The 72,089-nt window shown below is 36.0% G+C and overlaps 4 protein-coding genes and 1 pseudogene across 4 annotated transcripts in view; 1 reads left to right on the forward strand and 4 right to left on the reverse strand.

Annotated features, from left to right (window-relative positions):
* Nucleotides 1-4,273: 4,273 nt before the first annotated feature.
* LOC140157229 (tubulin alpha-1A chain-like) lies at nucleotides 4,274-10,298 on the reverse strand. The gene is made up of 4 exons (XM_072180352.1): nucleotides 10,139-10,298; nucleotides 8,768-8,990; nucleotides 7,321-7,469; nucleotides 4,274-6,202 (listed from the first exon to the last, which is right to left on the reverse strand). The coding sequence occupies exons 1-4, from the start codon at nucleotides 10,139-10,141 to the stop codon at nucleotides 5,222-5,224; spliced, it is 1,356 nt and encodes a 451-aa protein (XP_072036453.1). The 5' UTR covers nucleotides 10,142-10,298; the 3' UTR covers nucleotides 4,274-5,221.
* Nucleotides 10,299-15,466: 5,168 nt separating this feature from the next.
* On the reverse strand, nucleotides 15,467-19,552 carry LOC140157230 (tubulin alpha-2/alpha-4 chain-like; annotated as a pseudogene).
* Nucleotides 19,553-23,938: 4,386 nt separating this feature from the next.
* Nucleotides 23,939-27,237, reverse strand: LOC140157231 (tubulin alpha-2/alpha-4 chain). Its single transcript, XM_072180353.1, has 4 exons — nucleotides 27,100-27,237; nucleotides 26,158-26,380; nucleotides 25,459-25,607; nucleotides 23,939-25,016 (listed from the first exon to the last, which is right to left on the reverse strand). Exons 1-4 carry the CDS (start codon nucleotides 27,100-27,102, stop codon nucleotides 24,033-24,035), a joined length of 1,359 nt encoding a protein of 452 aa, XP_072036454.1. The 5' UTR covers nucleotides 27,103-27,237; the 3' UTR covers nucleotides 23,939-24,032.
* Nucleotides 27,238-30,687: 3,450 nt separating this feature from the next.
* On the reverse strand, nucleotides 30,688-46,206 carry LOC140157232 (tubulin alpha-1C chain-like). Its single transcript, XM_072180354.1, has 4 exons — nucleotides 45,954-46,206; nucleotides 36,107-36,329; nucleotides 34,953-35,101; nucleotides 30,688-32,677 (listed from the first exon to the last, which is right to left on the reverse strand). Exons 1-4 carry the CDS (start codon nucleotides 45,954-45,956, stop codon nucleotides 31,691-31,693), a joined length of 1,362 nt encoding a protein of 453 aa, XP_072036455.1. The 5' UTR covers nucleotides 45,957-46,206; the 3' UTR covers nucleotides 30,688-31,690.
* Nucleotides 46,207-63,159: 16,953 nt separating this feature from the next.
* LOC140157234 (centrosomal protein of 85 kDa-like) overlaps nucleotides 63,160-72,089 on the forward strand; it is a gene marked incomplete in the record, with an annotated part of 71,230 nt that continues 62,300 nt past the window's right edge. The window contains 2 exon segments of the mRNA XM_072180358.1: nucleotides 63,160-63,256; nucleotides 64,062-64,178. Of these exon segments, the coding sequence (XP_072036459.1) occupies nucleotides 63,247-63,256; nucleotides 64,062-64,178 (127 nt within the window).

Below are 72,089 nucleotides of genomic sequence, written 5' to 3' on the forward strand. Positions count from 1 at the left end.
AAGTCATTTCAATTTAAGACCCAAATTGAACTTCGTTATAACCAAAATTAATGCTTGATAGGCCATATTAATTTTCGCGCGCATTTGTTTCAAAAATTGGAGAGGGCGCCATTATGTATCCTTACCCCTGGGCCCCTGCCCTGGGCGCCACAATCTCTACGCCACTGTGCAATGTATATAGTAATGTATTATGTGCGGCTACATGATTGAAAAACATCATAGTCCAAAGTTCAGTCTTGTAAACCGAGAGAAGATACGCCTCGTATAAAATATATTTTAGTACCCAAGTTACTGGACCCAATCCGACAACCAAACAATTTTTTAAATTTAATGAACATTAAGGGCTGGGGTATGAACGTTTGGACAGTATTTATTTTGGGACATTAGAGCACATCAGACATATCGAATTGCATTCTGAATACGAAGAATGTCATTCTGATATCAAATAATTTTGATTTTTGAAATTCGCAATTTAATACACATTTTATGGCAAATCATTAAAATTGATATTTTTGATATTTAACAGTACTTGAAGTAAACTTTATAAATCTGATGATTTATACTTAAAGTGTATGTAGGTGGGATGAAAAGCCGACGATCAATTGACCTTTCGTATTGAAGATATGGATTTTTTTTCCCAAAACACCAAAAAAAATTAGGTCTTTTTGGGAAAAAAATCCATATCTTCAATATGAAATGTCAAAATTTTCATTTGACCGTCGGCTTTTCCTCCTGCTACATACACTTTAAGAATATATCATTAGATTTATATAATTTACTTCGAGGACTGTTATATATCAAAAATTTGAAAAATATCAAATTTTTATAATTTGTCATAAAATTTGTATTATATTGTGATTTTCAAAAAATGAAAATTATTTGATATCAGAAAGACATGCTTCGTATTCAGAATGCAATTCGATAGGTCCGAGGTGCTCTCATGTCCCACAAAAAATACTGTCGAAACGCAATAAACGCTCATTTTAGATCCCTTAACCATAATCCCAGCAAACACAAAAATGTTTTTAAAACGTTATAATTAGATCAGTTATAATATAAGCGTTAATTTTGGTCTTTTTGAAACGTTTTCATGACCCTTTCTTTTCAAACTCGACATCATGAACACATTGTTAAAACCTTCTATGAAAGATGTTAAAAATGTCTTTGCAAAATATATTTACAACAAAAGCTTAGATAACAATTTTTTGCAGCAATTTGTTTAAAAATGTTTTTGAATGTCGTTAAAACGTTTTATCATTTATCCAGTGGCGGCGCCACGGGGGATGGGGAAAATTCCCCAGTTAGAACTCTTTCCCCTGTTGCCCCCCCCAGTAAAACCAAAAATTACAAAATATCCCCTTTTACGATAACTGTGCGCAAAATTTGATGATTTTGCCTCCCCCTGAAATTCACTTTGCCCCCCCCTTTGAAAAAAACCATTTCTGGCGCCGCCACTGCATTTATCAGGAGCGTAGCAAGTGCCTCGTGGCCATGGATAAGAGCAGTGTGGGACCCTTTTGACATCTGCTTTATCAGCCCTATCACCATGGAAACTAACTTCATTTAAGTATTGCTCGGGCCCTTGAACGCTCGGACCCATGGACTTCGTCTAACCTGTCCACCCGCATGCTACGCGCGCCCCTGTCATTTATGTAACACGACATAAGGTGTGAAATGCAGAAATCTCACTCTTTAAAGCTCTTGAGTGGATTGTCACTCCTTTACATTTGAGTACTAGTAGTCTGTCCACAATTTTACGATATTAGAAGAATTCAAAGCAAAGGCGGTTTTTAAGGCAACGGCTATTTATACTCATTTTAAAGCAAATTTTCCAGTAAAATTGAGCAAATTTCCCAGTCTTCTTTTTGAATTCTCCCAATAGATATCGTACCGTATACCAGTAATATGAAGTGTATAGTGCAAACCCTTTGTATAAATTATCATGAAATTGCTCAAAATTACGAAAACGGTCCATTTTTGGCCAAAATGCCAAAAATCACTAAAATATGCATTTGACCAAAACCAACAACATTTTTGTGTTTGCTGTGTTCATAGATGAGCAGCAAGTTTTCAATTTAATACTATAGCGTGGTCTCAGAAGAATATAACAGGAACACCGATTATTTTTTCAAGTCTTCCTTTTATTTAAATACGCTTAGAGATGGTATGCAGCTGTGTATAAACAACTGAATTAGACCACAATAATTATCATTTTGCATGACATATCTAGTCTATGTATCATTTTGTTATTTGATTTCATATTATGTAATGATTGATTGATTGATTGATTGATTGATTGATTGATCAAAGTATTTCTAACAGGTTCTAGGTAACTAGACAGAAAATGCCGTACTGCGCAGGTCGGCAACCAATCACGGCGCGCCTTTTCCCTGACGTCAGACGCGATTTAATCGTTTTATCTCCGTCTTTCATTATAATATTAAATGGTAAAGGAGTCGAACCTGCTGTTTTTTCATAGGACGGAGTACCCATCTTTCATCTCTCTTTCGTTCCCGGCCAGACTCCACCGTGAAATGTTGCTGTGAGGGGATCGCCAACACGATGGCGTCGCCTGTGCTCGAACCCGCAACCTTCTGATTATGAGTCGGAGCCTGTTCCCCTCGGCCACGGTGCTCACTATTGTCTAGCCGCCCTCTAATTTGCATATTTGCATAATTAATTAGCATTTATGCAAATTAGCACATTATGCAAATTAGCACATTAATTATGCAAATTAGAAACTTTTGATCAAGTTTCAAGGCAAAAATATGCAAAATAAAAATACCCTGAACATTTATGCATGGATTTTTAGCAAATAATAGCAAAACTCAATTACATGAGCCTTTCCAGTAATTGTAGCTCACTAACTACATTAATTGATTATTGATAAAAACAATATTAAATATTTTAAGATAATATAAACTGATTATGAAAACCATATGTCCGATTTGTTTCAAACAAATGGCATATTGATCAGCAACTTATTTGCTGTACTAAATTAATCTGTTTAAGGGCTGGGATAGCGACGTTTGCATGGTATTTTGTGGGACCTGAGAGCACATCAGACACACCAAATTGCATTCTGAATACGAGGAATATCCTGTGATATCAAATAATGTAAATTTTTTTGAAATTCAATTGATAGGCCTATAATACAATATGACAAATTATTTAGAAAATTATATTTTTGACATTTAGCAGTCCTCGAAGTAAACTTTATACATCTATTAAATGATATGTACTTAATTAAAGTGTATGTAGCAGGGATAAAAAGCAGTCCATCATATGAAACTGTTGACCTTTCGTATGAATATATACATTTTCTCCCAAAAGGCCTAACATTTTTAGGTATTTTGGAGGGAAAATGTATATCTTCAATACAAGAGGTCAACATATTCATATGATGGACGATTTTTCCTCCCAGCTTCATATCATTAGATTTATATAGTTTACTTCTATGAATGATAAATATAAATATAAAAAATATAAAAAATATCAATTTTTAATGATTTGCCATAAAATTTGCATTATATCGCGAATATCATAAAATCTAAATTATTTGATATCAGAAAGACATTCCTAGTATAATGCAATTTGAAGTTTCTCAGGCCCTACAATAACACTGTGCAAAGGTGGGTGACCGACCCCCCGGACCGACCCCGTAAAACATGCTCAGAGCATTTCCTAATTTCCAGAAATGTCCTCACCCCACATTCGCTAGCATACCCCACCGGTACCCCGACATCTCACTACATATGGGTGGCGCTATTCAGAAACAAAATTAAGCCACATAGGATGGGGATCCACCTCGACACCTGTTTTTTCTTAGGCCTACATCATTTTTGTACTTAAATTTTGATTTCGGCCCGTTTTTCATTATTTGATATTTTAACACGGAATAAAGCAAAATGTACCGTGAAAAAATGTTTTGAAAAATCAATTGATTTTTTTCTTTCAAGATTGAGTAGGTGACTACTGCACCACCGATGTCATAATGTATGTTGTGTGCATTACCCTGTCCAAGATGCTTAAAAAACGTTTTTTATTGATGAGGAATAGTTTCTGTTTCTCTAAAACTTGTCAAAATATCAAATAATGAAATATTTGGAAATAATGAATTTTCCAGGACCGAATAGGGTAACGGGAAACTGGGAATCGACTTCCATTATGATTTTGATTTTTGGTCATGCATTGTCGATGTTTCATAATAATCATGATAATTGGGACTTCGGTATTGTAGGGATAAAAGATAGCTTACAACATCAAAAAGAAATGAAATAAACAAATGTTTTATTTTCATAACTTATAATAATTTAATATTTTCATAAATTTCAGTTTAAAAAAATACAAGTTGCTTTTCTGATGAACACGTGACAACAAACAAAGACCCTGTACTTGATCAAATGTTAACATATCCAGGTGTTGGTTTGCTGTCACGTGATCTGAATAATATACTTGATTTAAAACAAAAAGAAACAATTAAGAAGTTTCTTTGCAATGAAATCTTTTGAAGTTTGTTTTCTTTTTTGATTTGTTCAGTAAATCTCTTCATTTTGGTTTGTTTCAGGGTAATTGTCAAACACAATTTAATGAGAGTGGGGCCAAGCAAATGAAAATCATTATTTCTGTAAAATTATTTTCCTAGTTTCGTGGTTAAGCAAAACAGTTTCAGTTTCAGACCCAATATGTGAACTTAATCGATTGAATGATAATTGATTGATTGATTAATTGATTGAGTTTTTAATGGTGGATAAGAAAACGAAATCACTATCTCGTTTCTTCAAATGAAAATCATTATTTCTGTAAAATTATTTTCCTAGTTTCGTGGTTAAGCAAAACAGTTTCAGTTTCAGACCCAATATGTGAACTTAATCGATTGAATGATAATTGATTGATTGATTAATTGATTGAGTTTTTAATGGTGGATAAGAAAACGAAATCACTATCTCGTTTCTTCAAATGAAAATCATTATTTCTGTAAAATTATTTTCCTAGTTTCGTGGTTAAGCAAAACAGTTTCAGTTTCAGACCCAATATGTGAACTTAATCGATTGAATGATGATTGATTGATTGATTGATTGATTGATTGATTGAGTTTTTAATGTTGGATAAGAAAACGAAATCACTATCTCGTTTCTTTGCCCGGTAAGCATGATAAGTGAAATGCTATGGGCACATACTCGCTCATGATGTGCAGGTGTTTTAAAAGTTAGAATCCGGTTTAATATTCTTCTTCTTCACCTTCGCCTTCACCCTCAACTGAGTCGACACCAACTTCTTCATAATCCTTCTCAAGGGCAGCCAAATCTTCACGAGCCTCAGAGAACTCACCCTCTTCCATACCCTCACCGACGTACCAATGAACGAAAGCACGCTTGGCGTACATCAGATCAAACTTGTGATCCAGACGAGCCCATGCTTCGGCGATGGCGGTGGTGTTGCTCAACATGCAGACGGCACGCTGGACCTTAGCCAGATCACCACCAGGTACAACTGTTGGTGGCTGGTAGTTGATGCCTACTTTGAAGCCAGTTGGACACCAGTCGACAAATTGGATGGTACGCTTGGTCTTGATGGTAGCGATAGCTGCGTTGACATCTTTGGGGACGACGTCACCACGGTACAGCAGACAACAGGCCATGTACTTGCCATGACGAGGATCACATTTTACCATCTGGTTGGCTGGCTCAAAACAGGCATTGGTGATTTCAGCAACAGTCAGCTGTTCATGGTAGGCCTTCTCTGCAGAGATGACAGGGGCGTATGTGGCCAGAGGGAAATGAATACGTGGGTAGGGCACCAAGTTGGTCTGGAACTCAGTAAGATCGACATTAAGGGCACCATCGAAGCGAAGAGATGCAGTGATGGAAGATACAATTTGACCGATCAGACGATTGAGGTTAGTGTAGGTTGGGCGTTCAATGTCCAAGTTACGACGGCAAATATCGTAGATAGCTTCGTTGTCAACCATGAAAGCACAATCCGAGTGCTCAAGGGTGGTGTGGGTAGTGAGGATGGAGTTGTATGGCTCAACAACGGCGGTTGAAATCTGAGGAGCTGGGTAGACGGCAAACTCGAGCTTGGATTTCTTGCCGTAATCCACGGAGAGACGTTCCATAAGGAGAGATGTGAAACCAGATCCAGTGCCACCACCGAAGCTGTGGAAGATGAGGAAACCTTGAAGACCTGTGCATTGGTCAGCCTGTAAAAATGCAACAAAAATGCAAGAAAGAAATCGTTTAAGTAAATTCCGAAATGACCTTTTAATTTAATCATGATAACCTCTTGACAAAGTGTCGATATAGGAAAAAACTTTCACTGCTTTTTCTCCTATTTCTGAAAAGTTGATTAAATATATTTTGGTATGTAAAGAAACCTTAAATCGTTAGCTTTAATAAACCAAAACAATTATTTCAATCGGCTGATAACTTTTGAAGATATGCCCTTTTGTATAAAAATACCCGTTTTTCACTCTGTCCACGGATAGCAAACAGAGTGGTTGGGATGGCCCATGCTTAGGTTTATTAAGCTAACGACTCAAGGTTTCTTTATCAAAATATATTTGATTAACTTTTCAGAAATAGGAGAAAAGAGGGCACAATGAGGGGCCTCTTTTTTGGGGGACACCCTGTATATGCATCTAAACTAGTTGTTTAAAGCTGACGCAAATGACCATGTATAAAACCCCAAAGTCACTTGCATTTATGTATGTAAGGCAGAATTAACCGTCCATTTGTTGCCGAAATGAGTAACATGGGATTTTGGACACAGACGGTTCTGGCTCTAAGCCCTCGCTATGTTATTTACCTTTATTTTATTCTTTCTTCTGTATTCTTTTCCGGTCCTGCATTTCTATACTGATTATCATTTTACTGACATAAAAAAAAAGTTAGGCCGAATATCAGGAATAAAAAATAAAACATGTTTCTCGTCCCCTCCCGCTTCCTTTTTTGAGGCCGTTTTTTTTAAAAATTCAGTTATAACTTTTGAAGAAAGACGTCTATGAAGTTGGGATGCTTTCTACATTTGTATAGCTTGTCTAATATAGGCCTACAAGAAACACTTCTGGAAGATTCTGTGACCATTTAGAGGCGGCTTACCTACCAAAACAATAAAATAAAAAGGGCCTCCTCCTTTTTTCAGGGATTATTCTATACGCCAAATACCTAACCAAATATGGGTGTTAACACCTATTTTTCGATTTAAAAATAAATAATTAAAAAGCCCCTCCTCCTCCTCTTTTTTTTTTTTTTTTTTTTTTTTGGAAAACCCGGACGAGAAACATGTTGTACTCGGCATTAAGAAATAAAAATCACTTACCAATTTCCTAGTTCTATCAAGAACCAAGTCGATCAGCTCCTTGCCGACTGTGTAGTGACCACGAGCATAGTTGTTGGCGGCATCTTCCTTGCCGGTGATCAGTTGCTCAGGGTGGAAAAGCTGACGGTAGGTACCGGTACGGACCTCATCTATTTCAAGAAAAAGGGTAGTCATGATTTAATGATCATACTTACTACTATAATACTAGAGTGTTCATATATATATTTTAGGCAAATATAATCATTTTGACACATTGTTTTTCTTTATAATAAAATCGTCAGCATATAGAAATCATCAGCATATATAGTTATATAAACCCTAAATAACTTGTTATCAAAGGTTGGAACCGGGAAAATAAATTAAAATACTGATACTAAATAAAGGTAAAAATTCAATTTTTCTTTTCGAAACTGGATAAAGTTGTACATTTTAATTGCTATTGAGCAGCTTGCAATGCATTCTAATTGAACATGTTGAACGTGTCCCTGGCTGTTTAATAGAAGCAACTGTAATTAAAATTTACAATTTTATCCAGCTTTGAAATAAAAACTTTTTAACTTCTTTTAACAAAATTTTTAGGGCAGACTACAGTTTTAATTCTGTGTAAACCCCCTGGGCACTTCAATATGAAATGGATATACTTTCACAGAAAGAGGCATTCGGTGAGAGTAAAATGTAAAAAATATGGGGTCATTGGGTGAGAGCATGATTTTTGGCATTCGGTGAGAACAAAATGTAAAACATATGGGGTCATTGGTTGAGAACATGACCTTTTTCTTAAATGGAAACTTTGGGTAGGAGCCGAAACAGTGCCACAGAAACCTCAAACATTGAATTTCTAGTTCTAAATGGCTTCAAATTTCTTTGTGTTTTTTCCCTTCAAAATAAGTAACAAAATCAGTGATAAATGAAAGTTGCTGTTCAAATTGAAAAATAAGGGTCTTTGGGTGACATATCAAATGAAAAAATAAGGGGGGGTCTTAATCTTCAGGTGACAGAGCATGTGTTTGTAAACAAATATGGGGTCTCAGGGTGACAGCGACGCTGAAAAAGAGGATCTTTACAGCCCTACATACCGTCACCTCCAAAGTGGAGTGCCCCCCGGTGGTAGACCTATAACTTTAAAAAAAAATTGTAAAACAAAGCCGCTTAAATAACGCAATTGCGGCCGTGAATATTCGCCACTATAGGTTTCAATGAACGGTCGTTTTCGCTAAACATGGATTTTTTATTTAGCCTAATATTGTTATTAAAATAAAATGTGTGTTGAAAAAAAATTCTGGAAAACATTTTGGTGCCCCCACCACTTTATTTTTTATTTTTAAAGATTCGTTGAGCGCCCAACCAAAAAATGGGGTCAACGCCCACCCCCACCCGGTTCCGAAAACCTGCCCCAGTCATCATCATCATCACAGAAGCAGCAGGAGTATGAGTATGAATAACTTACCGACAACAGTGGGCTCCAAGTCTACGAAAACAGCTCTTGGGACGTGTTTTCCTGCTCCAGTTTCGCTGAAGAAAGTATTGAAGGAGTCATCGCCTCCTCCAATGGTCTTATCACTAGGCATCTGACCATCAGGCTGGATACCATGCTCCAAACAGTACAACTCCCAGCAGGCATTGCCCATCTGAACACCGGCTTGGCCGACATGGATAGAGATACATTCACGCTGAAATGTCCAATATTTTATCAAATTAATTTTGATGCCCGGTTTTGATGTTGGCTTATGAAATTATAGTTATGCTTTAAAGTGGTACTACACCCCTTGATAAATTTGTGACTATTTTTGCATTTTTCTCAAAAAATAATAACACACTGGTAACAAAGGTTATGGCAAGGGGCAAGGAATCCAGTTACTACACATGAAATTTCAGTGACTCAAGACAAGCGGTACGTTATTTATGATAAGAAAAGAGGTACCGCTAGAATGTACCTCATTTCTTAACATTATAATGAACCACTTGCATGTCTTGAATCACTGAAATGTCAGTGAAGTAATTGGATTCCTTGCCCCTATATACATAAATTTTTGTTACCAGTGTGTAGTTATTTGTTGAGAAAAATGCAAAACTAGTCACAAAATTTATCAAGGGGTGTAGTACCACCTTTAATAAGCTTTATAGATTATAGTTTAGAAAGATCCGGTTGTAGAACACTTTCAATTCAATTCAATATAATACACAATCAAATGAATTTCTAAATCATTAATATCATCACATTCACTGAACATTATTTAAAATAAGTTTGCTTTATATTATGGGTTCTTTCAAACCTCCTGAATAAAACAGTTTACAATGCATTGTGGGACGGGATTGGCAATTACAGCTAAACTCAGACCAACGACGTATCGGATTTTTTTCCTTATAAAATATTGTTTAAAATGTGTTTTTAAACATTTAACAAAATCTCGCAAACTAAATAATTATGTAAATATATTAATGATATAATAATTGATATTCAACTCTACCAAAACTGTCCTAAAATGACATGATTGCGAATTTGTAATGTCGATGGCTTTATATTAACATAATTTTGTCGTTTGATACAGTTTATGCAATTTATCAAAACATGTGTAAATATGATGATAATATTGAAGATTAATGATTTTTTATAACATTATCAGCCGAGATATTTTTAACCCAATGATATCAACGACAAAATTATATATGCATATACTTAAAGCACGATACCATACCAGTGGTTAGTACAGCCAGGGACCTTATACACGGTCCCTGGTACAGCTAACTGAATACTCTCTTTTACATATTATGCAAAATCATGTAAAAATTAAAATGTAAAATAAGAATAATTACTTACCATTTTGATAGGTTTGGTTTTCTTCTAAGGTTGTTGTAAAACAAAGATGAAGACTTCTACGTCTTTGGTTATTTCAAATGATCTTCTTTCCGTTTCCCAAATGTAATGGTTAGGATCAGAAAAGATAGTGTGACCGTTAACAACACATGCTGCCTTATATACCCGTTACCTGGTCAATACTTCATTGGTACCATGGCTACCATGTTACACAACTCTTACACGACACATTCTATCACCATTGTTTAAGTTACAGCGATATATTGTTGTAATTTGCCTTTGGGCAGTGTGTTATAGAATGCACTGCCCCCTACGATAAGATGACAGTTGTTATGGATTGCAGTATTTGATAGGGAGTATTGACATTATTGTTTACCATAACAACGACCAACGCAGCTCATATCTCGATAACAAAAATGTCCAATGTATACCATGTATACGATGTACCAAGTGCAATGTATTGATGTATATAATGTGCGGCTGTGGGGCTACATGATTGAAAAGCATCATGGTCCAAAGTTCAGTCTTGTACGTGTAAACTCAGACCCAGAAGATTATAGTCAAGATATTATTCAAGACTAGTCAACCTCGTGTAAAACATATTTTACCAAACGAATTTGTAAATTTAATGAACATTAACCATGATCCCAGCAAACACAAAAATGGTTTTCAACGTCACTAAGTAACAGCTCAGTTATAATATAAACGTGTTTTGGTTTTGGTCATTTTGAAACGTTTTTCATGACCCTTTTATAACCCGACATTTAGGCGTTTTTAAACTGACATTTAAATGTCGGGTTATGAAAACTGAGATCATGAACACATTTTTAAAACCTTCTATGAAAGATGTTTTAAAAATGGCATTGCAAAATATATTTACAACACTGAAATAACAATTCGTTCAAAAATGTTTTTGAATGTCATGTCATTAAAGCGTTTTATCATTTTTATAACACGACATTTAACCGTTTTCTGTAAAACGTTTAGTGTTTTTGCTGAGTTAACGATGTTTTAGTCATGTCATCATTTTGCGACAAAATCTCAACTTCTGAAATATACTATGTTGCGTTTTTATGAAACTAGCCAGGACGTCCCAAAGGTCTTTTGCCCCCGAGAAGTTAGAAACTTTTGGAGAATGAAGACCTGATAGACCATTTTGGCACTTGTGTAAAATTTAGTTTGAAAAAGCCGATCATACGGCTAGCCATTCGTGGACACATTTTCACTATTATTGCGTTAAATTGAAGTGCCAGAGATGTCCAAAGCAGAAGCTAAAACGGTCAATTATATTCAGGGGTGTGTCCTGAAGTTGGAAAATTTTGCAAAATAGGGGTTCAATTGAAGCCATTTGATGCATCATTTTGCACTATTTCTAGCATTGCTGTAAACAAAAATACGGAAAAGGGGTCCGAACTCAATTTGCAAATTTTCCAGCTTTGTATCAATAATATAAAGTATAATTCAAACTTTTCTAATGCAAGAAATTGCTAAAATATTATTAAAAGGGTCAATTTTTGGACAAAATGCCCCCCCCCCTCAGAGGTTGGAAAATTTTGCAAAATGTGGGTCCAATTGATTTAGCAGTGCATCATTTTGCACTATTTCTAGCATTTGCGCGCGAACAAACGGACACTCTCCTGTAAATAGCTCGAAATAGTGTAAACGTCTTTTCAAATACAGATTCTTTCAGTTTCCCAAATGCAATGGTTAGGATCAGCAAAAGATTCTGTGGCCGTTACCAACACATAGGCAGGACCGTACGCAGGCGGGGGTGTTGCGGGAGGTGCGACCCCCAATTTGGAAAATTTTAGAATTTGCGAGCGTACGGGCCTGCACATAGGCTTCCTTTGATACCAGTTACCACTGGGACGCACCATTAGATATTATCGGGGCGCTAGGGAGTTTTTTAGCTTTTTTTGAAAAACAAAACTTCGCCCACTAGTGAGACGAAAAAAAAATTTCCCACTAGTGAGACGCAAAAATAACTTTGCTCACTAGTAGTGAGATGAAAGAAAAATTGCCTATTCTGTATAAAAGTAGGCCTATACATTTAAATTGAAAAAAAGACAACTTAGCTTTGCCACCGAAGGCGGCCAAAAACAATTGCCCCCAAAGGCAGCGAAAAAAAAATCCGCCGCCTTTTCGGGGCTTGAGATTGGAATTCCAGTTTCCTTTCTCACGAAATAAGGGCTAAAAGTAAAATGGTACAATTGTGTTTGTGAGTGGCCTTCTCTCCTTTCTCCTTTTCCTTGCTATATATTTTCTTCCATTTCTTGCTATTTCTTGCTATCTGGGCCAGCATGCATTTGCCTCTGGGCAGTGTGTTATAGAAAGCACTGCCCCCTACGATAAGATAATCGTTGTTATGGAGTGCAGTATTTGAAAAGGATATTGACATTATTGTTTACTATAACAACGACCAATGCAGCTCATCTCGATCGAAAAAAAAGCGTCCAATGTGTATACTATGTGCTGATGGACATTACAGCTCAGTTATAATATAAACGTCTTTTGGTTTGGCTTTTGGTTTAAAAAAAACACACCTTATAACCCGACATTTATTTTCAAAATAATATTCTGGCCTAAATGTCGGGCTTATATGAAAAGGTTCATGAACACACTAGTGTTAATATGAAAGATTTTTAAAATGTTTTGCAAAATATTTTGACAACAATTGAATAACATTATGCCTATGTTAGAATATTTTGCAGCAATTTTTTCAAAAATATTTTTGAGTGTTATTAAAAACGTTTTATTATTGTACAACCCGACATTTATTTTCAAAATAATATTCTGGCCTAAATGTCGGGCTTAGGCCTGTATGAAAAGGTTCATGCACACACTAGTGTTAATATGCAAGATTTTTAAAATGTTTTGCAAAATATTTTGACAACAGTTGAATAACATTATGCCTATGTTAGAATATTTTGCAGCAATTAGTGTTATCAAAAACGTTTTATTATTGTATAACTCGATATTTAAACAGTATGATCAGTGTTTTTGCTGGGTTAATGATGTTTCATTTTATCATTTTGCTACAAAATTTCAATTTCTGAACTTACTTTATTAAATTAATACTATTAAGTATTATGGTTGTTTTATTCTATGAAACTCGTAAACGTCCGCTCTTTTTTGCCATACATATACCGCGAATTTGAAAATATATTTGAAAAGAAAAATAAGAGATAGGATTTCAAAAATGATAGCGCAATGCTTGGACCGACGCATCCTCTCCTTCTCAATAGCACATTTTGAAGTTTCAAGCAATTTAATTTTGATGATTCTTTTTTTTTTTTTTTTACAAAAAAGCCCTAATCAGGTTGGGAAAATAATATGATGAAATGTATTGTAAAAGATCGTATAATTATTATGACTTCAACTTCAAGTAGCGAAGATGTAAGAAACATCCAGTCTCCTTATCTTCTCTGCTTCAAGTTAAGTTGGTACTACACCCCTTGATAAATTTGTGACTATTTTTGCATTTTTCTCCAAAAAATAATAACACACTGGTAACAAAAGTTATGTATATTACAGGGGCAAGGAATCCAATTACTACACTGGAATCTCAGTGACTCAAGTGACTCAAGACTGAACGTTATTTATGATAAGAAAAGAGGTACTGCTAGAATGTACCGTTCAGCGAAGTATTTTTGTGCTGCGTTGCCACGACAACCCAGCATTTATTGCTTCATTTTTGTTGTTTCTGTAAGTAATTCATGAAGAAAACGGAAACTTTGCAACAAAAAAAAAATTATCAAATGGTTAATAGAAATTCTGAAATTGGCCTGTGCAGATATCAAAAATATTGTGTTGATTTTGCATGTTAAGGTAAAATAGGTATGTTTTAAAGTGATATTATTGATACAAGGCAATTTTAAGCTTTTCGTTGAATTCAAAGAAAAGACAGTTTCCATGGCAACAGCTATTTACCCCCACTTGTCCATTTTACTGGGAATTCCCCTCAATTTTACTTAGAAAATGTGCTCAAAATGAACATGATGAATATAATGCCCGTTGCCATGGAAACTGCCTTCTCATTGAATTCTCCTAATATTACATGTAGCTTAAATATATATAAGACGCCTTGTATATCAATCAATAAGCTCTTTGCCAAATGAAACATAGATAAATCCTAATCATTTAGTTCTAACAGACAATAAAAATTTTAATTCTAAGGGAAAATGGACCAAAAAGGTGAAAATTTTGCATGTTTGTTTTACTATGGTCTAGGCCTAATTCAAACTTTTGTAATGTAAGAAATTGCTCAAAATGATGAAAAGGGTCCATTTTTGGCCAAAATGCCCCAAATCACTAAACACATGCATTATTTGTCATAAAATTTGTATTATATCGCGAATTATTTGATATCAGGACATTCAGAATGCAATTGTCTGATGTGCTCTCATGTTCCACAAAACATACTGCATGTGCAAACGTTACTATCCGTTCCTAACAAGGGACCCGGCTCCATGACAAAAGGAAATATTGAAGATTTTGACTTTTTTTGCTTCTCAATATTTCATATTGATTGGGACTTTGGTGTTATAGGGATTATAACGGTTTATATTGCAGCAAACACAAAATGGTTGACAGAAAACGTTTAAATGTCGAGTTATATAAATAGCTACAGCATAATGAAGGATATAAAACATTTAAAAAAAGACGTTTTTGAAAACTTCCTGCAAAACATATACGAGCATATAGGCATTGACAACATATTTTGCAAAATGTTTACCAAAAATTATTTTACGATAACATTTTTTTAAATGTTTTTGTAGTGTTTGTTCATATAAAACACTTTAAAAACATGTTCATGACCTTTATGACCCGACATTTAAATGATTTCATAAAAACGTTCGGATCAAATCAAACACGTTTATAACATGTTTATAACGTTTTCAAAACATTTTGCTGGTGCCCCGGGGGGGGGGTACTCAAGTTTGGTTTTGGTAGGGACGTGCCGCTGAGAATTTAAGTGGACCCATAATTATACCAATTTTTCAAGAAATTTGGACCCATTGATATACCAAAAGTCAAAATTTTCTGCCGAATTTAACCCAAATTGTCTTAGTTTTTTTTCAAATTTTGGGGAAATTTTGACAATTTGATATACCAAAAGGCCGAAAATGCTACCCATATTTGCGGCACGTCCCCGGGGGCTGGTGCTCACTATATACAGCGAAAGAATGAAAGAATAAACAAATGTTTTATTTTCATAACTTATAATTTAATACTTTCATAAACTTGAAAAAAAAATAGAAAAAAATACATGTTTACAAGACATATTCGCCTTTTTGATGAACACGTTGACAACAAACAAAGCCCCGGTTCTTTATATCCAATTTACAAAATATATGTTTACATCCGGGTGTTGGCTTGCTGTCACGTGGTCTGTACAATATACTTGATATAAAACAAAAAGAAATAATTAAGAATTTTGATATAATGGAAGTTTTTTTAAAGTCACTTTTGTATTCAAATCTTTGTTTTCATTGTTGATTTGTTCGTGAAAACTCTTTATTATTGGTTTGTTTCAGGATATAACTGTCAAACATATGGGGGCAAAACTAATCGAAATCGGTATTTCTTTAAAATTATTTTCCTGGTTATTTTCGGGGTTATACACAAAATAGTTTTGCTTTCAGACGATTGAAAGTTTGATTGATTGATTATATTGATTGATTGATTGATTGATTGATTGATTGATTGATTGATTGAGTTTTTAATTTTGTATAACTTGTATACGAAGATGAAATCTTGTTTCTTTGCCCGGTAAGTGAAATACCTTGGGCAGCTGCTAATGGTGTTCAGGTATTTTTAAAGTTCAGTCTTATTATCCGGTTTAATATTCTTCTTCTCCTTCACCTTCGCCTTCACCCTCAATGGAGTCGACTCCAACCTCTTCATAATCCTTCTCAAGGGCAGCTAAATCTTCACGAGCCTCAGAGAACTCACCCTCTTCCATACCCTCACCGACGTACCAATGAACGAAAGCACGTTTGGCGTACATCAGATCAAACTTGTGATCCAGACGAGCCCAGGCTTCGGCGATGGCGGTGGTGTTACTCAACATGCAGACGGCACGCTGGACCTTAGCCAGATCACCACCTGGTACAACGGTTGGTGGCTGGTAGTTGATGCCTACTTTGAAGCCAGTTGGACACCAGTCGACGAATTGAATGGTACGCTTGGTCTTGATGGTAGCGATAGCTGCGTTGACATCTTTGGGGACAACGTCACCACGGTACAACAGACAGCAGGCCATGTACTTGCCATGACGAGGATCACATTTTACCATCTGGTTGGCTGGCTCGAAACAGGCATTGGTGATTTCAGCAACAGTCAGCTGTTCATGGTAGGCCTTCTCTGCAGAGATGACAGGGGCGTATGTGGCCAGAGGGAAATGAATACGTGGGTAGGGCACCAAGTTGGTCTGGAACTCAGTAAGATCGACATTAAGGGCACCATCGAAGCGAAGAGATGCAGTGATGGAAGACACAATTTGACCGATCAGACGGTTGAGGTTAGTGTAGGTTGGGCGTTCAATGTCCAAGTTACGACGGCAAATATCGTAGATAGCTTCGTTGTCAACCATGAAAGCACAGTCGGGTGCTCAAGGGTGGTGTGGGTAGTGAGGATGGAGTTATATGGCTCAACAACGGCGGTTGAAATCTGAGGAGCTGGGTAGACGGCAAACTCGAGCTTGGATTTCTTGCCGTAATCTACGGAGAGACGTTCCATAAGGAGAGATGTGAAGCCAGACCCAGTGCCACCACCGAAGCTGTGGAAGATGAGGAAGCCTTGAAGACCTGTGCATTGATCAGCCTGTAAAAATTAAAAAGCAAAGAAATCGTAAGTTAATTTCAAAATGATCTTAAGTTATTTCATATTTAATTATAATAAATTCTTGACCAAATATCGATTTTATTATTTATTTAAGTTTATGATAGAATTATAAATTGTAAGAAATCATGACATCGTTATAAAATAAACAGAATTCGTGATTATTGCAAGAAGATCACATATAGCTGCCAAACGTCATTATCATTTACATGTGTACAGTACAGAATGCAGAAAATTTCAACTTTCCATAAGGCAGCTATTGCTGTTCAGTCAGGAATCAACCTTTTTGCGGTTTTTACTTTATGATTCATGTATGTTATTTAGCTTTATTTTATACTTCTTTATTTTCTTCTTTCTTCTGTATTCTTTTCGGGACCTGCATGGCTATACTGATTATCATATATACTGACATAAAATAGTTAGGCCGAGTAAAAAATAAAACATGTTTCTAGTTCCACTCCCGCTTTAATTCAGTTATAACTTTTGAAGAAAGACGTCTAGGAAGTGAGATGCTTTTTATAGCTTTTCTATTATACAAGAAACACTTCTGGAAGGTTGTGTGATCATCTTTTTACCTCATACCTACCAGAACAATAAAATAACAAGTGCCTCTTACTTTTTTCAGGCATTATTCTAAACGCTAAATAGAGGGCCAAATATGGGTATTTTGCAATTAAAAATAATAATAAAAAGTCCCTCTTCCTCATCTTTTTTTAAAACCCGGACGAGAAACATGTTTTATTTGTACTCGGTCTTTTAAGAAATAAAAATCTCTTACCAATTTCCTAGTTCTATCAAGAACCAAGTCGATCAGCTCCTTGCCGACTGTGTAGTGACCACGAGCATAGTTGTTGGCGGCATCTTCTTTGCCGGTGATCAGTTGCTCAGGGTGGAAAAGCTGACGGTAGGTACCGGTACGGACCTCATCTATTTAAAAAAAGTGGTAATCATGATTTAATGATCAGTTTTACTACTGTTCATATTTTTAAGCAAACAATCATTAAAATACATTGTGTCTTTTATAATGAAATCACCAGCATCACCAATGATATCATCATCATCCAGAGGCGTAGTTATGGCCGTAACCATTATACCGTAAAACCTCGTCTTCACGCATATCGAGTGTTTTTGATGACAGCTTAATTAATCCAGGCGCTCTTCATAAACCAAATCATAACATTATTGAGTTTGAGCAAATAAATTACCGAACTAAATTGCCAAAATATGCGATGAGCTTCTTCCCTTTCGCCTGTTTACGTTAAAAATTCTGGAAAACATTTTGGTGCCGCTTTTTTTTGTTCTTTTTTTTTCCCTTTTTTTGATTCGCTGAATGAGCACCCTGACTAAAAAAATTGAGGTCACCTCAATAATTCAGAATTCAATTCTACAAACAATATCTTCATCGTTACATTCAAAAGTTTATTCCACCACACCAAAAACCTGACCCAGTCATCATCAACAACAGCAGCAGAGCATGAGCAATAAACATTATGAATCACATGATAAAAGGATAACTTACCGACAACAGTGGGCTCCAAGTCTACGAACACAGCTCTTGGGACGTGTTTTCCTGCTCCAGTTTCACTGAAGAAAGTATTGAATGAGTCATCGCCTCCTCCAATGGTCTTGTCACTAGGCATCTGACCATCAGGCTGGATACCATGCTCCAAACAGTACAACTCCCAGCAGGCATTGCCCATCTGCACACCGGCTTGGCCGACATGGATAGAGATACATTCACGCTGAAATGACCAAAATTTAATCAAATTAATTTGGTTTATCATTTTTAATACTTTTGATTTATAGAATTCTTTTCGAGTTGAATACTTACAATTTAATTCAAAATGATAGGAAGTCTAATTTTTAAATAATGAACATCAGATGCATGTTTATTCAAAATAGTCTTTCCGAAACCATCTGATCCAATTTGGTATTATAAATTTCTAATGCACTCTGACCTCTACGACATATATCGCAGCATCATGAATTTTGTTTTCCTGTTTTATTGAATTTATAAAAAAAAATAATCTCACAAATTAAATTATGTAAAATATTTTAATAATAACATGACAGGATTCCCTGCTGACAATGCATTGTGAAATTGTATTGCCAAAATTGACTTATTTCACAAAGCAGTGAAAATTACATTGCATTAAACATTATCGTTTGAAATATATGTTTATGCAATTTATCAAAACATGAAATGTACATGTCTAAATATGATAATATTGAAGATATTATGAAAAAGGAAAAATTTTTTTTAGTAATATCATCATATCGATGATATTCACGACAAAATTATCTATAGACAGCGCGATACCAGTGGTCAGGCCCTACATACATATAAAATGACCGGATAAATGACCACTTACAGAATAAAATTCACATACAAAAATAAAACATGTAAAATCTGATTAATAACTTACCATTTTGATAGGTTTGGTTTTCTTCTAAGGTTGTTATAAAATAAAGATGAAGACTTCTACGTCTTTGGTTATTTCAAATAGTCTTCTTTCCGTTGCCCAAGTACAATGGTTTGGATCAGAAAAGATACTGTGACCGTTACCAACACATGCTCGCTTTTACCTGTTATACATGCAATAATTGATTGCTTGATTTGGTTCCATGGCTACCAAGTGAGACAACATCTTACACACGACATCTTATCATCAATGTTCAAGTTACAGCGATGGATTGTTGTAATTTGCCTCTGGGTAATGTGTTATAAAAAGCACTGCCCCCTACGATATGTTGACCGTTGTTATGAATGGCAGTATTGAAAAGGATTTTATTTACCGTAACAACAAAGATTTCCTATTCAGGCATGGATAACCAGGAATGAAAAAAAATAATACCCTGCCCACAAATTAATGTTTATTCCCATGCGATATTGTCCGCTCATCTTAGACCTACATGTATATTTCTGTATGTTTTTTATTGTTTTTGTTTAAAGGAGTATTTTGTGATCCTCTTTTTATGATATTTTTCAGTAGATATCCACGAAAGAAGCTTATTCCCAAAATTTCAGTTGATTCCGATTTTGCGTTTGCGAGTTGACTATTATTACACTGCACCATAGGTCACTGTTGTAATTCAAATTTGACGATCAGTAATTTTTTGCTAAACGAATTAATTTGCAAGAAATTTTTTTACATAAACATTAATATGTAGCCAAAAGATTCCAGTGGTATAAAATCTAAACTTGTTTTGAGAAAAGTGGAGGGATGAGGCTGTGGATCACGAAATGCCCTTTTTATTTTGTATTTTTTAAACTTATTTGTAGATGTGAACACACCATCGGGTAGTGAGTGTCACGGTTATGTAAGGTCGATTGTTCAAATAAACGATATTAAATAATGGTGTCGTAGATACCGTGTTAAGAGGGTACTACACCCCTGGCCAATTTTATGCCTATTTTTGCATTTTTCTCAAAATTATAGCTCATTGGTGACAAGTACGATATGTATATTATAGGGGCAAGGACTACACCTACTGTACTGAAAATTAAGCAAGTCAAAGCAAGTAGTTATTGATTTATTGATCAAATATTGGTTTTCCCTCATTTTTGACTGTAACTCCACAACTGTTGTCTGTGCTGAAATAAAATTTCCATTGCAGTAGTTGTAGTCCTTGCCCCTATAATATACATATCTTGTCCCCAATGCGCTATAATTTTTGAGAAAAATGCAAAAATAGGCACAAAATTGGCCAGGGGTGTAGTACCCCCTTAATATTAAGCATGAAAAACATAGGTGCCCCGTGCAAAACCCGTGTCATAAAAAAAAACCCTCATGCATGTAAAAAAAACCATTTTACTCGGGGTATTTAGATGAGACCCAATATGACCAATTGAATTTTGGGCATAAACATGATAAAAAAAAGATGTTTTTAAAAACGTTATTAAAAGGTCACATGAGAATGAGACCCTTTTTATTTTTTTGTTTTGAGAGGTAGACCCCTCCAGTGATCACAAACCTCTTCTTAAATGATGTATTTTATGCATTTACAAAGCCGCAAAATAACTTCTGAAACATCTTTTTCAACAAGTTATAACTGAAAGATAATTATGCCAATTTGCCAAAAGCCCAACTGGTCCATTGGGCCATCCAGACGGAAGATCTCCTGGCCCGACAAGAAAACTACAGGCCAGGGCCAGCGGACCAGTGGCTAAATCGACCCCTGTATAAATAAATTGTCCCTTAAAAGTTGCCTTGCCAAAAGGGCTTTCATGGTTGGCAAAAAAAAAGATGAACATATTTGCAAAATAATCTGGGTTGTTTTTCGTATGGTGACAATCAAGCTCAAAGACTTGTACTAATTTAAGACTAATTTAAGGTTATGCATTTTAAATTTTGGAAATCACATTTTTAATAAAATTTATCTTTTATTTATAACCAATTATCAAAACTAACATAAAGAATTGAAATTATGAGCAAACTCATAACCTATACATCAACTTTTGAATGCTTAGTCAGACTTGCGCCAAGTTTTAATAATTTGAGTGACTATAATAGTAAAAGTTAAAACAAACATGCAAAAGTTTCACCTTTTTGGTCAATTTTCACTCAGAATTAAATTTTAATTTGTATTGTCTGTTGGAACTAAATGATTAGGATTTATCTATGTTTCATTTGGCAAAGAGCTTATTGATTGATATACAAGGTGTCTTATATAATTATGAAGAGCTCTGTTGCAAAAGCCCTTACATCCACTTTTGGCTGAAATTGAGTTATTGGCATGATATTATAGTGTGGGTAAATATACACATTTTGGTGGTTCTTTGACCTTCATACTAACAAGAGCTACCAACTTCCCTTCCGGAGGTATCGTATATCATAGGGAATTTCCGGAAATCTGAACTTAAAATGAATATAGAATTGTTTTGTTTTAATTTTTTTGATGTATAATAGTAGCCTGGAATGTTCTTTACCTATTAAAACCAAAAGGAACTGTATTTGGGTCACTATGTTTGAAAAAATCATTTTAATTAACAAAAGGTGTAGCTTCGGAAATACTCAAAAAATGCCATTTTCCCGAATTTAATTAAAAATTCATAATTAAAAAAGTAAATGAGATATTTCAATTTTGATTTTGAAAGCATTAGTTAAGTTACATAAAGTAGGGCAAACAAAATGGGCTCAAAATTGATTGCAAAGGTGGTTTCTAGAAAAGGGGTAAATTTATTTTGTTGCAAAACCCCTTACATCCACAAAATTACATAATAAAATAAATAGGAAGGCTTGAAAATTGTACCAAACCTATTCTTTTAGTTTCTATTCATCAACACTTTATCCAAACCCAAATTGAATCAAATCGAACAAGTAATACTTGCATAAGGCCGTATAAAATTAATATTTTGGTTCTCGTCCAGAGGATTTTCATGAATTGATGAGGGAGGGAGGTTTTTTTTTGTTTTTTTTTTCCAATGTGAAATCAGCATTGTCTGTAGTTTTCGGTCTTTTCCAACAGTGCTCGAGGAAACGATGAGGCACTTTTTTTTTTTTTTCAAATGTGAGATTCTGAGGTATAAACCCCCTAGAGGACCACAAAAAGACTTGGAAGTGGTCCTTGTTCTCTAATAAACTTATTTATATGTATGAAAAATTCATAAATCATTCCAAAGTCTAAAATAATTGAAAAATCTAAAAAAAAAAAAAAAATCTGACAAATCACAGAAATTGAGGAGGGAGGGGACGAGAACCAAAACATTAATTTTATACGGCCTAATTAAAAAAAAGCTATTTTTCTCAAAAAGTGGATGCAAGGGGTTTTGCAACATTATATTTAAGCTAATATTAGAATTCAATGAGAAGGCAGTTTCGATGGCAACGGGCATTATATTCATCATGTTCATATTTTGAGCACATTTTCTAAGTAAAATTTAGCGAAATTCCCAGTATTTGGCAAAAGTGGGTGTAAATGGCTGTTGCCATGGAAACTGCCTTTTCTTTGAATTCAACGAAAAGCTTAAAATTGCCTTGTATCAATAATATAAGGTGTAGGCCTAATTCAACTTTTGTAATGTAAGAAATTGCTCAAAATGATGAAAAGGGTCATTTTTTGGCCAAAATGCCCCAAATCACTAAAAACATGCATTTGTCATAAAATTTGTATTATATCGCGAATTATTTGATATCAGGACATTCAGAATGCAATTGTCTGATGTGCTCTCATGTTCCACAAAACATACTGTGCAAACGTTACTATCCGTTCCCTAAAGAGGAGGGCCGGCTCCATGACAAAAGGAAATATTGAAGATTTTGACTTTTTTTGATTCTCAATATTTCATATTGATTGGGACTTTGGTGTTATAGGGATTATAACAGTTTATATTGCAGCAAACACAAAACGGTTTACAGAAAACGTGTAAATGTCAAGTTATATAAATAGCTACAGCGTATGAAGGATATAAAACATTAAAAAAGACGTTTTTGAAAACTTCCATACAAAACATACTAACAAAATGTTTTTTTTTTTTTTTCAACATAAAAATAAACAAAATGTTTTATTTTCATAAACTTAAGTTGAAAAAAATACATGTTTACAAGACATATTCGCCTTTCTGACGAACACGTGACAACAAACAAAGACCCTGTTCTTTATATCCAATTTACAAAATATATGTTTACATCCGGGTGTTGGCTTGCTGTCACGTGATTTGTACAATATACTTGATATAAAACAAAAAGAAATAATTCAGAATTTTGATATAATGGAAGTTATTTTAAAGTCACTTTTGTATTCAAATCTTTGTTTTCATTTTTGATTTGTTCGTGAACATTTTTGGTTTGTTTCAGGATATAACTGTCAAACAAATGGGGGGCAAAACTAATCGAAATCATTATTTTTAAAATTATTTTCCTGGTTAAATATTTTCGGGGTTATACACAAAACAGTTTTGGTTTCAGACGATTGAAAGTTTGATTGATTGATTGAGTTTTTAATTGTGTATAACTTGAAATCACTATCTTGTTTCTTTGCCCGGTAAGTGAAATACCTTGGGCAGCTGCTAATGGTGTTCAGGTATTTTTAAAGTTCAGTCTTATTATCCGGTTTAATATTCTTCTTCTCCTTCACCTTCGCCTTCACCCTCAATGGAGTCGACACCAACCTCTTCATAATCCTTCTCAAGGGCAGCCAAATCTTCACGAGCCTCAGAGAACTCACCCTCTTCCATACCCTCACCGACGTACCAATGAACAAAAGCACGCTTGGCGTACATCAGATCAAACTTGTGATCCAGACGAGCCCAGGCTTCGGCGATGGCGGTGGTGTTACTCAACATGCAGACGGCACGCTGGACCTTAGCCAGATCACCACCTGGTACAACGGTTGGTGGCTGGTAGTTGATGCCTACTTTGAAGCCAGTTGGACACCAGTCGACGAATTGAATGGTACGCTTGGTCTTGATGGTAGCGATAGCTGCGTTGACATCTTTGGGGACAACGTCACCACGGTACAACAGACAGCAGGCCATGTACTTGCCATGACGAGGATCACATTTTACCATCTGGTTGGCTGGCTCGAAACAGGCATTGGTGATTTCAGCAACAGTCAGCTGTTCATGGTAGGCCTTCTCTGCAGAGATGACAGGGGCGTATGTGGCCAGAGGGAAATGAATACGTGGGTAGGGCACCAAGTTGGTCTGGAACTCAGTAAGATCGACATTAAGGGCACCATCGAAGCGAAGAGATGCAGTGATGGAAGACACAATTTGACCAATCAGACGATTGAGGTTAGTGTAGGTTGGGCGTTCAATGTCCAAGTTACGACGGCAAATATCGTAGATAGCTTCGTTGTCAACCATGAAAGCACAGTCAGAGTGCTCGAGGGTGGTGTGGGTAGTGAGGATGGAGTTGTATGGCTCAACAACGGCGGTTGAAATCTGAGGGGCTGGGTAGACGGCAAACTCGAGCTTGGATTTCTTGCCGTAATCTACGGAGAGACGTTCCATAAGGAGAGATGTGAAGCCAGACCCAGTGCCACCACCGAAGCTGTGGAAGATGAGGAAGCCTTGAAGACCTGTGCATTGATCAGCCTGTAAAAATTAAAAAGCAAAGAAAAGTTAATTTCAAAATGATCTTATAAAGTTATTTCATATTTTAATTATAATAAATTCTTAACCAAACCAAATATCGATTTAAGTATTTATTTAAGTTGATGATAGAATTGTAAATTCTAAGAAATCATGACATCGTTATTGCAAGAAGATCACATATAGCTGCCAAGCGTCATTATCATTTACATGTGTACAGTACAGAATGCAGAAAATGTCAACTTTCCATAAGGCAGATATTGCTGATATCAACCCCTTAAAGTGTTGATACCTATTCAGTCTGGAATCAACCTTTTCGCGGTTTTTACTTTATGATTCATGTATGTTATTTAGCTTTATTTTACTGCTCATCTTTTTTTTAAAACCCTGACGAGAAACATGTTTTATTTGTACTCGGCCTTTTTAAGAAATAAACATCACTTACTAATTTCCTAGTTCTATCAAGAACCAAGTCGATCAGCTCCTTGCCGACTGTGTAGTGACCACGAGCATAGTTGTTGGCGGCATCTTCTTTGCCGGTGATCAGTTGCTCAGGGTGGAAGAGCTGACGGTAGGTACCGGTACGGACCTCATCTGTTTAAAAAAAAGTGGTAGTCATGATTTAATGATCAGACTTACTACTGTTCATATTTACTGTGTCTTTTATAATAAAATCGCCAGCATTACCAATGATATCATCATCATCCAGAGGCGGTAACCATTATACCGTAAAACCTCGTCTTCACGCATTATATAGAGTGTTTTTGATGACAGCTTAATTAATCCAGGCGCTCTACATAAACCAAATCATAACATTATTGAGTTTGAGCAAATAAATTACCGAAACTAAATTGCCAAAATATGCGATGAGCTTCTTCCCTTTCGCCTGTTTACGTTAAAAATTCTGGAAAACATTTTGGTGCCGCTTTTTTTTTCGATTCGCTGAATACTGAATGAGCACCCTACTAAAAAAAATTTGAGGTCACCTCAATAATTCAGAATTCAATTCTACAAACAATATCTTCATCGTTACATTCAAAAGTTTATGCCACCACACCGAAAACCTGACCCAGTCATCATCAACAACAGCAGTAGAGCATGAGCAATAAACATTATGAATCACATGATAAAAAGGATAACTTACCGACAACAGTGGGCTCCAAGTCTACGAACACAGCTCTTGGGACGTGTTTTCCTGCTCCAGTTTCACTGAAGAAAGTATTGAAGGAATCATCACCTCCTCCAATGGTCTTATCACTGGGCATCTGACCATCAGGCTGGATACCATGCTCCAAACAGTACAACTCCCAGCAGGCATTGCCCATCTGAACACCGGCTTGTCCGACATGGATAGAGATACATTCACGCTGAAATGACCAAAATTTAATCAAATTAATTTGGTTTATCATTTTAATACTTTTGATTTATAGAATTCTTTAGAGTGGACTACTTACAATTTAATTCTAAATGATAGGAAGTCTAATTTTTAAATAATGAACATCAGATGCATGTTTATTCAAAATAGTCTTTCCGAAACCATCTGATCCAATTTGGTATTATAAATTTCTAATGCACTCTGACATCTGCGACATATATCGCAGCACCAGGATTTTTTTCCTTACAAACTATTTTATTAAATGTTTTATTAAAATTAAAAAAACCATTTTAATCTCACAAATTAAATATGTACAATATTTTAATAATAACATGACAGGGTTCCTTGCTGACAATGCATTGTGAATTTGTATTGCCAAAATGACTTATTTCACAAAGCAGTGAAAATTGCATTGCATTAAACATTATCGTTTGAAATATATAATGATTATGCAATTTATCAAAACATGAAATGTACATGTGTAAATATGATAGTATTGAAGATATTATGAAAAAGGAAAAAAATATTTTAGTAATATCATCATATCGTATCGATGATATTCACGACAAAATTATCTATAGGGCATATAGACAGCGCGAAACAGTGGTTAGGCCCTACACATACATACAGATAAATGACCGGATAAATGACCACTTACAGAATAAAAATCACATACAAAAATAAAACATGTAAAATCTGATTATAACTTACCATTTTGATAGGTTTGGTTTTCTTCTACGGTTGTTGTGAAACAAAGATTAAGACTTCTACGTCTTTGGTTATTTCAAATAGTCTTCTTTCCGTTGCCCAAGTACAATGGTTAGGATCAGAAAAGATACTGTGACCGTTACTAACACATACTGGCTTTTATACCTGTTATACATGCAATAATTGATTGGTTGATTTGGTTCCATGGCTACCAAGTGAGACAACATCTTACACACGACATCTTATCTTCAATGTTTAAGTTACAGCAATGGATTGTTGTAATTTGCCTCTGGGTAGTGTGTTATAGAAAGCACTGCCCCCTACGATATGTTGACCGTTGTTATGAATGGCAGTATTGAAAAGGATTTTGTTTACCGTAACAACCAAGATTTCCTATTCAGGCATGGATAACCAGGAATGAAAAAAAATAATACCCTGCCCACAAATTAATGTTTATTCCCATGCGATATTGTCCGCTCATCTTAGACCTACATGTATATTTCTGTGTGTTTTTTATTGTTTTTGTTTAAAGGAGTATTTTGTGATCCTCTTTTTATGATATTTTTCAGTAGATATCCACGAAAGAAGCTTATTCCCAAAATTTCAGTTGATTACGATTTTGCGTTTGCGAGTTGACTATTACACTGCTTCATAGGCCACTGTTGTAATTCAAATTTGACGATCATTAATTTTTTGCTAAACGAATTAATTTGCAAGAAATTTTTTGTACATAAACATTATGTAGCCCTGAGACGAATATACCTAGTAGCCAGAAGATTCCAGTGGTATAAAAATCTAAACTAGTTTTGAGAAAAGTGGAGGGATGAGGCTGTGGATCACGAAATGCCCTTTTAATATTTTGTATTTTGTTAACTTATTTGTAGATGTGAACACACCATCGGGTAGTGAGTGTCACGGTTATGTAATAGCGATTGTTCAAATATATGATAACAAATAGTAATATTGATGTCGTATGTACAGAGATACCTGTTGATAAGCATGAAAAACATGGGTCCCCGTGCATGTAAAACATTTTACTCCGGGTATTTAGACCCAGTGTGACCAATTGAATTTTGGGCATAAAATCACAAAGATGTTTTTGAAAACGCTACAAAAAGGTCACAAACGTGTTTTGGGGTCGAGTTAGTCAAAACGTTTTTTAAAATAACATTTAGATGTCAAGTTATGTACAGACATGTCATGAACACATTTTAAAAACGTTTTATAATGAATAAACACGACATCCCGATTTTTAAAATGTTTTTGAGAAATATATTGACAACACTTGAACAACATTATGTTGAATATTTTGCAGCAAATTGTCAAAACTGTTTTTCAATGTTATTAAAATGTTCCATACCTTTACAATTTAGTCTCAGATTTAAGGTGGTACTGCACCCCTTGCATTTTTCTCAAAAAATAATAACACACTGGTAACAAAAGTTATGTACACTATATGGGTAATGAATCCAGTTACTACACTGGAATTTCAGTGACTCAAGACAAGCGGTACGTAATTTATGATAAGAAAAGAGGTACCGCTAGAATGTACCTCATTTCTTAACATAGGCCTATAATAATAAACCCCTTGTCTTGAATCACTGAAATTTCCGTGAAGTAATTGGATTCCTTGCCCCTATAATATACATAACTTTAGTTACCAGTGTGAAGTTGCTTTTTAAGAAAAATGCAAAATTAGTCACAAAATTTATCAGGGGGTATAGTACCACCTTGAACTTTTTTGTGAAACGTGCTGTGTTTGCTTGGTTACGGTGTTGCATATTATTATTTTGCGACAAAATTTTAACTTTCTGAAATACTATATTATGAGGTTGTTTGGTTTTACGAAATTCATCAGGACATCTCAAAATTTGCAATCATAGACATACATCCCAATATATTCAGAAAAACTGTACCGTGAATTTTTGAAGAAAAGTAGCCTATAATCGAAAAGAAAATAAGAGATCAGATTCGATTTTGGGGGGGGGGTGTTTTTTGTTTTGTTTTTTGTTTTGTTTTAAAGGATGTATTCTCTCGTTGATTTTTCATAGACATTATCATCATTTTTTTTTTTTTCGGTGAATCGAAATCCAAGCAGTTGATAATATAAATGGACACAAATTGTGAGTCAGTCGTAATAATTGAAACTGGACATTGAGGACATGCCCTTTAAAAAGTCGATTCCAACCATTTTAACACAAATAAAGCATAACTTCACCTGCATGTCTCATAATAATATTGATCATTTTCTTCAAAGTGTATGGAACGCCATGTTGATCGATTGAGTTGCCATATAATGTTGATATGTTACCACAAGCTATCTTTTCAGACGGGTATTGAAACCTCAAAGTTACCAAACCTTTGAGTAAGGACGGTCCTTATTCAGTCTTAATAAAGAGGGAGACAAGAGCAAAATCTTTAAAGAGTGATCTGAGGGACCACTCGCCAAAGAGTGAAAATTTCAATTCGATGTTACATGGTGTGTTACACAATAACGCGTTCAAGTCATGTGTTAATAAATAAGTAAAAATGCAATGCCTATGTTATAATGTTATTACATTGGTTATATTATCGTGTTCATGTGTTAAAAAATTCAGAATTTAACAGGAGTGTTACGTTAATAAAGTGTTAACATTTTATTAGCAATGATAGTTTGTTAAAACATAAGCACGTTAAAAATTGTGTTCATCAATGTACATGTATTAATAGCACAATAACATATGTTACAAATTTAACATAGGCGTGTGTTCATAACATACATCTGGCGTTCAATTAAGGGGGTACTACACCCCTCAATAAATGTGTGTCTATTTTTGCATGTTTCTCAAAAACTAATAACACAGTGGTAACAAAAGTTATGTATATTATAGGGGCAAGGAATCCAATTACTACACTGGAATTTCAGTGACCCAAGACAAGCCGTTCTATATTTATGATAAGAAATAAGGTACCGCTAGGATGTACCTTACTTCCTAGCATATATACTGAACCGCTTGTCTTGAGTCACTGAAATTTCAGTGTAGTAATTGGATTCCCTGCCCCAATAATATACATAACTTTTTTTTTACCAGTGTGTTATTATTTTTGAGAAAATGCAAAAATAGTCACAAATTTACCACAAGGGTGTAGTACCCCCTTAAGTGTTCAAATTGGTGTGTAATTGTTAACATTGGTGCACATTAGTGTTTATTGAAGGTGTATTTTGTGATCCCAGAATCCTCTTTTTATGACATTTTTCAGTTGATATCCACGAAAAAAGCTTATTCCCAAAATTTCAGTTGATTTTGTATGCATGATCTGCTCCATAGATTATGTGCTACATGTAATTTCGTTCTGATGTACCACGATATTTTTGCTAAACGAATTAATCTGCAAGAAATTTTTTGTACAGAAACATCATGTAAGCAGAGGTTTCCAGTGGTATGAAACTCTCAACTTTTTTGAGAAAAGTGGGGGATGATGCTGTGGATCACGAAATGTCCTTTTAAGTGTTATTCAGATGCAGTGATATAAACATTCGTTTTTTGCAGTGTGGACAAGACTGCTATGTTATTGCTGATAAACATACATCAGTGAAGAGTCCAGGCATAATTAACCATGCAGTATGTACTATTTTATTTTGCAATCACTAACATGACATACAATAAATACTATTAGCACCACTCTTAGTGACTTTGTTCGCTTTTGCTCCTTGTTTTTCGGAATGTGAATGAATCGAATTTACAACTTTAATACAACAACAACAAAAAACCAGTGATGCTCGGCTTTGGCATTTGTGCTATATTATGACAATTCTGAACATTTGCTAAAAGAACATGTCCTCTACGACGTTCTTGAAAGAGCAAGCTGTGCCCATGACGTTAAGTTCAATTATTTTGAACAAACTTGGAAGAATAGTGAACTTTTCTATTAAGAAGTATATAATGCATACTTATTTTCAACATAAGAATAAGACTGGAGAATTCTAGTATGTAAATCTGTAAATACTTAATACTGTTTCTTGAAATTAACACCAACACTTTAGTGAATAAAACATCTTGAATCTTAAAGGTTATACTGTTTCAAAGGTATCTAGCCGGTATACCAATCGGCTGAATTCTTTTCTTGCTAAAACATTTTAAAACATATTGAAATAGTATTTGCATAGCTGCCGTCTACAGATAAACTTTCATTATTTCAGATACATCCAACATAATTTATTAATTACAGAGCAAATTATACGATTTTAAAAGATTTGCCAATACCGCCCTGATAGGGTTGCAAAAAAATCAACCCGAATCGCGGTCAAATCATGGGGAAGTTGCCCATTTTTTTAAATATAATTATTGATTTTTATGCGACAGAAAATTGTCAAAAGTCGCGAGCAAAATCTTCAAAAGTTGCCCCGGCGTAAGGAGTATTGACAGATCTGAAAATCTCAATAATGTTTAACAAAATTACTGCCTGATTTTTGCATTTCAGCTTCCTCTGAGCAAACAATTCCAGTCGTTTTTAAATTATTTTTTACAATTATATCATGCATACAAAATACGTAAAGATCAAAACAATAATTTGGAATAAAGCAAAGAGATCTTTTAAGAAAATGTCTACTGATTTAATATTCCTCTCCAACATCATCTTCGTCGTCGTTGGGATCAACAGAATCAACTGCAACCTCTTCATAATCCTTCTCAAGGGCAGCCAGATCTTCACGAGCCTCAGAGAACTCACCCTCTTCCATACCCTCACCGACGTACCAATGGACGAAAGCACGCTTGGCGTACATCAGATCAAACTTGTGATCCAGCCGACCCCACGCCTCAGCGATGGCAGTGGTGTTGCTCAACATGCAGACAGCACGCTGCACCTTAGCCAGATCACCACCTGGTACAACGGTTGGTGGCTGGTAGTTGATACCTACTTTGAAGCCGGTTGGACACCAGTCAACGAATTGGATGGTACGTTTGGTCTTGATTGAAGCGATTGCAGTATTGACATCCTTTGGAACGACATCACCGCGAAACAACAGACAGCAGGCCATGTACTTGCCATGACGAGGATCACATTTTACCATCTGGTTGGCTGGCTCAAAGCAAGCCGATGTTATCTCGCCAACAGTAAGCTGTTCATGATACGCCTTTTCCGCGGAAATGACGGGAGCATAGGTGGCTAATGGAAAATGAATACGCGGATAGGGTACCAAGTTGGTCTGGAACTCCGTCAGATCGACGTTCAAAGATCCATCGAATCTTAGTGAAGCCGTTATGGAAGAGACAACCTGCGCTATCAAACGGTTCAGATTGGTGTAAGATGGTCTTTCAATGTCCAGGTTGCGACGACAGATGTCATAAATGGCCTCATTGTCGACCATAAAGGAACAATCCGAATGCTCCAGTGTGGTGTGGGTGCACAGAATGGAGTTGTATGGCTCTACCACGGCAGAAGCTATTTGTGGGGCAGGATAGACGGAGAATTCTAGCTTTGACTTCTTGCCATAGTCGACTGATAGGCGTTCCATGAGTAGGGAGGTGAATCCTGAACCAGTGCCGCCACCGAAACTGTGGAAGACGAGGAAGCCCTGTAGTCCGCTGCATTGGTCAGCCTATATATGCATAAGAGAAAACAAACACAGTGGTTCTCATGTTACAAGAAATATTTTACTTGTTTCCGAATTAAATATGTTAATCAATTACAAAAGTATAATATTTCCTCATGGGATGTAAGTTTTCAGGCTTTTGTCTGAATTCAGGCTTTTTTGTTGTCCAGATTTACGCAATTTCTTTTATTTTCAGCACGTGTTAGGACCATTCTGGACATTTCCGCGCTGTTTTTCAGGCTTATTCAGGCTTTTTGACAAAAGTGTAATTTCATCCCTAGTTCCTACTTGTTTGAACCCCCGGGTTTGAACCTACACTTATCATTGTATGTTTCCAATATTATGACCTATTAATATTTTTTTGTAACTTCAGAAATTGTATATACAAGAAAGTAATACCCAAAAGGGAGTAAGAGTTTAATTCTGAAAGGGTTTGTATATGAAATAAAAGAAAGTAAGTTCTAGTATTTCTGCGAGTACGCAGCGTCAGGTTGTCAGTTATCACAGTACCGCGCATCCGGTCCCTGTTTGAGTGGTCGAGCTTTCGTCAAATGTGTCACTGCTTTTATCTGACTCTGATGAAGTCAGAGACACGTCAGACGAAAGCTAGACCACTCAAACAGGGACCGGATGCACCGGTACTGTGATAACTGGCGGCCCGACGCTGCGTACTCGCAGAATACTAGAACTTATGAATCGAGAAAGCCTGTAGTCTACTTACGATAGAATTTCTGTACAGATGTATTTTTATGATTAGTTGTATAATTGTGTCATCTCTAATATCGTATATTATAGATATATATGCGAGATATCGTCCGATCACAATTATCATTATGTGTTGTTTTTTCTATTGCATATAGTAATACTAGCATAAAAAAGCTCCAGAGGTTTTTTTATCTGAATCATAGAAAGCTATAGAATTTAGGTCAAGGGGAATGAAACCCAACAAAACCCAATGCTTTGTACATGTAGGTTTAATTAATTTATACTTGTTAGTATACTGAAGAATGCATTTGATTTGTATCATGCCCCGACCGCAACAGCTTTCGCGTAAAGCTATTATGGTATTTACCATACCATTATCGTTTTTAAATCAAATTATACATAAGAATACATCACCAGTATGCACATGTGATGAAAGAACGACGTTTGTTGTCAGACTGCCCAAAATGAAGGTACATTTTGATTTTGATACCAGTGCGCAAAGGCAATTTTGGCCCCAAAACACGGTGTTTTTGCGCTAAAAAGGAAGATGCATAAAGCAGATATTACTTAGGATTTTAGGGAGACGTCCTCCCATGGAAACATTTAGGGGCGTGCCCCTTGCCTACACTGCAAAAACAAGTGTTTATATTTAAACACCATATTGTGTTTATCAGAGCAACACTTAATAAACACATAATTCATGTTAATGGTCTAACACTAATGTTCATAAATTAACACTTGGTGTTATATTACAAACACTAATGTTTGTAATATAACACCAAGTGTTAATTTATGAACATTAGTGTTAGAACCATTAACATTAGTGTTAGACCATTAACATGAATTATGTGTTTATTAAGTGTTGCTCTGATAAACACAATATGGTGTTTAAATATAAACACTTGTTTTTGCAGTATATGCTCTTCTAGAGTCTCTGGCACTTTCCACCTGCATCATCAACGTATACCATGATTACGAGGAATTTTACGATGAAAGGCTTATGAAATACCCACAATTTAAAAAAACCAGAATGATATTTTTCAATATTATTTTATGATTCACCCACCCCATTAGTCTGCGCAGATAAAATGTGTGAACATTTAACACGCGTGTACATGTACACTCCTAAGGGGTTAATTGTTTGCACTTTTTTCCACATTTGCATAAAATAAACTGATTTTGTGTATTTTTTTTAGATTGGTATAGTATTAATAATAGTCATAAAAATATTACACGAGCATTACGCTGAACCATATGCACTATAAGCTTGCAGTCGTTATAATAATGATCGATTGAATTTCAAGCTTTCTGCTCATAATCATGATAATGTTGCCAGTTTCAGCATTTTGTGATCGTGGTGACAAATTTCAAACCATGCCAACTGTTACTTGTAAATTAACATAAAATGCAAAATGTAGCCTATACATTATGTGGCCTAAATCAATGTAATGTTAAAATTGGTATTTTCAGTTAATATTTGCTTTATCTCTTACGGTTTGTAGCTTAATTTTAACTCGGAATTCTAATAAGTCATTAGAAACCAATGGCAACTTTATGCTTATTTTTTAAAACATACCATTTTTCTTGCACGATCCAGAACTTGATCAATATGTTCCTTGCCGACTGTGTAATGTCCTCTTGCATAGTTGTTGGCGGCATCTTCCTTGCCGGTGATCAGTTGCTCAGGGTGGAAAAGCTGACGGTAGGTTCCGGTTCGAATCTCGTCTGAGGATGAAACAGAATATTTCCGATAAATTCGAAACAACTGTTGTATGATGTCATTTTCGTTATATTATATATATTTTTTTAATAATTATTTTACTATTTCTCTGTGGATATTTTTCCTTTAAACTGGAATTCGGCATTTCACACATAGCATGGTTTATATTTTATAAACAGTTTGCCTGTATTTGCTTATATCTGTATATCTATAGTATAGAGGAACTTTGCTCGCAGGAGAACGAGGTAGAACATATGTTTGATGACAATCTTGAAATACAGTCAAGGGCTTTTCATTTTCTTTTTAGCTTCGAATGGTAATTATAATGCAATTACTATCATGACTATCATCTGTTAAGATGCAAATTTGCACTTTGTAAAAGAATCTCTCTATGCCTATGCTTGCATTGTATAGTTATATGTAAGTGGGGCAAGTGAGGTTGCAGGCTCGATTAGTACCCAATGACAAAGTCATCCAGCTATAGTTCTGATCAAAGGTAATGCCCAACTGTTCTTGCACCCTGGCTTGTTCATTTACATAAAATAATGGTTCATAAACGGTCGAGGGAAAATTGAAGAGCTTGGTTCCAAACCATGTTAAGTCCATAAACACATGTTTCTGATTTACCTGTGCGATATTGCAATGGGTTGTGATGCTATATAGGTAGAGTAATTTCAGTTGGATGCACCATTACAAAGTAAACAGTGGATGGACGCACAGTAACAAGACTGTACGAGGCCTTTGGTTCCCAAAATGAGAACAATAGTCTACATAATTATTGTTAAGCAGTATTGTTGTTGTGGTAAATAATGTCTTGTTGATGGTACAACTCATTTTTGCTAATGTCAAACTTGTCATAGTAATTGTGATTGTATCACACAAGTAAATGAGAAACATGTGGTTGTGGACTTAACATGGTTTGGAAATAAGCTCTTCAAATAAAGAACGATGAAAGAAATCATAAAATGTATTTCTTCACAAAAAAAATTATAAGAAAAAACTTTCTTTACCGACAACGGTGGGTTCTAAGTCCACAAATATGGCCCTTGGTACATGCTTCCCAGCTCCTGTTTCACTGAAGAAGGTATTAAATGATTCATCAGCAACACCAATGCTTTTATCACTAGGCATCTGACCATCAGGCTGGATACCATGCTCCAAACAATACAACTCCCAACAGCCATTGCCGATTTGAACTCCAGCTTGGCCAACGTGGATTGAGATACATTCACGCTGGAAAGAGAAAATAAGACAGATTATGTATTTAATAAAAATTTAATAAAATAAGACAGAATGTATTTAATCATGTATTGAGGAACACGTCACTTCCTTTTGGTCACATGCCGACCGAAGGCCCGTTTTTTAAAGCACAATATTTTCTTAAATCTTTTTAGCAGGAGAGCCGGCGAATGGAAAGTCTACGTTATCATGAGATTTGTCGAGAGGGCAGAAACACATTATGAAGTAAGATATACTGTTTTCCACACATTGTTTGCAATGCCAGATAGGGTAGGGGTGAATAGGGGCGTGTGTTTGGTGTTATATGTGTGGATGGGGTGTTTTGGGAGGGGGATTTGTTGGTGTGGGGGTGTGCAGGTTGTGGGTATGTGTAAGGGATATTATATGGGGTGGTGGATATTGATGTGAGGACGCCAAATGTTTTGCGAAGTTTTTGCACACTCCACAGTTAGTATGTTTTATTTATATGCATGTAAAGCATAGTACATTATACTAGATTAAATAATGTCTATGTAGTGTCTCTCCAGTAGATAAATTAATTGATTAAATCCTGCACTTATACTCCATCTGGCGGAATAGAAACAAAGAAAATTGAATGAATCTCAGTCCGATCGATAAAATTTTAATGGGCATCATGTCTGTAACTTTTTAACGCATGAAAAGGTTAGGGAGTTTTATAGTCTTTGTTAGCGTATAGATAATACATTTTAATTGTCTACGTTGAAAGGTTATAAACCAATTTAGCTGGATAATTAAGTTTTTATGCATTAAGTTTTCGTTTGAAATAATAATGTTATTGTACTAAAAGTACAATCGTATATTGTCATGATTGTAGTATTTTACAGCACATCTCTCTGTAATGTATATCGACTATACAACAATTGAGATATATAGAGGATGGAAACGCTTATACGAAACATGTTGCAAATTCATTTCCCCTCTAATATTATACTTGTAATCTGCAAAAATTACGGTAGGTCGTTCAATCAATATATACAGGGTGACCTATAAGAACCGTATTGTTAAAAACTTAATTTTTGTGATATTTTAACGCCCATACCAAACATATCTAAATAACTGATGTCATGGGCATTGTGTGGTCGATGAATAAAGCGGCTCTAACATACTTTTTAATTTTGACCATTGATCACACCATTCTTGAAATATCAGAATTTTACGAAACTGTCCCATTGTCAAACCTTTCCACGGATTCAAATATCAATCAATGATCTGTGTTAGGTGAGCCAATCATTGCACACGACGAGGTGTGATTGTCATTGGACTCCGTGGAACGGATTTTAAAATTAATGAGGTAGTTTCGTAAAATTCTTACATTTCATGAACGGAGTGGTTAATTGTCAAAATTGAAAAAGTACCGTAGAAACCCGTCTATAAGGAATAGAAGCGACTGTGATGATAGCATATTTCACGCTAGCGCCCTCCACAATATTATATCATTATGGAATTTGAGCAAATCATTTACCGACACAAGCAGGTATACAATGTATTATTTTATCTTTATTTCGCATCTCACGAGCATAGCTCACTTGGCAAGGCATAAGACTTTGGTTCTTTAGATCAGAAGATGGTGAGTTCGAGCCTCATCACGGTCACACAAACTTTTATAAACAAAATATTGTTCAAACTTTTCATTTATATTTTCTTGCATTTTCTAAAGACTCCTTTCGTGATCATTTTTTTTCATATTTAGTTTAATTTATTCTATTGTTTTTCTTTTATTGTTTCTTTTCTTTGTCTTTTTTTCTTGTTTAATTTTATTTTTCTTTATTTTTCTTTGATTCATATAATATTGGCAGGATAAGGAGAGGAGGGAACTAAAGACCCATTCAGTGATTTGCTCATCCGGACGATCGTAAAAATCATCAAAATTCACCTTTGTCATTGTCATAGATGTGGTAACATAGCCTGCTAGTGGTTCAGCAGAAAACCGTGTGACACATAATATACATTTGGCTACATTTTATTATACGATAAATACGAATTTATTAAACATGGTAACAAATATTCTCTAGCAGATCGGTTATACGATGGAACTGGTAGGCATAGGCCTATTATAAATTCGGGATATTAAATATCTTCCTGACGAGACAGATCTGCGCATGTGGTCAAAGACGATTCCTTAATAGCCACACACCGTCCGCTGGAATTAGTTGAACATGAACCATTCGCTATGGCTGTTGGTGGTCAGACCTCTCATCTCTCCACATCGATTGTGACCTATAATCCCCGACATTGCCCTTATGAACTCACATCCTCCTGTTTTATTTCAATACGCTGGCGAAGTTACGTAATAATCGGATTAACTACCATAGCAATAGGTGAAAACAATTTTTGAATATACCGCGTTATACACTGATACGTTCAGACGGTACCTCTTCATTGAACCATATCATGCTGCACCTGTAAGATCTTTGAAAAGACCAGTATTGTATTCAATCTATGATTGCAGACATACACAGTACATGTGATGAGTGTAACTTGCTTGTAGCGCAGCGCGATATGTTCAAAATTGTTTTCACCTATTGCTATGGTAATTAATCCGATTAATTACGCAACTTCACCAGCGTATAATGGCCGAATAAATTCTGACCATCACTTGGCTTGTTGGATTCGTCTATACACCTATCCGACTTCGCCATTACTGCGGTGTCCCCGATGTAAAACTGCGGTGTCCCGAGGTCGGGGGTTCCATCCATTATTTATTTTGTGCTATATAGTATTGTACCCGGGAATTGTACACAACAGTGATATTCAATACACAATCATGCGTATTGAATTACGAATTAAATCTCCCGCTCTGGTACATCTGTGTTGCCGTCAATAGAGGGCCAAATACAGTAAACGCTTCTCGGATTGGTGTATACTACAATTCGCTGTCGAAGTGACGTAATAATAGCAATAACTACCATCAAGCAGATTGCACTAATCACCCGCGTATGTCACCAAACATAGATTGAATACCACTCTTTTCATAAATACTAATCTTACATGGCGAGTGATTAGCATTTCTTTGACAACTATGGTTTAATGCATAGGTGCCACGTGAACGATGAAGTGCAGGGCTATATATTCGAAATTGTATTCATCAATTGCTATGGTAGTTAATCCGATTAATTACGTCACATCGACAGCGAATAGCCTATAGTATGGGTTCAAGTGGAACAAAAAATAGTGTATGTCCATTGCTAGCTATGGTAATTAATCATGTTAGTGTCAGGAGGGTGAAAGTGCATAGGAACAATGCCGGAAACTACGTCACGCTATTGTTCGACCTAGGCTACATATTTTTAACGCATGCGTGTTCGTCAATACAGCTTTAGACTCCTCCACCTTCGCAACACGGTACGTGGAGTGACTGGAATCACACTGACGGCGGAGGAGAATACTAGCTGGTCAAACAGTTTAATTCTATCAAGCATATAATACCTAAACAATCATCGTCATTTGATCTATTTACTACAGAATATACTCAAAATATAATTTTAAAATAGTAAACCTGTTAACTTATATATTTGTGTACTAAAATATAAGGACACGTGAATAAAATCATGTCGAAGACAAAATGGCCGCTAATCCGCCTATTGTGAGACCTAGGATACATATTTCGAAAGAGGGCAGCAGACTAGGATGCCTATCCCTTTGTCTATTATTCCTGTTAGTGTTTACATCACTACTTCGGTGAAGACAAGAGAAGTGTGCCTTCTCTACCAACGCCTGTGATATAACAGGTGCAAGCGAAACAAAATTGAATGACCAGAATAGTTTCCTTTGTCAGATGAATTGATTGAAGTTTTTGAAGACACTCTATTCTTGATGGGACAATAGATTCAAATATGGAATAATTATTATTCCTCATCTATTTTTTTTTATTGAAAAAACTGCAATTGTGGCAACAGAACAATATTTATTTTGATTTCATTTCAAGTAGAAACAAAATCGTGCTTAAGCCAAAAACGCACCCTACCTACCATTCCTCAAGAATTGGGATGGCATAAAGGTGCAACATAGGTTTTTATTGCAAAGACGAGGACAGACAAGTAGTTACAACACATTTGTCTAACCGTGGGTTTCGCTATTATTAAGAATAAATGCTTTTACTAGTTTCTATAAAACCACAAAATTACTAAAAAAAAAATATAAAAAAAACTAAAAAAAAAAAAAAAAAAACAACAAAAAACAAAAAACACCTAAAATTAAAAGTAGAAAGGTAGATTTGAAGAAAGATAAAAAGAACATGTCAAAAGTTAAAATTAAACGAGAATGAAAAAACGGAACCGGTGCCCGGACCATGCTCTCTTCAGCATGTCTTCAGTTCCAAAGTCTGACGCTCTATCAATTGAGCTATACGATCCTGATATACGAAACAGTCGTTATTATGTCAATACAATTGATTGGTGTTACAACATACTTAGATGGAATGCATAGCCACCCAGTGCCAGTATATATTTGCTCAAACTCCAAATACAACAAGCAACCAATTTTATTGAGGGCGTTTCTTAGGTATATCCTTGTAGACGGGGTTTTACGGTATGTGATAGCCGTTTTATTACTTCACTAATACCAACAATTTAGTTATGTTTGGTTCGGGCACTAACATATCAAAATATTTAAGTTTCCAGGGACACCCTGTATAATAAGAGGTAGATTAGATCAGTGGTGTTCATCAAAGGAGTTCCGGTAAGTGGAAAGTCCGCGTTAGTATTGTATATGTTATCAAAACCTAATTAAGTATATATAGATACATAAAAACTTATATTAATGAGTGGAAACCACTTTTTCAACGTATGATAACTATATCGTACCTTGAAAGAGTGGTTTCCGCTCACTTTTTTGGAGTGATTTTCACTCTTTTGGAGAGTTAGTTTTTCACTCGTAGAGAGTACAAAGTTCAAGAAATGCTCATATATCAAAAACAATTACATCAGCATTTCAGCATTAATTAAGTCAGAGCAACAATATAAGATGCAAAAGCCATACAGCTATAGCCTATAAACATGCTGTCCCATAATATAGTTTTCTAAAAAAAATTAGCAAGAAATAGAAAGAAGCAAAGAAGGCCACTCCCAACAATTAACAATGACAATGTTGCTCTTGTGTTTTCTACATGTATATTAGACGATAAACTTCAGGGCTTACAATGTATAGTAATAAAATGATTCACCCCTGTCTGTATGCCACCCTGGTTCCGCCCTTTGTCCTAAATATACATTAGCTTTATAGCTATAGCAAAGATCAAATTATTACCATTTTGTCCGATTTATCTTGATTTTTTGAAGTTCAATAGGGTCTGATTAATCTGGAAATTATGTGCAACAGCTGCTTATAGGGTGATCTCTTTTGAAACACCCTAAAATATAGGCCTATTTGTTTATTGGGAATCCCCACCCATTATGACGCAGTGGGCTGATTCATCATGAAGTTATCAAATGAGCACCCCGTGCGCACCAGCTGCAACATAGTTCAACAGGGTGTCACCCAAGTTATAAAGTGGATCCATTTTCTTGGTTTAGGTGATGTGAAATTGTAAGCACTGGTATGGCCTAATGGCTTAGGAAGCCTGGCCATTAGCCATGCTTCCAGAAACCAGCCCATTGTACGTCTGCATGATTCTGTTGTGTGTGTGAAAATATCAGTGGCATCGATTTGTGGAGAAAGAGGAATGGGTTTTAGGTGATGAGTATAGAAGCATATTTTGAAACGGGTGGGTGTGTGGGAGGGTGTGTGGGGGTGGGGTGGGTGTGTGTGTGTGTGTGTAAGGGGGTGTACAGGACTTATGCATTTTTGCAGGCCATAATGTAATTATGTATCGTTTCATTATCCAGAGACGGAACCGAAAATTCTAGCTCAGTCGATACACATTAGAGAGTTCTGATTCATTGTTGTCGGGATTGTTGTATGCACCATAATGTTACAGGGTGTTACCCAAGGGTGATCTTGCTTGAGTCTTTTGGAACACCCTATATAATTTGTTGTGCCACCAATTCATAGAAAAGACTTTTCATCAAAAACTTGTGTGTACCAGATGCTACCTGTACCTGTGACCCCCGGGGTAAAACTGCAATATACAGGACCAGCTTGCATGCAGGGGCTATACAAATGGCATTAAAATTCTTCGAATTGGGTAAAAAATATTATTAGGCATCAGACATTATGCTAATTTTGTTTTAAAAATGTCTGATTCTTCAAATGACATGAGCTGAACGTATACCAGACAGAATTGCCAGATGTCACTATTTACAATGCAATAAAACAAAATATGATAAAAAATAAATTTCAATTCACATGCATCGCGCGCATGCGTCACACCCAGCAAATATATTTTGGGTTTTGTGCACTCTTAAAACGATCTACTCATTTTTGAATAGAAACTTGTCAAATTTGATGAGGGAAACTATTCGGATGCGGATATAACATATTTCTCTTCAAAATGAACAGATTTCTCTTCATAATGAATTGGATATTCTCATCAAATGACAAGAAATTTATAAAATTTGATAAGACTGCCTTGTCATTTAAAAAAATGAAAATAACTAAAAAACGAAATTTGAATAGTTAATCTTCTCTGAGTGGGATATGATGTGCTGTTTTTATTGGACTAGAACTACGAAATTCGTCTCTATCTGCTATAGAACCTATTCAAATTGAAATGGATAATCTTGTCAAATAATGAGTTGGAGATCTTTTCAATTTAAATAGCTAGTTGTCAAAATAAAAAGGAACCTATTCATTTCGATAAGATTGTCAGTTCAAAGTGATAACGTACCTAATCAAAATGTACAATATATCTCATCAAAACGAATAGTTACGGAATCAAAAATAATGATTAAGGATTCTGTTAAAAATGAATAGTGTGAAATTAGACTGTTTGAAAATACACACTTTTTAAAATGTGTTCAAATTTTATTGTAAAATACTTTTTCAAACATATTTTGCCAAATATTTTGAAAACACTTGAATAACATAATGTTTCAATATTTGCAGTAATTTGTCTCGGATACTATAATAAATTCAATTTGCTTCTGTTTTTCAACACAGATTCGGGATGTTTAAAATATATAGCACAATCCTAATTCTTTCATTTGCCCCAAATGGGAATAGAGTCCAATTCTAATATTGTGTTGGTTAATTTGGAGGAAACTCAATATTCTGCAAGTTTTCTTCCACTAACATGGAATGTTGAGCATAATACTAGCTCTATAGGCATATACACTCTAAATTACAAGGATTTAAAAATAAATCCTTAGGATTGTAATTAGGGAACAATCAAATTATTTCAGATTTAAAATTAATCTTATAGATTTGAATTTTTAATCTTAAAGATTTGATTTTAAAATTTGTAAGATCTTGTAAGATTTCAAATCTAATACTTGATTGGTCCTTAATCACAATCCTTTAGGATTTATTTTAAATCATTGAAATTTAGAGTGTCGGCTGAATATAATTCATAATTTTACTCTTTCATCTTGATTGTTATATATATTAGCCATGAAAGAGAATAGCAGATAGGTTTACAGAAACACAATACAAAAATGATAAACAAAACAAAATATGCATAAAATGAAATTTCTTTTGAAATGACTTTGAAACAACAACTTCGAAATTCTTTTGCCTTTTGGCTCTTTTAAGGGCTGGGGTATGAACGTTTGGACAGTATTTATTTTGGGACATCAGAGCACATCAGAGCACATCAGACATATCGAATTGCATTCTGAATACGAAGAATGTCATTCTGATATCAAATAATTTTGATTTTTGAAATTCGCAATTTAATACACATTTTATGGCAAATCATTAAAATCGATATTTTTGATATTTAACAGTACTTGAAGTAAACTTTATAAATCTGATGATTTATACTTAAAGTGTATGTAGGTGGGATGAAAAGCCGACGATCAATTGAAAATTTTGACCTTTCGTATTGAAGATATGGATTTTGTTTCCCAAAACACCAAAAAAAAAATTAGGTCTCTTTGGGAAAAAAATCCATATCTTCAATATGAAAGGTTAAAATTTTCAATTGACCGTCGGCTTTTCCTCCCTGCTACATACACTTTAAGAATATATCATTAGATTTATATAATTTACTTCGAGGACTGTTATATATCAAAAATTTGAAAAATATCAAATTTTTATAATTTGTCATAAAATTTGTATTATATCGTGATTTTCAAAAATGAAAATTATTTGATATCAGAAAGACATGCTTCGTATTCAGAATGCAATTCGATAGGTCCGAGGTGCTCTCATGTCCCACAAAAAATACTGTCGAAACGCAATAAACGCTCATTTTAGATCCCTTAATACCGGGTCTTACACAATCTGGTCAAAATAGAACGGTATTCCTATAGGTCGAACTAAATGATTATAATTGAGCAGTTTTCAATTTGGTAGAACAGAACACTGTGCTATTTTCTTTTTTTTTTTTTAAATGTAGTGCTTTATTTTTCCTGATATCGCGGGATCTGTATGCACTGACCCTAGAGCAACGACATTGATTTATACATTATACACACAACGTATATTAGTGAAATAAAGGCTTCTAATTGAACTTCTGAGTGCACAAAAATAACTTAATTATTTTCATTAGAACGCTCAAATAAACCCATTACACCATTAATGATTGCTTTGTGGATATAAACTTGCTATTATGGTCCGCTGACAAATGGTTGTTAAAAGGCATATAAGGTCTATTCCGATTGCTGCAAGCTCTCGAAATGCTTCATATCACTTTTGTCATGTACATGTTAAAACCAGAGATCTTCTCTGGTTAAAACTAATGATACGTCACTAACGTCAGGTTAGAAATGTAAACCACTTCTCTGTGTAAACAGACACAAACATGTAATGGCACCCCACATGCATATACCCCCGCCCGAAAATTCCCCAACACATACACCTTGCACCCTCTACACCCCACCCCACCTCACATTACCCCAGCTACACAAAGAGGGGGTATACTTTTAGTTTGGCAATACACTTTTCTACAATGTATGAGACGCATACAATGTCCACATAAAATAAACTTGACCAAGCTGCACGGTGATAGGAGAGTAAACAACATCCGTTTGTTCTAATTCTTCTAATAATTAGCAGAATTGCTGTAAGGTAACAACCCGCATATTTTATAGAAGTTTATTGATAGGGCCTATTATAGTTATATATTAATATTTTATCAATCTTTGCATGTATAAAAAAACACTCACTTTTGCTCTGTGGAAAAGAGAAAACAATGTCACCATGATTATACGTGGACTTTTGAGGGGGTGGGGGAGCAGCTGGGAATCTGCTACGGGGGGCCTGAAATACCGATCATCCATTTATGATTGGAGCATCATACAGCTGGTCAACTAATTGTGGGAGGCAAGTGGAGGGTAGCAAAGGTTCCAACCTGGGTCCTTCCCACTGGTTACGCCACTACCCCCTCCCTCACATTTGCCGTCCCCCTGCCTATTTTGCATCACAGTGATTTTGCACTAAAATATCGATGCCATACAGATACATTTATACAACATGACAACTGGACGAAATTCTTACAACTGTCCTAATTATTATAAAATATATCTATAAAGACTGAGTATAAAAATAGTAACAACTTACCATTTTTGCTTTGAAATTAAAATAAATAGTTCCTTTCCGATGATGTATATATAAATAAATACTATAAATGCAGCGAAGTAAAGTCAAAATTTCAGGTGGTAATATCACTAATTGCTGATACTCATCAATTGAGTTAAATTCTCTCTCCGCTATCCGCTGTTAATGCACGGGCTGAGAATGCTAGAATGAAACGTTCTGGCGAAACACGTGAACTTGTGTAAAATAATTTATTCAATTCTAGCTTCAGTCAGCTAGCATAACATATTTAGCAATATACTCATGCTTGGATAAGTTGTCATTGTAAAAAGCTTGCTCGTAATTATTTTTAATCAGCTCTTGATTTGGTATATTATTAACGGGATGCATTTGCATAATGTATGTAGTAAACTTGACGCGGTGTTTGTGGATAATTTGAATAATAATTATTGTTCATATTGCCGATATGATTTGATGTACCATCCCGCTGAAAGTGGCAATAATTGGTTTGGGTTATATTTATAATTAGTTTTGACTTTAATTATATAACATTTGGGTTAATTAGTGAGCTAATTATCATTTATCACACATGTCATTAATTATCTAAAAAAATAATTACAAGTTTTTTGAGTTGTCTGGGTTTTAGTGGCTATTTGATACTTTTATTCATATTTTTGATACGGTATAGCATTAAAAATTAACCCGGAATGGTAAATGAACCGGATAAGGTCAAAGGGTTACAGGACGTGGGACGATATGGTTTCAGCTTTAACAGTTGGTACACACCTGGTCCTGGAAGATGCAAATGATGATCATTGCGTTTTTGATTTTCTGCCTCAGTACCTTTTCGCCAGCGCATAGGGCGCTGGTACCTAATTCTGAGATGGGGTTTGTGTGCACTAAAGATTAGCTAAGATTATAGCCTTCTTCTATTGGTATGAATTATTTTTTTTACTTCTCGTGGTGGAAATGTTTTTGATGTCTGCTAATTCGATTTGCAAGGAAAAGAATGTATGTTTTGCCGTTTCAACGAACGAAAACGATTGAGTATTGCCAAAGTTATGTTTGAATTAATTATGACTTAAAAAGTTATCATAGGTTAGGCCTACACATATAAACATAAACTTGTTCAGCAATCAGCATATCAAAAAAATGACATGGTCAAAGCGGGGAATGATCACGAGGTCATATCAGTGGACTACTGATAGCATGATGTTTGGTTGCCTGTGAGTGCATAATTGATATGTTGATAACAGATCTAATAATGTTGTGGAATCAAAATCTTCATTATATGGACCACATTGAAGTCAAAGTAATTATCTATCCTATCCTGTATCGTTTAATGGATAAAATTGACTCAAAATGTTATTGATGATATTATTGCTATCTTTAACATCAGTTTTGTCTTTTCAACGGGAAAAATCCGATTGAAAATAAAGTTTTTAGGGGCTAGCTATAATATTGAACAATATATCCCATATTTTGACATGCACTTATAGAAAATAAATAAATTATTGTCTTACTTTATAAATGATAAATACTGTAAAATGACACATAACTAAAGTGAGGCCAATTTCTATCTTTTTTATTGATTCATAAAATTACATTCAACAAAATGATTGAAGACTGAGAAAACACACAATGCAGATTACAGAATGGAGTAGGTAAGATGCCATGTCCATAGCTTTGCAGGAGTTTCGGACTAACAATCAACACATTCAAAAAATACAGTTTAAAAGTGAAGATTGTAATGAATGATCAGTCCTTTATCATGTGCTTGCCACTATCTACTTTATAGTAAACTATACATTGCGAAATAATATAAAATTATTTTAAAATAAAATGTGCATGTAAGTTGAGTTAACATAGCCAATTAACTAACAACTGCAGTGTATTTCTTGATTTTTATAATAAGCATGGGTAAAAAGCAGTAAAGACAAAAATACAGAACAATTTGGAGTAATGAATTGACAGGAGTTATAGGAGTTAATGTGTTTTGCTGTTTCAGTGTGCATGTTCTCACCATTGATGGTTTGGTGAACTGTCATGTAACATGGATGTAAGCGTGATCCTAAAAAATGCCTTTCATGGTGACTAGTCCTTCGAGAAAGACCTCGGCTATGGGGGGGGGGGCTCGGCGAAGCCGAGCATGTTCGGCGAAGCCGAACAATGTTCAACGAAGCCGAACAACGAGGCCGAAGGCCGAGAAGCGAGGCCGAAGGCTTTCGCCTCGCTATTAATAGATTTTAACCTAAGCCGATAGTCATTCTTGAAGGACTAATGGTGACCCAAACTATTTACAAGACCTCTTCTGCATTGACGCTGGCCTTCCCTTTTAAAGGGAATTTTTATTTAAATTGTCATCACTGTATGATGATGATGATGGTGATGGTGATGATGATAATGATGATGATGATGATGGTGATGGTAATGATGATGGTGATGATGATGGTGATGTTGATGATGATGGTGATGGTGACGACGATGATGATGATGATGGTGATGATGATGATGAATTCATGATGACGATGATGATAATGATGATGGTGATGATGATGGTGATGATAATGATGATGATGGTGGTGATGATGATGATGATGATGATAATGATGGTGATGATGATGGTGACGATGATGATGGTGATAGGTTTATCCTACAGGGCAGGGTGACTGCTATTAACCACAACTGGTCACGTGATTAGATATTTTGCATCTGAGTGTCAACTATTATAGTTGACACTCAGATGCAAAATATCTAATAGTATAGGTACTCTCTTGAAAATCCCGAGATTGAAAAAATTAATAGGCCATGATGATGATGGTGACGATGATGATGGTGATGATGATGGTGATGATGATGGTGATGATGAAGGTGACAATGATATGATGATGATGATGATGATGGTAATGATGATGATGATGATGATGATGATGATGATGATGATGGTGATGATGGTGATGATGATGATCATGATGATCATGATGATGATCATGATGATGATCATGATGATGAGTATGCTTGCTTAGGTCGACTCTTGTAGTCGGACTCCCATAATGGCTCTCCAAACTGCTCTATCCAGCATACAATTTTTGATATCTGGTCCTGTAGTGTTAATAATGATGATGATGTCTGGTCCTGTTAATCCCGTATCATCTGCCAACATCTTGATATAATCCTTGATGAAGATGGTGATGATGGTGATAATGAGGATGATGATAATGGTGATGATAATGATGATGGTGATGATGATGGTGATGATGATGATGGCGATGATGATGGTGACGATGATGGTGATAATGATGATGATAATAATGATGATGGTGATGATGATGATGATGATGGTGACGATGATGATGATGATGATGGTGATAACGATGATGATGATGATGATGGTGATGGTGACGATGGTGACGATGATGATGATGATGATGGTGATGGTGACGATGATGATGATGGTGATGGTGATAATGATGATGGTGATTATGATGGTGATGATGATGATAATAATGATGATGGTGATGATGATGATGATGATGGTGACGATGATTATGATGATGATGGTGATAACGATGATGATGATGATGGTGATGGTGACGATGGTGACGATGATGATGATGATGATGATGATGTGATGGTGATAGTGACGATGATGATGACGATGGGGATGATGATGATGATGATGATGGTTATGATGATGATGGTAATGATGATGGTGATGGTGATGATGATGATGGTGATGGTGATAATGATGATGGTGATTATGATGGTGATGATGATGATAATGATGATGATGATGATGATGGTGATGATGATGATGATGATGATGATGATGATGGTGACGATGATGATGATGATGATGATGATGATGACGATGATGATGATGATGATGATGATGATGATGATGATGATGATGATGATGACGATGATGATGATGATGGTGACGATGATGATGATGATAACGATGATAACGATGATGATGGTGATGGTGATGGTGACGATGATGATGATGATGGTGATGGGGATGGTGATGGTGATAATGATGAGGGTGATTATGATGGTGATGATGATGATAATAATGATGATGATGGTGATGATGATGATGATGATGATGGTGACGATGATGATGATGGTGATGATGATAACGATGATGATGGTGATGGTGACGATGATGATGATGATGATGTGATGGTGATAGTGACGATGATGATGACGATGGTGATGATGGTGATGGTGACGATGATAATGATGATGACGATGTCTCATGATGATGGTGATAATGATGATGATATGATGATAATGATGATGATGATGATGATGATGATGATGATGATGATGATGATGATGATGATGATGATGGTGATGATGATGATGATGATTATAGATGGTGATGGTGGTGGAGGTTGTTTTGTCGATGATAAACCTTATAATTATTATATAGGCCTAGCTTATGGGGTTGTCGTTCATGTTAATATCGTTGTTGTAGTTGTTGTTGTTGTTGCTGGTGCTGCTCTTGTTGTTATTTTGTCAGTCGCATCAAGTCTAAGTAAGGGCTAATAGTAAAATTGTACAATTGTGTTTGGGAGTGGCCTTCTCTCTTTTCTCTTTTTCCTAGCTATTTTCTTCCATTTCTTGCTTTGTTTATCAAAGCTATCTAGGCCAGCATGCATATATTACTTATTAGCCTACACTGGCTATCCAGGCGTGTGCATTTGTATGAGCTTGGAACGGTCCATGGTTTTCCATGGATTAGCATGTGTTCCTCACGGACCAACCTGGGTAAACAAACAAACAAACAAACAAACATCTTCTTTGCTATATTGTCTTACGGCATAGGCCTATATTCAATGTCAGTTTCTGATTTTCTCTCGGGATTTTCTTACGAATATTATTTGTAGGTCCTACTATGTTGTTTGTCAGTACGACCATTAAACTTTTATGGATGTGACCGGGAAAGCAAGCCCGGATGGCCGGATCCCAGGCCGGGATGCCCGGGCCGGGATGTGGTCTACTTGAGTGGAAACATTTTTCCTGAATAAAGTTTGACGGTCTTCTTCGATTGGACAAAAGTTTTCACGTCTACACCAATGATACGGAGTTTGACTCATCATGTGATTCACGTGGTCCAAACTCATGTCGACGTTGGCACCCAACACGTCAAAAATGTTTACGATGTACGCCCACGGCGATTGTGCAATATTTGGAACGCCGACTGCGGGTATGATGTTATTTTAATGGCGGCATTCACGGAACAGTTTTGGTGTAAACACGGATGTTAATTCATTCATATTTAGTACGTTTTTGCCTTTTTGCCAAATACTATTGGTGATTTGTTTGAAAGTGAAGAATAACGTTTCGTACAGACTGTAAGTATAAGTGTATTGTGTCGTAAATCGCTGTTCATACAACAAAAACTGATGGTGTTTTAGTGACTCTTAGTCTTTTGTCATGTTTGTTAAGCTTACTAACTACATGCTAAGTAAAGGGTACATGCCACAAAATAGCTTTCCATAGACTTTACGTGCAAAATAGGGGTCACGTTTTAGGCTATAAGTCGAGTTACGTCTTACTTTGAAATATATATTTGATATCATCTTAATTAGGTATAATACAAAAAAAATTGAACTTTTTTTGATTCTCATCAAAGTAATCTCATATTAAAGAGCTAAATGAAAGAAAACTGATGAGGCATAAATGAATGTCATATGACATGTGGTTGCGGAGATATGCTAATTTGAATGTCTCAATTTTTCAGCCAATTTCCTGTACAAACTTTTTGTGCATGCACATATTAAAATGGTTATAGGCCTATACTGTGCAGTGTGAGTACACAATTTTAAGAAACAAGCACTTGTCATTTACCGGTACTGACCCGGAGGTACTGAACTGTAAATGTAATCCTAGATTGATTGAATTTGTATTGATGTGAACATAAGGGTGTGGATCATTTTCTTTGGAAGGTGGGGGGGGGGTTCCCAAATATACACGGGTCGGGTGTCCTTTTTTTGGAAAGAAAAATAGGGGGGTCATACAATTTTTGATGACCAAAATGTAGGGAGTCTCAAGATGACCACAGATAGTGTGTTTATCTTATTCAAAAAGACTGAATACAATTTTAGCCTCTTCATGGGGTACATAGGCCCTAAGGTGTATCAGTGGGTGGTGGGGAGGGGGTCATAAAATTTTGTTGCCGAAATAGGGGGGTCGCAATTTTATTGATGCTGACTTTTTGTAAATTTGGGAGCCCCCTTCCGCAGAAAATGATATCCCCCTAATATACAAATGAACATGTATGAGTAACATTTTGTTTTATTTCTGTTTTCTGATACAGATTCCAGCTTTGACAGAGGATGGTAACCAGGGACTGTCTTTTGGAATTTGCAGGAGAGCATTAAATTAAAGAGCAGTAGAGAGCGATTGCTCTCGCTCTCCTCAAAAGGCAGTCCCTGGGAAACCACAGAGAGGGCCAACATCATGCAAAAATAAAGAAAACTGAAATTTGTGTTCAAGTGTCTTATTTTGTTTTTGTTTTGTCATTGAAAAACTCACGGTTTTGATACTACCCACCCGAGTACACCTTTTCACTTATACAAGGGGGGGGTAATTAATTATTATAAGCACTAGCTGATGCATTCACCCCCCCCCCTCCCCCAGGAAAATGTTTTCGAGCAGGCACCCTTTGGAGCACTGGCTGGCGCATGCTCCCTATTCCGAAGACCATTGCGGATACTCAAGGGCCAGTTCACTTGATCATCAGAACGGGGTCACTCCTGCTCAAGTATGAACCCCCCCCCCCCTTCCCCCAGCTCTAAGTTTTGTCTTGAGCAGGCACCCTTTGGAGCACTGGCTGGCGATGCTCCCTATTCCGAAGATCATTGCGAAACTCGAGGGCCAGTTCACTTGATCATCAGAATGGGGTCACTCCTGCTCAAGTATGAACCCCCTGCCCCCTTCCCCCAGCTTAAGTTTTGTCTTTGAGCAGGCACCCTTTGGAGCACTGGCTGGCGCATGCTCCCTATTCAAGATCATTGCGGAAACTCGAGGGCCAGTTCACTTGATCATCAGAATGGGGTCACTCCTGCTCAAGTATGAACCCCTGCCCCTTCCCCCAGCTTAAGTTTTGTCTTTGAGCAGGCACCCTTTGGAGCGCTGGCTGGCGCACGCTCCCTATTCCGAAGAGCACAGTGCGGAAACTCGAGGGCCAGTTCACTTGATCATCAGAATGGGGTCACTCCTGCTCAAGTATGAACCCCCTGCCCCCTTCCTCCAGCTTAAGTTTTGTCTTTGAGCAGGCACCCTTTGGAGCACTGGCTGGCGCATGCTCCCTATTCTGAAGATCATTATGAAACTCGAGGGCCAGTTCACTTGATCATCAGAATGGGGTCACTCCTGCTCAAGTTACCCCCCCCCATGACGTGGCGTCATAGGAGTACGTCCCCCATCAATTTGAACATTTAGAAAATCAAATAGGAAAATGGCCAAAAACGGCCTGTGTCCCCCGCCATCATACCCGATGTGCCCACCCCAGTCATTCAGCATCTATCATAGCAAAAATCTGCTAGCGCTATGCATGATGGGATAGGAATAGGAAAGGTCCAAATTTGCTTCTTCCCCCGACTCACAGTCGGCACAGAATGAGAATCTATCCCAGCATTCACAGCATGAGCCCATTCAATTAGTATACGCAAACCATGCCGGGTTAAACATGTTCACTCACTGGCAAAAGTCGCGAATTGTACTACACAAAGTCCCCAGTTCACTCACTTTTGCGCAAGGCATCCATCAAATCTCATCAAACCAAACATTTTTATGTACAAAAAAATACCTTTATTCACCGCGTGCTCCATTTAACTTACCGCTCAATTCCGTTATTTAGATATTTGGAGAGTAATTTCCGAAAAAAATTAGATCGAAATCGTAACTTTCAAACCCACCAGAAAGTCGCCAAAATTTGCCGCGACCACGTGCGAATCATTCCGGGTTATGATCAAGTTTAACCTTTTGACTTGGCCTTGTAAGCTTTGGAACTGTTTCTAACTCGATCTAATTCCCCAAAATATTTTCAAAAACATCGCCGTAAAATTTACTACCGGTAATGAATTTCCAAAATGGCGCCGGGTGCGCGATTTCCCTATGCTGAGAGAGGCTGAATATTGCGCATGCTCAGGTAAGGAATGGTCACATACCTATCTTAATCAGAACAAAATTCTGCATAACATATCCATGTATCTGAAAATGACACCATATTTTAGGTCTACTTTTTGAGAAAAATAGCGCTATATAAAAAGACCCGATTTTCCCGTGTTTACGTCCGACTGCTAACCGCGTTTTGACCTCGTGTGTTCATGCGCTCATCATCGTAAACATCACTCAAATTTTCGCGTTTTATGTTCAAATTAGTAGAGATCACATTCACAAGTTCTAACAAAACACGATTTGCAACACTAAAATTGTTAATATTCATATTGTACCGATTTTGCACATTTTTTATGCAAAGTTGGGACTATAGTCGTGATAAACTTTTACCGCTTTCTAAAGCGTGGGTTACCAACTATGAACCACCGACCTATAGCTCAAAATTAGCAATATCAAATTTAAATCATCATCGTCATCGTCATCTTGAATATCAACAACACTAAGCTAATACGACAAAAAAGCGGGTCAGTGTTATTACTAAAGGATAGACATGATGTTGCTCGAGAGGTCTAGCCAAGAATTTGCTCACCAATTATAACTGCACATTCTAGGCTAGAGACCATATTGTATTCAAAATCTCGTCGGATTCGCTGAAGCTGTAAGTGAAGCATGACAAGCAATGGAAGTTCAGAAATAAACACAGCCGATCACAACAGGCGATTGCATCAAAAATGTTGCTAAAATTACACTTCAGCAAAATTTTAGACTATCCAGATTTGGTAAATCTTGCTCAAAAGATACAGTTGACTTATCGAAATAACTTTCATCCAAATTTCAACATTTACCGAATAAATAACATCCGGTGCAAAGAATTGCACCCCTGTCCGACCGGAAAACCATAGCAATGTACTCTAGCATTGAATGCGTAAGTCAGCATAACTATCGTGTGCAAATTCGAGCTAGAGTTCTCGAGTAAACATGATGATGCTGGTAGTGGTACATGTACAATGTAGTTCACCACTAGAGTTGGGCGACTATCACTTTTTTCCTAGTCGACTAGTCGGCAGCAAATAGTCGCGACTACGACTATAGTCGCGACTATCTGTGGTTAAAATTGGACTGAAAAATCGGGTGAAAGATTGGTGGCAATTTAGTATTTATAATGCATGATTACAGGACCCGTGATTGCCGGCATCGCATCACAGTTTGCTACACAAACCAGCACTGTTGCGATACAAATTGCTACACTGTATCGCACGTTTGCCATGCAAATATTTGACTGTAAAATGCTGTAATATAGGCCTAACTTTTCTGTTCAATTAAATTCACTAGCCACTTTCCAGCAACAGCACAAGAAACTTCATATAATTTCTCAAACCTTCAATATTCTAATAGCGATCTTCGTTCGTTTCCATGTTTTGCTGTGCATGAAAACATGCCGCTACGGCAGTGCATATTTTCCATGGTATGCTCATGAACATGTTGCATCGTGCATGTACGATTAACTTTCACCTCCGACCTACGTCACCTGACCTCATCTAGACTACTGCATTTGTCGCTACAGGGTGGCATTGCAACATTACGACTGTTTGTCAGCAAATTTGTTTATTTTCCTGTTGCTTTCTAAATATTCTGTTACCACAATAAGCATAGCTTTTTGAAATTACGTGAAAAGTACTTCTAATCTAATAATATTTTCCTAAATTTTCCTTTTGGAAAACACTTCTCGGAAGTTCTCGCTGTTTCTTTCCAAAGTTGAAATAATCTCATACCTTCAGTAGTTGGTACAAACACCCAACCTGGGTCTGTACATGCACGCTATGACGCTGCTACACCTGTTATCGCTGCATAAATTATAATCATAATGAGATGTTCGACAGTTAATTTGAGTTTTTAACGGCTTTTATCTTGTGGGAAATTCAAACTTCTTACCAAGTTAAAATTATGCAAATTTCCTAGCACTGCCCCACGCACCCACTGCATGACATCACGTGCACAGAACTGACGAATCGTGTGCGTAGGATCGGTGAAATTTTTGTAAAATTTGGTAAAAAACAGCTCGTGCATATTGTCCGTCTCCGTTGAAAAACTGCAACCTCCGCGGTAAAATCCATCATGACCACTTTAAATAAGCTTCCAGCCAAGTCAGAAAAAATATTCCATGTCCAACAAAAAATTATAACCAAAATTACAGATAAATGAAAATTGAGTATCTTCAGTCATCGAATTTTTTGCTCGTTGACGCCAGAAAAAGTCAATTTTCAAACGGCAATATTTTCCGAACGGAACCATTGATTTTCATTCTGTTTTCGCCATAGCCGATCGAGCAGCCATCTTGAATACAAAATCACTGAATTATGCATGTCTGAGCCCAGTAAGGTCAAAAATTCATTCATAAAACCATGTCGGGTCAATTGTAACGATTCTGATCGGCCGAATAAGACCACGTGCTTGTGACGTGTTGGGTTCATGAATATTTAATGAGCAGCCTGACACGGTAAATAAAGATAACGGGGATCACCAAAAGTCCGATGCTATGGACTTTGCATGCTTAGTGGTGCCTGGCGTGCTAACTGGCTCCTTTAATTCTAACTTCGTACAGCGTGAATGGGGGTAGTTCGTTCGTGGGAAAGTAGTTCGACAACAAGTCAATAACACCAATTTAATGATGATTTATGGACATTATGATTACTTGTTGGTTAGTGTTACTATTGGTAAGACAATGACTAACATTTTTTCACATTTTTCGCAGTTTATATGTTAGTATTTGGTGCGAATAACTGACACTTTTAAAGTAATTTTTTAACACAAAAATATACTTGCATTAGTCGACTTTTGGTTTTCAATAGTCGTAGTCGCGACTATCAGTAATAGTCGCGACTAACGACTATTGGCGACTTAGTCGCCAAACTCTATTCACCACATAAACTTGTAAGGCAAACCTCAGTTAACACATTTGCTAGGACAGCCAAATTGGCCCAAACCGGGGCCCAAACACAATACATATTTTACATAGAAAATTAAAAGAACAGATTTTTCAAGGAAACCTACACAAATATGTTGTCTTGCATTGTATACCGGTACTTCACTTGACCCAAATATGTGACCATCCAGCACAACTGAGCCCTGAAGTATTCTGCTTGAAATTAGCTTTAAAATGATGTAGCCTATATCATGTCTATAGAACTTGACATTTAAGTAGTGAAAAATCAATAAAACAGTCAATAAATCCTTTGTTTCCTACTGTTTATTGTTAAGTTGAATGGAGCATATCTCAATAGTGGCACTGGCGACATCCGGGCTCAGTTGTGGAGGATGGTCACATATATGATTTATTTTTGTGATGAGATAATCGCAAATGGAATTTTAGAGGGAGTTTGATAGCAGTTCCACATAGATAAGGCCCGGCAAAAAACGCAATCTCGCTTTTCACGCCGCGATTCTTGCTATTAACCAACTATCTCGCTTTTTAAGAAGTTTCCAAGCAGTGTACTTACTATAAAAATGTTGCTTTATGCCATTAAAGTTCGTTGAATTCAATAAAATGCAGTTCCAACTTCACCAAAGTGCAGAATTCAACAGCATTGCAAGCACATGGATTGGAGTGTAAAAGCCATGCTTTACTCAATAACAACTGACATTTCATTTCAAATGAGTTCAAGTTTAGGCCAAATATCATTATATTTATTGTATTAGTGGAATATTTTGACTATAAAACATAATTCATGGTCAAATTTTTGTCACTTTTTCTTCGACTCACGCCGGGCTGGCAGTTCAGTGAGTTGTTTACAAATTACATGACAATCTAAACTGACCTAATCTGATCGATTTTTTTTTTTTGGATTTTTTTATTTTTTTTTATTTTCGTATTTTCGTTTTTAAAGCTTCTTGTGCCATTTTTCGGGGAAAATCTCGCTTTTCTCGCAGGTTTTCAAAATTTTGGATCTCGTTTTTTGCTTCAAAAATTGCATTTTTGCCGGGCCTACACATAGAAAAGCTGCTCTATCATGAGACTGCTGTTTTGTTTTTTAATTGATTCATTAAAAGTTGGCTGAATATTTTCGATGAATGTCAACCTTTGACAAGATGTAACTTTGCTACGGAAAGTGCTATGACAAAACGGTTTTCAGTTTTGGCTTTCAATGTTTACTGCACTGTACAATTCAGAATTTCCACGGGGAGTCCTCAAAAAATAAAGGACTGACGTTGCAATATTTGCAAAAAGTAAGTTCCAGTATTAGATTTAATTCCAAAACTCTATTTGAAACTACTGGATGACTAAGAACATTCATTCACTCATTTGTTACTACTAAGTAATAGTATCTATCACCTGTGAGTAAATGTGGTCTAGCAAACTTTGTCATGGTTCATTTTATTTTTATAACTCGTACAAAGATTTTTGTCATTTGATTGGTCAATTGCTATTGATTAATTTTGCTGCATTTAGAAAAAGATTATTGCACGCCGCGCCAGTGCAATAGTCAATTTTCCATTGCACTCGCGCACAGCTATCATGGCAACCATGATATACGCATGTGTAATTGTGTATAGCAAGCGCGGTGACCACCTCAACTCGCCAATTATGGGTGAGGGTGCTGCTTCGAAAATAAATAGCTTATATTTTTTAATTTAATATTTTGTTTTCATGCTGATTTATAAAATTTAGTGGAAGAAAAGGAATTTATTATGAGTTATATATTGAATGTTTTTATTTGTTCAATGGAAAGAATATTTTCATTCGGTGAAATATGGAATGTTCCATTCAACTCGGCAAAGCCTTGTTGAATGGAACAGTCCATATTTCACCTCATGAAAATATTCATAAACTCATAAACATTCAATATTTAGACCATAGAACTAAAAACAATTTCAAAGAAGAAAACTAAAGAAAAACATCCTGACGCCATCCGTTATGACACAGTTGGTATCCCAATTATCCAAGGCCCCATGTCTCAATACTAACTGTACAATCATTGAATTGTCTGCATTTATTTTCCTGCATTCTGGTCACCATGTGTTTGGACCATTATAATGTTAATCTGCACACTTCAAGTAACAAATAATCATCGATCTATGCTATCACTTTGCTATTAAAAATATCACATTCAGAGATTTTTTAGAGTCATTGCCAGCTTAACTTAAGTAATTTTTAATATTTTTTAATTTCTGGAAATTAAAACCTAGATTTACATTGTACATGATATGCAGATCATGGTTCCTAACCTCTCAGGGAAATCTGGAAAAATTAAATTTTTTCCAAACTGAGAAAACAACCAAAATCAGGGAAAACTCAGGTTATTTGAGTGGCCCAAGAGAGCAATAATTATCATTTAAAATTGTCATTTTGGCATACAAGTGTCTTGTTTGCAATGCATGACTCCAAAGTCAAATTATTTCATACTTTTGGAAAGTAAATTTCGCATTAATCTCATCCCTTGGCTGTGTGATGAATACAAAGTTCATAACTCTGTTCACTTACACATGTGATTGTGAAACTTAACCTTTGACCCATACTTTCAAGGTCAGCATCATAATACAGCAGCTGCACTTTCCTAGTCATTCAATGGTTACCATGGTAACATAATGTGGTTATGTGGTTTTAACTGGTGGTTTACATATTTTTTAGCTGAAAGTAGTATTTTTACCAAGAAAAATGGATTCGATAAATGCAGCCAATAATGGTGTCGGATTGTGAAGAAGATTTTTGGTGAGAATTTCTTCAGAATTGCACATTTTAAATGTCAGATTTTGGTTGTTGCCCAGCTTCATGTTATATTGTTGTTGGATGATGCACTGCAGTTCATGGTTTATTCTGTCGCTCCGTGCCACATCACTTCCGGTTGACGATGCAACTCAAATTTGAGTGAAAACAAGTCCTTGGTTCGATTTTTTGTTGATGATTTCTGTCATTGGTGTTGTGTATATTTTGATCGCAAATAGTCAGTGGAATCAAACAAGTTTCTAAGTTTTCAGAGTGGAAGTTACTTACTTGATTTATCGTTTTATATAATGACAAACCGACAATTAAAGTCCATGATCGAGTGTTGGTTTTTCCAAAATTGACGATGTTGTCATTCCAGTCTGGAGTGACAACATCGATAGTCTCCTTCACAGCCGGTTTCTGTCGTTGATTACAAACCGTGAGCCACGTGAAGCTTGGGCCCAAGACTAGAAGCTGGACCGACAGAATATGGTGTGTCTTCAGCCACAGTTGTCAGCGAATTCCTGAGAAATGTGCTGAAGCTTGTAGGTTTAATACATACGTGCACATTGTACAATAAATCACAGTGTTGTTTTTGTATGCAAAATGTTAGTAAAATATTATCTGATGATTTGATATTGTGTCACAAGACTCATCCAGGGTAGTTGCAAAATTTTAAATTTACATTCAGAGCCTTTGTTTTTTCTTTCAAATTTTTGGGCCATTGGTCTCAGTCCAACAGCTGGCTATCCGAGTGGACTCCAGACAAGTGTTATATGCTGCTCCATAAAAAGCTATTAAACGTTAAGATATCATCTCAAAAGGAAGCTTCAGATAGCAATCCTGCAGGGCTCATGCCAATGCCAGCAAATAAACTCATAATGAACTGGTATTTGAACCAGACAGTATTGATACCGAAACAATGATAGCAGATATACATCATGTATCCACAGTACTTAGGAATCACAATAAAGGATGTGTTTTGAAAGGTCATATGATGGCAAAGGACAGTTTTGTTTAGATTAAGGTTAAATACAATTGATTTTCAAGGCTTGATTCCAGAGGGGCGTAAGTTAATAATGGAAACAGCCATGCAAAAAAAGAATGAACTCACGCGTACAATGTATCAATCTGAACTGGGGCCACGGACAAACCGCTGCTCGTGAGTCATCCTATATGTTGCAGGGATAGGGAAGGGGAGACCATATGATAGGACCATATGGGCTGATGGGGGGGGGGGGGGGGGGGGGGGTGGGCAGCCGTTTTCGGCAATTTTCCTTTGGGTTTTCTAAATTTTCAATTTTTAAAATTTTCCTGGATGATATCTGTCGTGAAATAAATCAATGCTTCTATAGGCTATAATAGGCCTAATATGCCTATTTATACCCTGATTATGCAATATATAGGCCTACAACAATAACTACAACAACAGTAACAAAGCCAATAACCAATATTTTGTTAATCTAATTTGTAAAAATATATTCATGGCAGCGCCTATTAGACTAGTATAGCCTAAAAATTCCTGAATTATATAATGAAAAAAAAACCGGCAAAAACAATCAATCGCTGCAGACAGAAAGAAAGAAACGAACAAGAAAAAAGAAAAGAAGAGAGAGAAAAAGAAAATAAAATAAAAGGAATGGACCACATAGGGACTCGAACACGCACTAAAGTTTTCCAGCTCAAAACTATAGTATTATCGGCGCGCTAACCGATTGAGCTACTGAGTGACCTGTGAAATCGATTGATCTCAAACTGACTATTATGGAATAGTGCATACCAGGCTCTTATGATAAACAATCTCATCACCGCTGTAAATGTCGGAGGTATCGATGGCGAAAAACCTCGATTTTTGCAAAAGTAGCTTAAATTTGGAGTGAAATTCAAATGGTAAAGGAATCGACATACTTTTGAGAAATAATGTAGGCAGTTAGAAATCAAAATTAACGCTTCCACAATCCAGATATCGATAATGTAACATAACAGTGTTTTGTGGTACAAGATTATCGAAAATTGTTCCCAAAAACGGGCTAATAAAATTTAATCGGTACTGTATTTGGTTCTTCCCCATGGCAACATTATTTCTTTGGTCGATTTGTAGGACAATACAAAAAAGGAGAAAACAATCACTCTGCGTGGTTTTATACGGAGCGAATATTTGAAAAAAACTGCATGGAACGTGTTTTTGATCTTGTGAACATGGTGCGTAAAAATGATTTAAACGAAGGATTTTCAAACGGATTCTAAAAATTTGTATAAACACACAAAAATAATGTTAAGATACATCCATGCACCAACATTTGACTCACTGCGATATTTGATTGCTGAGAAAACGCGGTTTTAAAGAACAACTTTATACGTCTTTTATACGTTTTTTATACGTTTCTTCGTGTAACCTTAATACATGGCATCATTGGGCAGGAAAAACCTCCTATATGTCATTGGCCCCTGAACATGTTTAAAGCAAATCCTCCTTTGTAACATCTTGGCAGTTTTGTTGTAAACATGTTCAAGGGCCAATGACACATATGAGGGTTTCCCTGCCCAGCGACAATGGAGTAGATAGGAAAAGGTTTGTGCTTAACCCCATGAGAACTACCTGCCGATTAGCCAAAAAGAAGTTTTCATTATCAATTGGACCAATCAGCAACATTGTTAGAATAATTTCACCACGCAAGAAAATTGGGGTGAATTATTTGCAAAGCTCTATTTTGATTGGTGATTAAAATGAAGATATCATGTAATTGACCAATCAGAGGCAATTTTAGATCGGCAGGTAGTGCTCAGGGGGTTAAGCCTAAAACTGGTCATTGCACTTTACTACTTTGCTATTGTTTTTCATGCATGTAAGTACTTGAAATTTCTGCTGGTTGCCATGTGATTATAAAACAGTATGCTATCTGGTATACATGCAGTTTATGCTTACCATCTTGAAAGCAGAGCTATGTTTCACAAATGCTTGTACATTGTATATCAAGGGACACATATATCGTAATTTCCGTTTTGTAGAGTAGGTGAAGTACGGTGGGTCTGCCAGAGGTTGAAGAAACAAGTCACTCAGATTGATACATCTTGACATGTATTGCATGTTATGTCATCTTGATCGAGAGATTGGTAGTGATGTCAAAATGCAGCATGTAAGTGAGCGTAGGAAGCTGGACGACTCAAAATTTGTTGTCATCTGTACTCCATCCTAGATATCTGTGGGTATCTGCATACATACCACTATAATTGTCTGTGACTGTGGGTCGTCACAAATAAGTCAGGCAAAAATTGGGTCGCTTGATATTTAAGTATACATGTCAAGCAATCGAACTTACTAAGTATATCATAACTCAAGATTCCTTTGCTTCTAACATAACTGAATAATTAAAAATCTTTTTATATTCACAGGTATTTACTCATACAACCAAGAAGACACTTGATTCACAGGTTTTGAATTTACAAAGAAGACTCTTGACAGAGTTGAGAAGTTGGCAGAAAATGACAGATTGTAAGTACATTTTCAAAAAATTTATGTTACCACAATTAAATTTTTGTGTGTTTAGCAATTATACATGTAAGCTTTCTTACACCTATTTGCAAAGATCTTTCGCTCTGCCCCAATTTGGTGCAGTTTATGGCGTAAACATGGAGTCTGGTTCTTAGCTAATTGAATCACGTCAGCATCACATCAGCACCTCATTTCGCATGACGCAGGTATGACTTAGTTCTTTTTTACGTGATCGGTTGACCACTGCGAAAGATCTCTGCAAAAGAGTGACCTAAATCTAAATACACAGGGAATTAATATCAATTGCTCAGTGCCAGAAGTGGGTAATAAGTGCAGTAGCTGCCATGTGTAGCTTCCGTGTGTAGATGAGTACAGTATACTGTGTGTAAATTGCCAAATGTTCACAGGGCAGCTATTGCACTTACTTTGGCACTGAGCAGTTTGTATTTGTGTGCTGTTATTTTCGTGGTAGCTGCTAAGAACATGAAAACTGCAAAGATAAATGCAGCACGAAAATGTCCACTTTGACAGTATTTTAGTATTTTATTTTGCCCATTAATATATCCCAATTGATACACATTTTGCAAAAAGGTCAGACGATATTGGACCTCAACCATTGCCCAAATTTGGTAACATAAATAACAGCATTATCAATCTTTTCTTCGCAGCCCAAGAGAATTACATAAAGTGGAATTAGTGAGCTCTCAATTATTGGTAACAGCATGGTAACTTGAGTATCTGCATAATTTTATGTCATTTATACTTTTACTTTTTGGTTTTTGTATTAATTTTTTCTTTGAATAAGCTGACGACTGGATTACACCTGCTCTTGAAGGAATGTCAAAACTTAATGGGAGTGTTAAGAAGGACAGAGCACATAGACATGGGAGGCACAGGACAACACATATGGCAAACATGCCAGGTAGGTATTATTGAGCTGAAAAGTAAGCTACCCCTCTAGAAGTAACATGAAGCCATATTGTAACTAGGCATGGGAACGTTAAACGCATGTACCGCTAAACGCACGCATGATCCGTTAAACGTCTAGCAATTGTGATAAACGTGTAACACGCAAGTCATTTTCAACCTTCAATTTTCCATTCTTCAATGCTAATCAACAGTTGAAAGTAACAAAATCTGAAGACGACCTTAATAATTTACATGAAACTTGCTCAAAACATTCATTATTTAACACTAATACGTCAAAATAATGCATAGTTTCTGACATGTTTGGGCCATTGACTTCGCGAATTTTACCTTATGTACGGCGCCATTGGTACTAACATATTCTGTTAGAAATTCCGGTTTTGTAAGGTGCACCGCACCTATCGTATATATTCATGAAATCTTGCTGCCAGACGGGGCTGGATCAATGCGTGTTTAATACGTTAAATGCACGCATCACTGATGCGTTAAACGTGTAGGAAAATAAATGGAATATCCCATCCCTAATTGTAACATTACTGAGGAGCAATTTTTTTTAATTTTGTTTTTACACAACTGTAATATATTTTAGTAAACTAACATATCCTACAAAAATCAAGACTTTATGCTGAAGTTTAACAAGTTTGATTTTGAATAAAACGACTGAATAAGATGTTTAATTATTGTAACAATTGAAATATTAGTCGAATGTGTACATGATGTTCAGAACACTGTATGTGCATGGCATGTGGAAAGGTCATAACACATCAAAAGAATCCGAAATATGTGCTGGTATTAAATAGCAATTTTCATTTATTGCCTCATCTGTTCGGGCAAAAATTAAAAGGGACATATCTGACGGTGCAAACTAACATTTTGTGGAATTTAGACAATTTCTATTTCTTATGGAAATGTTACAATATGGCTTTAATGTTTCACATGAGTGGTGAGAAGGACGAGTAAATTTTATAATTTATTTGATTAGTGGGTTGCCGCTACTCTAGAATGAATACCAAAGCCTTGTATGAGTAGTGAGAAGGATGGAGCACATAGTATGGGAGGCACAGGACATCAGATATTGTGAGCATGTCAGGTAGGTTCTATGATTTAGTTGATGAGTGGCTTTATCCTTCTCCAGAAGGAACATCAAAGCTTCATAGGAGCGGCAAGAAAGACAGTATATGGCCATGCGTTATGAGTTGGGGGTCTCATAGGCTGGAGCCCGGACATTTGCGCAGAATTTTTTGCATAAATGTTGAATTGTTTAATTACTGTAGATACCTACATAGGCAAATTATATACCAAATTAAAGCTCTTAGTGAGTGCTTCAAATTGGTACCTTAAATTTTAACATAGTATGTGTACTTCAAAAGTTACAGCAGCTTAACGAAAAAATGTCGGGGTGGAGTCGGCCCATAATATGCTGGCCCATAATATGCACTTTTGTGTTAATGTTTGCTCCAGCTTATTTACATGTTGTTTCAGATGTGCCTTTTTGCTCCAAATTAGTAAAATTGCTTAAGTATGACAAGCCTGAATACTATTAGGTATCCTGAATGTGTAATCTTTTGAGTTTTTAATAGGGTTTTAATTAAATTAATTAGCCAGGGTGGAGTCGGCTCACGATATTCCTGCTCGGGAAATGCCGGCTCAGGATATGCTCTTTTCTGGTGAAGTTTGCGAAAACTTATCAGGATTGCATTTCTGATTTGATTTACACTGTTAGATTTAAATATTTAAGATACAAACATAACCTTCTTAATCTACATGCACATGGTCTTGCTAAAAATCCTTTTTTTTTTGGGGGGTCTGGGTATTTTACATGTTCAGTGGCGCATCAAGGTAAGTTTTCTGAGGGGGCAAAGACAAACAAATTCCTGGTGGTCATCATCTTACCCTGTGTGACTGTGATTGCCCGGTGTGATTATTGCACAAAAAGATGTCAATAATTGTACACTATATTTAAGACCAAAATTAAGGTGAAAATTTGTTTTACCAGGCCAATTTTCAATTTTACACTATGGGGGGGGGGGGTGAAATTTTCTTTGGGAAGGGATTGGTTTTAGGGGGAGGCAAAGTTTCTTTTGGGGGTTGAGTTAGCTAACTAACTCATTGAGGGCTCAACCCCTAACCCCTTGGTCTTCACAATTTCAAAGGACTAGTATTTAAGTCAACTTCAGTGTACATCAGTTGAGCATGTGTAAAATTAGCACTGACTTCACCTCAGTTTTTGCGATTCTTTGTACCGGTAGGCCTTCCTGTATATCTTTCTACCACAAAGTAATTTTGTACCAGAAACTTTCCCAGGAGGTAGTCATTCCAAAAGAAACTGTTTTATATGTTGGGATTGACTTACAAACATACAGATCTGAAATTCTGCAAAGCAGTCAAACTTAATATTTTAAATCCTGTTGATGACTGATGTGATATCATATAGGCCTACATGTGCAACTTACTTCAAACTTCACATTATGGACAAGAAATTTCAAATTACTGTGAATAACTTGTTGTAATGTTAACTTGAATTTATATATGTATATGACATTCTTGTACAAGTTTAGAAAAGTTAATTTTTCTAGACAGAACATAATTTGTTAATTTCATCAAATTCAGCGCTGTTTTTGAATGGCACGTTTTAACCTTTGCGCAATTTGAGGACCATAACAGGTAGCATAGAAAAACTATATATTTTCTGAAAGCTTTTGATGTGGGGAATGCAAAAATGGAGTCTGTTTTGATGCAGGGTAAGGCATTTTAAAAATAGGACCACTTGATCTTTGGTTATTTTTTTAAAATTTTTTCCCTTTATAACTTCATATATATTTCTTAGTACTACCCCTACATCAGAAATAACTGCATTTTTGGATTCCTCATGAAATTTCCTTTCAGAATATGTATACTTTGCCTATAGTAGCATGTACAGGTATTGAAATAATTTATTCGAAACAAAAAATGGTGCGATTTCCCAAAAATATGCAATGTCCGGCAAAAATCCCCCAACTCAAAACGCATGGCCCCATGGATTATAGGAGGACATGCGGCATTGGATATGTAGAATGTGTCTGGTAAGGTGTGCAGAAAGTAAAAAAGATTATATATAATAATAATAATAAGCCGCACTTATTAAGCGCCTTTAACCCAAACAGGGTCTCAAGGCGCTTTACAAACCATGAAAATGCAATCTGAAAACTACAAATTACTACTTAAAATACAGTCTTAATTAATAAGAACTACACAAAAATATTTTCCAAGAACAGAAATACCGGAGCGACTGATTTTTCATAGATTTCTGTCATCTGATTGGTTAAAGGGCAGTTATCGACTTAGCTATATCCTCGAAATGAACTGTGCCGATCGTGGAAACGAACTATTGACTGGTGCGTCTATGGATGCGTAATTGCAACATCCACGTACATCCATTCGGTAACAAATAAAGCATGGTTTTGAGATCACCTTGGGCCTATAATTTTAACATGCCCCTCATAGCAGTGTAAATGTTGGTGTGCTGGACAAATCTGATTTTGTGTGTTTGTATGTATTAGGCTTGTGCCAGAAATGCATGTTATACTATGTATGCCCAAATAATTACTCCGCTCATTGAATGCCACAAAATGCAGGGAGGTTTTTATCCGGGGGCACTTCCATGACAGATATGCATCATGTGCCTCGGATAGACCCCTTTTTCAAACCGGCTTGTACCCAATGACCCCTTTTTTGTGTTATGGTCCTACCTATTACCCAATGACCCCTTTAAAAAAATTCATGTACTCAATGACCCCCTTTTTCTATTTCCTGCTATACCCAATGACCCCCCTTTTAAGGAGGCACACAGGATCACAAATTATCCATTATTATTCACCTCATAACTCGAAAACTACTTATGTAAAGTATATAAAAGTATACATTTTTTGAACGGAAATGAGCTCATAAATCCATTTAAAATGTCAGTTTTGGGTCAAAAAGTACAATTTTCGAGAAAATCCCAAAAAAACAGCTTTTTTGACCAAAAATTTTTGGTCCGCCATAAAAAATTATTTGAAAATCAAAACTGTAAAACATGAATTTTATTAATTTAGACAAATAAATCTAGAAAGTGTTTTTTATTTTTTGAAATTTTGCTTAGTTTTTAAAATATAGGCAAAAAATCAGTAAAAACGCAGACCCGTGTTCAAATTTTTGAATCATGGGTGATAAAAAAAGTTCTAGGCCCTAATTTAAAAAAATGAAAAACACTATCTAGATTTTGGCCATATCTAAACGCTTGACTTAAAAACTTACCTCAGTGATGCTTCATTTAGACGCTATGGCGGACCAAAAATGGTTAAAAGTGGTCAAAAGTGAACTTGCAAAATCGCGATTTAGAAAAATACAGCGGATTTTAGGTCCATTTTGAAGATTATTCCATAAATATATAATCCGGTGACCTGTGACGCTTGGTCAAGTTAGAAAATCAGAAGGGACGCCCAAATGCAGCAGATTGGCATTTTTTGGTGATTTAGAAGGTAAAAATTACAATATGACAAAATTATCCGTGCACATTCGGCAGATGTTTATCCACATGGAGTAGCCATTTTATTTACTGCAGTCTTGTTTCCATGGTGCAGCAGAGCTTCCGGCAAGCCCGCGGTGTCGCGTCGGCGCTTGAGGAGCGACAGGACGCCATGGACAGACAGACAGGTTACGCGAATAAGTTGCACACTGCATGGTCGTGTTGCCGAATCGAAACCAAGATTATTTAAGCACAATTTTGTCCTGTTCCGTATAAAAAAGATCATGCTCTGTATTAAAATTTGCGGACAAGCAATTATTTTAGCAGATAATCAGGAAGTTTTATGAAATGAAGAATAAATTGAGGCATAATCATGATAATTATGATTTCTGTTTTGTCCTAATTTTCATAATTTTGCTTTAAAAATGCAATGTTTTTAATTTATCGATTTTGGTGATTTTCTTTTTTTTTTTTTTTTTTTTTTTTTTTTTTTTGGGTGTTGACAAAATATTGAATTTTTATGTTCATTGTCCTTTTCTGAACCGCAAACATGATGTTGTTACTACTCGTTGCTTTTACTTTTTAGTTGGTGCTTGAGAGGCACCACAGCGGCCCGTCCGCGCCAAAGATAGGCATTTTAACGCCCGTTATAGCTAGGCCTACACCACAGGAACCCCAAGTAAAATTTTAAAAGATTCTGATGTGTTGCATTACTCAATATTCCGTTTTTGTTATTGTAATTGTTTGTTGTTATCATATTTTATTTTTAACTTTTTACGGAATATCAAACACATACAAAAGTTATAGGCCTATTATAGGCCTAAAGCCACAATAAAGTTGTAAAATATTTTGTACCGCATAAAAAGTGAATAAAATACAATAACAAAAATTTAAAAAAGTGTGTCTGTTGTTGTTTTCAATCAAATAAACGTGTAAAAAGTGGGGCAAAAGTTGTAATATGTCTTGAATAAACTTCTCGTAAAACGGACAAAAAGTAGGCCTATGTTAAACGGGCAAAACACGGAAAGGTCACAAGAAAACTGAAAAAACACGGAAATTGACATAGCCTAACAAAACCGAATTTCAAAAGTAGAAAACGGAACACTTAGGCCCTCTCTCTCTCTCTCTCTCTCTAGGTGCCATATCCTAAGACGTTGGCGATCATGTCATGCCACAATTCTCTGTTATAAGCCATCTCCAGAAGCTCTGTCGCTTTATGTTCAGCTCCCCTTTCTTTTAGCCAGTCTTTCAGATTTGATAACCACATCACTCCCTTCCTGCCTCTGCTCCTTGTTCCTTCTATTCTTCCTGTCAATACTAGGTTCTCGAAACCATCCTTTCTGAGGATATGACCAAGGAATTTGAGCTGCTTAACTCTATGGCTTTAAATTAGATTGTGGTTTATGCAGTAGGCCTACCGTATAGGCATCATGCTATAAAGAGCGTTTTAAAACACTGCATGAAAACATTCACGAAAAATGCTTTAAAGCAGTTTACCTTTTAAAGTATGCAGAAAACATTATAAACGTGAAAGTTGAAAGCCAGACAAACATTGCAAATAAAAAGGCATTCGGCCAAAACATTCGCAAAAAGTCTTGTAAAACCAAAAGCTTTTATCGCAATCATGGCATATGGTAGACCTAATATAGGCCTACTAATGGAAATGTATTTTAAATGGGTTATAAAAAAGCACGAACTTGCGTTTTCGATTATATTTCTAGTTTGAAATTATTATTTAGCATTAAAACATTCATGAAAATGCTTTCATAAACGCGTGCTCGCTATGCCGATGTCAAATATCGACATTTTTGACATAGAGTTGTAGGCCTATGCCTATAGATGGTCGATATGATGTATTGAAATGTCAACGTTTTTGACATTGTGTTAATGGTCAATCAGGAGTAGAGAACGTTTGAAAACGAATCTTAAATCCGTTTTTTAATAACACTTTGAAACATTATTCAGGGCCTATAGGTATCTAATATAGGCCTACCGGTAGTAACTGCTTGCCTATTTTTTATGGTCTTCAAAATTAAGACGAGACTGAACGACCGCAGAGGCCCCCGAACCAAGGCTGGGACTGCATAAAATATAAGCTAATATAATAGGCCTATATTCTTGTCCAACTACACCAACTTGGTAAATCAAATAATAACAATGAAATGAATGAATGAATGAATGAATGAATGAATGAATGAATGAATGAATGAACGAACGAACGAACGAACGAACTAACGAATGAATGAAATAAAACACATTTTTAAACATAAAATAATAAGCCTAGTGATGTACTATATGGGCTAAGTCTAGCCTACTAGCAAAATATTTAGGGCCTACGTTTTCTATCGTATCTACCAGATTGCGTCATCATTACAGGTTAACTACTTCTTACAGATAAATTTCATCTTTTCAAGTTCAGAATGAAATTTGAAAAACAAAACAAAAACAAACAAAAAATTCACTATTATGTTCATATAAAAAAAAACTATAATTTAATATACCACTATATCAGCACTTTTTTTGGCGAAATTTATCGAGTAGGCCTACTGATTCTGGGACGGGGACGGTGGTGGTCTGTTGGCCCGCAGTTTTTGCAATGCAATGGTGCAAGCTTTACCCCCGGGGGGGCACTCAACACAAATGACCATACGGATATGCTCCCGGAAAGGCCCCCCTTTTGGGTTTCGCAGCTCGAAAGACCCCCTATATTTGACCAAAATACAGCTCCGAAAGACCCTTGATTTTGATCATTTCAGCTCTAAAAGACCCAAAAATTGCTCATTCCTCATATTTCTTGTTTTTTCAGGCGATTTTCAACCAAAAAGCCAAGAAAGACCCTTGATTTTGACTTTTCGCAGCTCCAAAAGACCCCATTTTACTTGTTCACAGCCCGGTTCGCAGCTCCGAAGACCCTTTTACCGTACGCCGTCAGCTCCCAAAGACCCACCACCTCAAAATTCGGGAGCATACCCACCAAAATTTTTTGATGTGCCCCCCCCCCCCCGGGGCTTTACCTACCTTGGAAGAGATCAATATACGATAAAATACGGTAGTGATCTCGATTGGCGACTCCAGCGCCTCAATCAGCAATCACCTCGCCCATCCAGTTTACCATGTGTGCGTGTCTTTTCTAGCTGTACGCCGCAGTACGCGTAACGAGAACGCGATATATTGCGGGAAAACAATGATTTATTTGCTTTTGCATTTTGACGAATTTTTAATGAAAAAGGGTCTTTAAAATAGCTTTTCTTATGGTTCAAATTTAAAGATTTCTTTAAAATCTATTAATGACAAGATAAAATACGGTTTAAAGATGACATTAGTGATGAAAACTCAATTTTGGCCATGTAACACTTCAGTGATCCTGTGTGCATCCTTAATTCCCAAATTTAGGTGGTATTTGTGTTCTCCTCCAGAAAT

The sequence above is a fragment of the Amphiura filiformis genome, chromosome 7, assembly GCF_039555335.1.
Source record: "Amphiura filiformis chromosome 7, Afil_fr2py, whole genome shotgun sequence".
NCBI lineage: Eukaryota > Metazoa > Echinodermata > Ophiuroidea > Amphilepidida > Amphiuridae > Amphiura > Amphiura filiformis.

Excerpts from the sequence above, each read along its gene's own strand:
- LOC140157229 (XM_072180352.1), bottom strand. Across the intron at positions 7,470-8,767 it reads CTTGGAGCCCACTGTTGTCG|ATGAGGTCCGTACCGGTACC; the intron begins GTAAGTTATTCA and ends TTCTTGAAATAG. Across the intron at positions 6,203-7,320 it reads TTGATAGAACTAGGAAATTG|GCTGACCAATGCACAGGTCT; the intron begins GTAAGTGATTTT and ends GCATTTTTACAG.
- LOC140157231 (XM_072180353.1), bottom strand. Across the intron at positions 25,608-26,157 it reads CTTGGAGCCCACTGTTGTCG|ATGAGGTCCGTACCGGTACC; the intron begins GTAAGTTATCCT and ends TTTTTTAAACAG. Across the intron at positions 25,017-25,458 it reads TTGATAGAACTAGGAAATTA|GCTGATCAATGCACAGGTCT; the intron begins GTAAGTGATGTT and ends TAATTTTTACAG.
- LOC140157232 (XM_072180354.1), bottom strand. Across the intron at positions 35,102-36,106 it reads CTTAGAACCCACCGTTGTCG|ACGAGATTCGAACCGGAACC; the intron begins GTAAAGAAAGTT and ends TTTCATCCTCAG. Across the intron at positions 32,678-34,952 it reads TGGATCGTGCAAGAAAAATG|GCTGACCAATGCAGCGGACT; the intron begins GTATGTTTTAAA and ends ATGCATATATAG.